This window comes from Nannobrachium achirus (genome assembly GCF_963921795.1).
Source record: "Nannobrachium achirus genome assembly, chromosome: 11".
In the NCBI taxonomy this organism is placed as follows: Eukaryota; Metazoa; Chordata; class Actinopteri; order Myctophiformes; family Myctophidae; genus Nannobrachium; species Nannobrachium achirus.
Genome location: NC_137820.1, coordinates 25,648,714 through 25,720,802, shown reverse-complemented (window position 1 = coordinate 25,720,802; position 72,089 = coordinate 25,648,714). Strand labels below are relative to the sequence as shown.

General features: G+C 42.2%; 2 protein-coding genes across 2 annotated transcripts in view; one reads left to right on the top strand and one right to left on the bottom strand.

The window, feature by feature from the left end:
- LOC308293922 (uncharacterized protein) overlaps positions 1-19,202 on the top strand; it is a 25,952-nt gene extending 6,750 nt beyond the window's left edge. Inside the window, exons 2-8 of the mRNA XM_080736583.1 lie at positions 6,572-6,746; positions 9,593-9,729; positions 10,408-10,467; positions 12,147-12,659; positions 15,035-15,103; positions 15,770-15,848; positions 17,499-19,202. Of these exons, the coding sequence (XP_080592709.1) occupies positions 6,572-6,746; positions 9,593-9,729; positions 10,408-10,467; positions 12,147-12,659; positions 15,035-15,103; positions 15,770-15,848; positions 17,499-17,712 (1,247 nt within the window). The 3' untranslated portion in view covers positions 17,713-19,202. The remainder of the gene's footprint in view (positions 1-6,571; positions 6,747-9,592; positions 9,730-10,407; positions 10,468-12,146; positions 12,660-15,034; positions 15,104-15,769; positions 15,849-17,498) is intronic.
- Positions 19,203-26,922: 7,720 nt separating this feature from the next.
- On the bottom strand, positions 26,923-44,021 carry LOC308293920 (excitatory amino acid transporter 2-like; the record flags this gene model as incomplete). The annotated part of the gene is given in 12 exon segments (XM_080736581.1): positions 26,923-26,997; positions 30,202-30,475; positions 30,582-30,716; positions 31,474-31,668; positions 32,631-32,864; positions 33,269-33,395; positions 33,741-33,894; positions 34,721-34,971; positions 36,545-36,697; positions 39,514-39,653; positions 43,982-44,004; positions 44,007-44,021. Coding segments are annotated over 12 exon segments (1,776 nt in total).
- Positions 44,022-72,089: the final 28,068 nt, after the last annotated feature.

The window sequence follows — 72,089 nt, the reverse complement described above, 5'->3', positions numbered from 1 at the left end:
GTTAGTTATTGCTTTCTGTGTTGCCTGGTGATAGCTGTGAAAGTTGACACATCAAAAGAAGTGCACAAGCCTCCCTACAAATGTGCCTCCTCCATTCACCCCCAGACAACTAACCAAGCAAATGGACATGGAAGAATAATGACGCCGTTGTCAAGAACCGTGCCAGTTACACAACGTATTGTCTGGAAAATGGTGTCTTTTCAGAGCAATTCATCCAGTGATGTGTGAGAGCAAAAATGTATCGATCTTTGCACTCTGGATTTTACTGCATAAACTTGATGCTCGATATTCCTGACCTGTCTCTGAGTGAGATCTTAATTTTGGAACCGAGCTCTCTGGTAAATAGGGGCATTTCTGAGTGAGATTCTTTATCTTAATTTTGGTTCCAAGTTCTCTGGTAAATAGGGGCATTTCTGAGTGAGATTCTTTATCTTAATTTTGGTTCCAAGTTTTCTGGTAAATAGGGGCATTTCTGAGTGAGATTATTTTTGTTGTGCAGCTACAAATGTGCAAATGTAGCTCTGTGTAGGCATTTGTATTTCTTAAAACTTTTCTCTTTTTTTAAGATATATTTTGGATTTTTCTGCCTTTATTGATAGTGAACAGTTCTGTAGTCTGACAAGAAATGAGGAGAGAGAGAGATGAGGAGTGACATGCAGTCAGGATCGGGAGTCGAACATAGCCGAACCGAGCCTAGGTGCCTGTGATAGAGTGAGACTCTATCTTAATTTTGGTTCTCTGGTAAATTGGGGCATTTGCCCCCCCAAATAATATACGGCATGTATTTCAATATAATTTTATATATAGTGGAAGTACATTTTCACAAAACAAAAAAAAGTGTGTTTATGAATGGAGAATATGGACAGAATCTTGCCACATCTTTGTGGTGTTACGAACTTTCCACTCCTTAGAGAGACACACTTTAGCTAGGAATATTTCACAACAACACATGCATTATCACCATGGTAGCTGTAGAATCAAGCGACAACAGATCAACAAATGCATAGTGTGACATTTGGAGGAAGTGGGCACATCACGAGGGGAGGCAATGTGCTGGAACATGAATAAATGAATAGTTGTCTGATGGGATCTATGGTTAACACCAGGGGGTGTCACAAGGGGGGGGGGGGGGGGAAGTGTGACTGAGTTACTAGGGCCAAGGTGGAGGGGCCTTCATTATTTTATACTTTAGCTATTGAAAAAATAGCAGATATACAAGCTCACAACGCAGCACCGAGTGCCGCACCGCGAGCTTGTACTGTAGATCTGCTATTTTTGAAAAGTCGTGAAAATGTGTGCAAATCTTTGAATATATGTATTTTTTAAGCAAACATTTGTATCTCAAAAAAGGATTGAGCACCACAGACATAGAAACATAGGTTTTTCAAAAAACCTTAGAAGGATTTGAAATATTCAAAGACTTTTCACGATTTTTCAAAAATAGCAGATCTACAAGCTCGCAGCGCGGCACTCGTGGCGCACTGTGAGCTTGTATATCTGCTATTGTTCAATAGTTAAAGCAAAAATAATGCGTAGTAATGCGGTTCTAAATGGGTTAAACCCCCTCCCCCTATGAAGAACATCATGGGGGGCCCGCAGTGAATCCTTGTACCAAGGGCCCAGAATTTGGTGCAACACCCCTGTTTGGTTAATATTCCCCCCAGCGTTCGAAAACCTCATCAAGCTGCTGATTGTTGTTATGAAATCTAGATCTAGCATTCTCACATTGCTGTTTGCTGTACTGTATGTATTCAGGGGAAACCAAGGCGATATCTCTATGGAGACGGAGTCAGCGTGTCACATGCTCCGTCTCAAGGGTTTTTTATACTTTGGTGCGTGCCGGCGCACCAAGACTGCTTGCTCACCAACGTGTCACAGCACATTGAATGATTGATTGAGATGTTTATTGGCAATGTACACTACATAAAATGTATACATTTATACGCCACCATCAAAAGAATAAACACAATTATTGTGAGCTTGTAGATGAACCCTTCAGAGGACTGATCTGTCCCTAGCAGGGACACTGGCAGGTGGTGTGTCCCTGTTTCCTTTAGTGTAGGCAAATACTTCTAATTTCGTTAAGAAACCCCCCTAGTTTCCAAATCCTTAAGAGAAACACTAACCCTAACCCTTAACCTAACGCCTAAACACCTTGTGGGGACATATTCATTTGTCCCACAAGGTTTTTTCCTCCGATTGTACTATCTTTGTGGGGACATGAGGTCCCCACAAAGATAGTATTGCAAGCGCCCCCCCCCCCCCCCCCCCCCCCCCCCCCCCACACACACACACACACACACACACACACACACACAGTGGGATGGTGTCTGTGCCATTGTGCATGTGTGTGTCAGTGTATGTGCGTGTGTCAAAATGTGCAAATGTAGCTCTGTGGGCATTTGTATTTCTTCCTTTTTTCCCCCTTTTTTAAGGTATATTTTTGTATTTTTCTGCTTTTATTGATAGTGAACAGTAGTCTGACAAGAAATTGGGAGAGAGAGAGATAGATGGGGAGTGACACGCAGCAAAGGTCGTCAGGATCGGGAGTCAAACCTAGCCGAACCGAGCCTAGGTGCCTGTGTAGCAGAGTGACTCACTGCCTCAGCCTGATGGCCTCAAAAGTCCCTTTGGTCTAGTGGTTAAGATTTTGGACGTTGACGTAGGGGTGGGCGATATGGTGAGAATTATCGTTGAGACGATACAATGTCTCTGCGATATGCCTTTTTAGAGGTATCGTACACTCATTGTAACTTCAAACTCCATTTTAACCATGATAGATTCATTCAAAACACCCATTATTTCTTCTGGTGACTCATACTACCCTCTTAATACGTGAGCAGGCCGTGTTTTTTCCATAACGTTTTTCATGAATTTTTTATAATTCTTTGGAAAATGGAAAAAATGTTATACTATAAAAAATTATAGAAAATACATGAAAAACGTTATGGAAAAAACACGGCCTGCTCACGTATCAGGAGGGTAGTATGAGTCACCAGAAAAAATAAAGGGTGTTTTTAATGAATCTATCATGGTTAAAATGGAGTTTGAAGTTACAATGAGTGTGTGTGGGGAGAGACCCTGAGCCTGGAGGGCCTGGTAACATTTACATCAAATATCTAAATACTGAATGAAGAAAATTAAAAACTGTTCAGGGTGTTCATACAAGCCTGATTAGACCATACAATGACAAAAAGTTTTATTGAAAGTGGAATATCCCTTTAACTCTGAAGGGACCATTTTTGGTTTCATTTGTATACTGTCAGAGTTACATACTTGTAAAGTAACTTGAAAAATAACCATAAAAACCAACGTGAAAAAGAATCGTGATAAAATTGTATATTGTGATACAGCTTGGGAAAATATCAATATCACCCCTACTTTGACTTGAGAGACTCGAGTTCGAATCCTGGGCGTTATACCTGGTCTGCTACACTAGCCACCTAGGCCTTGTTTTTCATTTCTGCATGTGTTCTGTTTGTCTGCATGTCCCAGGTGAAACAAGGCAATCTAAAATAAGACCTGGACAAACCATTGAGGCCAGGGTGCAATGGTGGATGCAACTGATGGTGCTACACCACCTACCTGTGCTGCTCTCCCACTCTGATCACTCTACACCAGTGGTTCCCAAACCTTTTTAGCTCAAGACCCAAAAGAGAAAGAGATGTTTGCCCAGGACCCAAACTAGTGAAAATAGCAGATATTACAAGCTCACAATGCGTGGCTTCGGGACACGTTTTGAGGTTGTAGATCTGCTATTCTCACTACTTCTTAAACATAAAAATGTGTCCACGACCCAAACATGGGTCCCGACTCCCGACTCACTGTTTAGGAACCACTGCTCTACATCACAACAATCTAACTGTACCAATGGCTCTCTTCAGAATGCATCCGCAACCACTTAGACCTATTTACTTCCTTGTACGAGAAAATAGCCAGCCTATAAGCCCACAGCGTAACGCATTGTGAGAAAAACCTTTGAACATTTTCTCTTATAATGACATCCCTAAAATAGGGCCGCTAGGTTGAAAGTGGTCAATGCCTCATTCATACTCTGTATAGTACGACGATTGCCAAAAAGAACAGATCTAAGCTGGTAGCAAGTATAACAACACGTCACAGTGACATCTGTTCTATTTTGGGAAGTGCCACTCTTGAGCGATGGAGTAGGCTATAAATGAAGCTTAATGATTGTGTAGCACAGGGCCTTGTTCATTGTTGCGCTCTGTCTTGTTTAACTATTCATGAGCATCCCCCTGCAGAAGGGGAATTTGGGGCCGACTTTCATGCCATTCGATTATTTCGACCTGGGAGCTCATTTTCCTCCCACAGGAAAAGAAGAAGCCCTTCCCCCAAAATAGCTCCCAGTCCACATGAAATCTGCCACAAAATGTTTTAAGATCCTTATTGGGTTCAAATCTATAAGACAAGTGGACGTGTGCATGCATGCGGGTGCTATGAGGCTCTGTATTGTTGAAGGAGTGGATGAGACAAAACTTCCTACAACTCAACAGCCCCTAAACACAAGCCCTTGTAGTTGGCACCCTACACCAGGTTCAAACATCCCCCATAACCAGCATCACCCTCTCTGGCCAGGACTTTCCCCATTTCATCTGTCGTCACCAATCTGGGTGTAAGAATGGACCCTCACCCACACCAGCAGAGCATGGAAGTAGGGTGATGATAGCTGTCTGTGGGTATGTATTAAGTGGGTACCTCGGTGACGTCACCAACAAACAAGTGGCGTGACGTCGCAGAGAACGCTACTCCTTCATTGGCTAAAGGCAGAGCCAACAAGATATGGCCACATACAGACCCACAAACATACATACAGACAGCTACTGTATCATCACTGACTTGCGCACTCTGCTGGCGCAAGTAATAACCAAAAGAAATCAATAATCTTTACATTGAAACTATACACACTATCAATAGGATTCCAGGTGATCGATGACCTGGCATCAGACAACATAATATTCTAACCATAATTAAATGTTAGTCTTTGCATACGCCTGCAAGGTTGTTGAGGCTAGGACAAGAGGCCTAGGCCAGGGTGGAGTGTGAAGACTTGAGTCTTCAGATTACGGCGGAAGATTGGGAGTGAGTCTGCACATCTAATGGCAATGGGGAGTCCAAAAAACGTTACCAGAGCATCAAATCGCACACCACTCGTTTCAGTAATAGTTGTTTTTGCCCAGGCAGTCAGGTTGCTCAACGAAGGGATGAAAGTGAAACATAGGTAAACATGGGCATTGTACGCATTTTTAAACTGTACACTGTTACACTGTATGGCAGGGGTCTTCAACAGGGGGTCCGGGACCCCTAGGGGGTCCTCAGAGACACTACAGGGGGTCCTCCAAATCTTTGTGTGATAGAAACCTTTTTTTCTTTATATTAACCACTTAAACCCTAGCGACCATATTCTGAGAACTTTAGCCAAAAATAGCAGATCTATAAGCTCACAAGAGGGGAAAAGGGCAGACTATGTAGGCTACAGAGTGAAAGGTCAAGTTCATTAAATATTGACGGTTCAGTGGGTTAAATATCTGAAAACATAAATTTACATGAATCCAAAATACACTGATGATTGTGCTGTCAAACGATGAAACTATATGGAATCTCTGAAAAGCGTGTAGGGGTCCCTGCTTCATCTCTCTCTCGACTAAGGGGTCCTTGGCCTGAAAACGTTGAAGACCCCTGCTGTATGGTATTGGCATTGTTGGGACTTGTCTTGTGTGGCCTGCATGGTATGTGGGTCCACACTCTTGTCGGTCACTGTGACCATGTCTTTGTGTAATAAGGCTGAGAGTGCTCCTGGCACAAGCATTTCATTGTATCTGTACTTGTATGGATATGTGTGACAATAAACCTGAACCTGAACCTGAACCTTCCACAGTTTGGGAGCCAGAAGGGAGAAGAGTCTGGGACGTGTTGTGTGGAGCATTATTTGTCCTGGATGTTTTTGCGAAGCGGTTCTGCCAGCTTCCCTTTGTAGCTGATCTGAGTGAGCAAGAGGGGTTGTAGGGTTGGATCAGGCTTTGAAGATATGGGGGTGCCATATCTTTCTTTGGTTGCTTTGTAGGCCAACATCAGTGCTGCTCAGCCAGTGGCGTCAGTTCAGCAAAAGCTAAGGTATGGCAACATGACTGGTGTCTTGCACGCGTGCACTGCCCTCATGCGTGTGCAAGACACCAGTCATGTTGCCATACCTTAGCAGCAGGAACGATGAAAAGTAAATTGCATTATTTCCCCCTTTAGCCAAGGTATGGCAGCTGCCATAGCTTGCCATACCCAATTGACACCTCTATGCTCAGCTACCCCTCGACTGTTGCCCTCCCTGACCACCTGAAAGCTCCACAGTCTGCTGATGCTTTTAAGAGAAGGCTACATTTTTTTAACAAAGCATTTGTTTGGCTACAGTATACTGGCTTTACCTCCTATCTAGGTCTTATCTGCCCCATGTGATTTTAAAATGTTCTTCTTAGAAGTGTTAATTTTATACAGATTTTTTTACTCTTTGAGATTTGTTTCAAAACTATTATTACTTAATCTGTTTTATTTATCGTTTCAGATCTAACTGCAAGGTCCCGGAGTTGCAGCTTTGATGGAGTATTTCTGATTGAGGGGGCTGCCCGCTACAAATTGACCTTTGACAAGGCCAAGGGACTCTGTGAGCATCTGGGAGCCACTCTGGCGAGCCCAGAACAGGTTCAGGTGGCCTATGATCAAAAAATGGAGACTTGCAGGTCAGACTTTGAGCTTTATCTAATCTAATTCACCCTGTGTTGTTGTGATACCACTGTTAATGTGGTTATATGTGAACATGAGATCTATGCAAGTTTATCGGAGTGCTCTTTAAAACTCACTTAGCGCCGAGCAAGCCAGATTTCAATATGAATCTGCGCTTATAACGCCAGGAAATAGCTATATTGAATCCCCAAAATCACATTACATAACCAGGTACACGTGCCTGCGAATGCCACAAGATGACCACTAGAGTGAGCCATAGCCCATAGACTTTCCATGGTCCCATGTTAAGTCAGAATAAAAAACGAGGTTCAGGAGATAACAGGATGGTACAATGACATGCTCTCCATTGACATTCAATGGACAGGCCGCGGGCCGCCATTTGAGCTCAATACTGCTCAATTCGTGCTTGATCGTCTCAAACCACCATTGGTATGGGCATCGGAACGTATATAGATGCCACACAGAAAGTTTCCGAATCAAAATCCGACCTAGTGAAGCTACGTGAGGGTCGGATGGTTTGCATTGAGCCTAGCGGCTAACAGAGGCCTACGTAAACAGGAAGCTATGGCTTAAAGGTGACGTCATAATCGTATCCTTTTTTTTCACGGTTTTCATCTGTATGCTAGTCGAAGGTAAGCTAACCGTTCCGCTCCGTCTATCAACCCAAATTAAAAGCTTAAACAATGCTTTTATATAAAAGTCGCTCCGAGTCGCTCGGCACTAAACGCCATCATTAGTTAGTCGCCCCGAAAGTCGCTCGGCGCTAAGTGAGTTAAAAGTAGTCATTATAATCAATATAATCTCTATGTCGTCTGAGGAGGATTGTGCACACACAGAAACTGCAGGCTTTCTCATCCTGGAAAGTCAGCATGCTTTAATAGAAGCCATTGTTCTTGCATTAATTTAAGAAAATAAATCATTCAGTCGTGTACTAAACCTTGCCTACTTTCTCAACTGTCCACAACCCTCCTATGAGACACATGCAGAGTAGACAAAAATGGTACCATATTATAATGTACTTTAAGGACCAATTATAGTGTATGAAGATACAAGTTGAAAATGGGTGAAATGGACTTTCAGTTATTTGTATTTTTGTATTATCCTGCTATGATACCTGAATTACACTCTGTTATAAATCTGATCTTATCGTATTGCACTTGAAGGTTGTATTAATTCTCAATCAGATGTGGGATCATGGTTTGGTGAGCAAATCATTATTATTTATTGCGACAGTGGGTCGCAGTTAACGTCACATCTTGTCAGTAACATCAGTAATTGTGACATCACATTCCGTCCTTGTCCCTTGTATGCCCATATATGGAAATCCCTGATGTCATCAATATTAACACTTTGCAAGCCGGCCGTACTTGCCCGTACTTGTCCGGTCGGCTCAATTAGCCGCTCGTCTTTTTCCGTACTAGGTCATTAAAAATGAAATTAATGATAATTTTTTTTTTAAACGGTCGCGGGTCGTTCTCTGTCTCTCTAAGGCTCCGTGTGAAGGGTTAATGTTTAAGTGATCATGTGACGTCATCTGCAACTGGACCCAGCAGAAATGCACAGGCGCCATTACGTGGCTCTGTATACTGGCTGGAGCCGTTAGCCCAGCGTTTCTCCGAGTCTTTTTCGATCAGACGAAAGACGAAATCAAGGCTTCACAATGAGTGGATTACATGTGTTTAGATCGCTGTGCGTGGATCAAGGACGTAATGTACTTTTGGGCGCTGTTTTTTATCGCTGTTTCCCCCGTCAGCGTTCAATTTAACTTATTTGGGTCACCAACATGGATTAAATCAAAACATGATAACGATTAGCTGGGTGTCCAGTTTAGGGATGGGACGATATGAACATTTCATATCACGATTATTGTGACAGAAGAAATCGCGATTTACGATATTATCGCAATAATCAAAATCCATTATCCTGTTGTGGAATATTTGCTAAAAAATAGCAGAACTACAAGCTCACAACGCGTCGCGTTGAGACGCGTTGTGAGCTTGTAGATCAGCTATTTTTTAGCAAAGACATTTGACAGAGAGTGAAAAAAAGACTGTATGTGTATGTACGTTTTACCAATTATAGAGGGTTAAGTGGTACTGGATACAGTAGGGGCGAGATCATTTAGCGACCTACAACTGGGTTGCAACCTGGTCGGTAGTTTTCACCGACTGGGTCGCTAAATCTACCGACTGGGTCGCTAAATCTACCGACTGGGTCGCTAATCTACCGACTGGGTCGCTAAATCTACCGACTGGGTTGCTAAATCTACCGACTGGGTCGCTAATCTACCGACTGGGTTGCTAAATCTACAGACTGGGTCGCGAATCTACTGACTGGGTCGCTAAATCTACCGACTGGGTTGCTAAATCTACCGACTGGGTTGCTAAATCTACCGACTGGTCGCTAAATTATCTCGTCCTCTCTCACTGGATATGCAGCTCGGCAAATAAAAGGTGAATTGAACAGACCATGACGGAGGACGATATCACGATAAATTAAACTCTACGATAGGATTATCGTGAATGTTTTTTATCACGATAAACGATAATATCGCGTATCGTCCCACACCTAGTCCAGTTTCATACCAAGGTTTAATACTACAGAACACAGTTTTGCAATAATGGTGAGAGTTTCATAAACTCAATATTTAACACAGGAACCAGAACCAACCATCTGCTTTTCTTCTGTGATGGCCTCTTTTCTCCTGTCTACTGTGGGAATAGACTGATGCTTGCTCGGTTGTTAATCTTGTTGTCTTTCTTTTCACTGCAGTGTAACTCACTTGTCTGGTGTATTGCCATTTGCCAATGTTAGGTTTCATGACGTTGTGGTGTCTGTGTAGGTTTGGCTGGATCGACAACAAGAACGTGGTGATCCTCAGACACACGCACCATGAAAACTGTGCAAAGAACGAGACAGGACTGGTCAAGAAGGAGCCTGCTGATGAAATGTTCGATGCCTACTGCTTCGATAAGCAAGGTGATTTCCTCTAACTTCTTCTTCTGTTGTATCTTAATTTTATTATTACTTGTATTATTTCATATTAACTCTAGAACATTTCGCTTTAAAAGGCTGTGAGAGAAAGGATTGAGGTTAACCATTTACTGTAACAGCTGTTTTCTTATGAATTCACAAATACCTCTGCTCTCTAGGGCTGTCACGATTATGACTTTTTACATGACGATTAATTTTCTCTCAAATAATTGCGATTAACTATTTAATTGTGTTTTTGTCGTTGAGAATTACATTTCTGTTTGGCTTTTAGGCTTTGAAGTTGCACATGGTAGATACGACACATAACCTAAATATACAAAGAAATTACTGACATATTTGACAACTTTATACTTAAAAAAGAACATTGATAGTGGAAATAGCCGATCTACAAGCTCACAACGTGTCGCGATGCGACGCGTTGTGAGCTTGTAAATCTGCTATTTACACTATTTTAGACTTTTTTTTCCTATTTTTTAACATGGAAACGATTATGACGATTATGAAAGATAAACGCGATTATGTAAAATAATCGCGATTAGACGATTATGTAATAATTGTGACAGCCCTATGTGAGAGAAAGGATTGAGGTTAACCATTTACTGTAACAGCTGTTTTCTTATGAATTCACAAATACCTCTGCTCTCCCATACTCTCAACCACCAGCTGGCCCTGGGATGGCCTGTGCAGCCGAGGTGAAAGCAGCATTCAACGCTGATGCACCAGGTAATTCATGCTTTCTTCGTAGGCTACGTCATTTACCTTCAGTTTCACTTTAAGAGTTCATGAAATAATAATAACAATAATAATGATCAAATATTTGTATAGCACTTAAATCCTATATAATTTGTTGTATGACAAATAGCTGAAATAGCTGACCTACCAGCTGTAATCAGGTAGTAAAAGCAACTTATTGAAAGAAAAAGAATGGTAAATGGACCAGAGACGCCTGTTATTGTTGTCTTGACAGAACGACTTCCCTCTTGGTTTAATGGTTCATTACAGTCACTATCCAAAGTTCTATTAAAGTTACAAAATCTAGCTTTGAAGAAAATTCTGTACAGTATACTGTATGAAATGGGGAAATAACTGGACAGTAGATAACTCAAAGTCCCATTCAAGCACACAGTCAAATCGTTAGTGTTCATTTAATTCAGAAAGTGTGTCGACGTGTTTACACTTGCTGAGTTGAGTGAGGATTTTAACGTGTACGAGAAAAGGGAATTGACAACTGTAGCGTATCAGAATTCAAGCTCCTATTGGCAGCATGTTATCCTCTGAGGGGCTGAGAAAGCACCAAGCAATATCAAATAGAGAGAGAGATGGAGACAAGTGTGAGAAAACTCCTTTGTATTGCTCACCTGGTCCTGACATGGTGATCTCATCACCAGTCCATGAACCACACCCAAAGCCCTGCTTCTAGCTACGGTGCACTGTACAATGCTGAGTGTTCATTCAACTGAACATTTTGTACACTCTTCATGACAGTGTATAAACATAACCAAATACACCCTGCCTTACGGGCTGGCAGGGGAGGGTGGTTCTGGTCGCTGCACTAGCGACTTCTACAGGTTGGTCAGAGTGTCTGTTCACCCAGTGGCGTCAGTTCAGAAAAAGCTAAGGTATGGCAACATGACTGGTGTCTTGCACGCATGCAAGACACCAGTCATGTTGCCATACCTTAGCAACAGGCATGATACATTTATTTTAAGAAGTACATTTTATTTTTTACCCCCGTTTCTATGGTTTATTGGGCTGGATATGGCAGCCTGGAACGGTTGTTCAAGTGCAGCTAAACTTGGCTTGGTAACACTAGGGCATTCACCAAATATTCGATATTTGAATATTCGAATATCAAAGTCACTATTCGACGTTGTTCACCGAAGTCGAATATTCGCTTATTATTATTTTTTTTATTGTTTTCTCTTTAAAACATCTATAGTTTATAAAGCTTGGCTAGATAGGAAGTCATACGAATGGGTTACCCCTGGTGGATGAATGTGTTAATGCTCTATACCAGGGGTTCTCAAACCTTTTTAGGCCATGACCCCCAAAATAATCATATTTGAACTGGGGACCCCCACCCTGACAAGCACTTGGAATTGTAGGTATTACATTTAATGTGACTCGGTTCCGCAGATAAATATTGTGAAAATAGCTGATCTACATATGTAGATCGGCTATTTTCACAATGTTCGCCTCTTGCTTACTTAATATTTGAAAGTTTGGCCAGTCCTGTCGAATATTCGACTATTCGAATACTTTGAGGTCGAATAATTCGAATACTAAAAATCACTATTCGTGAATGCCCTAGGTAACACAAACTAAATTTCCCCACTCGTTTTTCTCCACTGCTACCTAACTGCAACCTACTATAACCCTGATCTGGTCTCTATCCTGAACAGCTGAACCTTCTTCTGACCATGACACAGTGGAGGACACACCAGACCCCACAGCAGATGACAAGCAAGCAGAACCGGCGACCACAGCCTCCGCACCTGAAGCCTCCACATCTGAAGCGGAGGACGCCACGGACGCTCCGGAGGTCCTTACTCTGGCCCCCGGCGACCATGAAGCGGAGACCACGGCGGCCGAGGCTCACGGAGAGGTGGAGGAAATACACCCGACCGACGCCGGTCTAGCCGAGGACCACACACTGGCCAAGGACCACACACTGGCAGAGGACCACGCGCTGGCTGAAGGGAACGAGACAAATGCCATGGGATCCACCAACAACACTGTACCGGCGATAGAGACAGAAGAGACCACTGGGTCCGGGATGGTTCCGAACCTCACCGAGGACGAGGGATCGCCCAAAGCCACCACCGCTGCACAGCCAACGGTGGCGCCACAGCCTGCAACAGAGGCCAAGCCAGCGGAGGATGCGGCACAACCTGGCGTTGCCGATGGCACAACAGGTAACTGCACCCCCTCCCCCCCTCCCCCCCAAAAAACATGATGATGATCAGGTATTATGATTATACTAGGAAGAAGATTTTTTCCCAAAAATTGTACAGAAAGTGTTAAAATTATGTTTTTATGTGGCCACACCCACCACAGTTCATTAAGTATGCCTGGCTGTCAGGTGGGTGATGACCCAGCTGAAGTTAGCCACATCCACAGTGTTGGGTGTAAATGGTAAAAGAGGAGGGGATAGTTTTATGATGTCATTAACTCGATCGGGCCTTTTGTCTTAGAGGCTTTCAGCTTTCAGGAAGAAACCAAAAATACACAGGGAATACATGTTTGCATATTATAACCACACCTGGGGGTAATGTTAACTCCATAGACACATACTAAACAGAAAAATTACAAAAACTATGGCACCACCTCTTTAAATATTAGGAGAAGATAATGCATGGTTCTAGACATTGAAAAGAAAATGTCCTGCAAATGCATTTTTTCCACAGGTTTCTTTCCCTTTATTGCCTTTGAAATTTTTATAGAAAATTGCTGATCTACAAGCTCAGTTCTGTCAATGGCAGGACTCGTGAAGGTTTGAAATGGCACATCGGTACGTGCATACAGCGGGCAGAAAGAAACAGCCATATCTATAGATTTGCTTGGAGAGCATAATGCTATAATATGCACTACTAGTAAGGACCACTCCTAGTTTAAAAATATCAGCTGAGGTTGGCTGCAGGTTTTCAAAAGGCCAGGAGGAGAGTTGCTGTGGACCACTGTGCTCTTTACGCAGGTCAAGCTGGGGCACAGCACATGGGTGCAATTATGAGCTTTCCTTTCTATAGTCTGACTGTTGATATTGATATAGTGTGTTGTGCGTGCGTGTTCGCGTGTGCCGGTGTGCCTTAAATCTCCTGCCCGTCTCTTTGTTTAGACGGCAATCATTCCCTCTAAGCAACCATAATGATTAGAAAAATTTTCCTGTGATCAAAGGGGATCAATAATGTGGATGTAGGGAAAAATAAGTGATTATTTTTCTTGTATGTACCAAGTATCAGTTGAAGTGGATAAGGGACTTGAGAACGACCTTCTTTATCAATATGATTGTTCTAGATTTGAATAAAGGAATGAATGTACACTATTCAGGTGTGCACAACATTTACAATAATTATTATCCTTAACTTGTCTAGACATACAGTGCTATATTGTCCTCTCATAACATGTCTGTCCAAAAGTAGCTCTGCGTTCATGCCAGAGAGCTATAATAGAACATAAAGGTTCGTAGTATGAAACTTGATGTCATCCATTTTTCACAATACAGGGAAGGATTCTGAGAAACAGCAGCACACCCTTCCAGTCACATGCAACAAGTTTCAGAAGAAACTTTCAGAGCTCAGCACGCCCCCTAGTGTTAGATAGACAGGATCGGTTAAGCATGGTAACAGCTCAGCTCATGGTAGTAAAATGGTTCCAACTGTTGCCTGGGTGACCAGGGCCTATAGTGGTATTAATCGTCCTCTTTTTTTCCCCCCTCTCTCTCCCTCTTTGCTGTAATATCATGCAGGCTGACTGGTCATTTACAGAGCATCCCTGCATCAGGCTCTTGGTAGTCGTATGTAGGCTACTGTAGATGATTAGAAAGTAGAATTATTTAGGCTATGTGAATGTACAGCACAGTAAATATGAGTACAACCCAGGCCAGAAACTGACAGACAATCCATTAGAGCAAGAAAGAATTCATAATTCTAAATGACACTTTTATTCTAATTAACTTTTTCTCATCATTGAAATATAAGCTTGAAGATTTGCCCACGTTCTTTAGGTGATGGAGAAAGACAAGAGACTAATATACTGCACCTTTTACAGAGATTCTGCCTCATAGCAGATATACAAGCTCGCAGCTCGGCCCTCGGTGCCGTGCTGTGAGCTTGTGTAGATCTGCTATTTTTGAAAAATGTGTGCAAGTCTTTGAATATTTCAAAGCCTTCTAAGGTTTTTTGAAAAACCTATGTTTCTATGTCAGTGGTGCTCAAACTTTTTTCATGTGAAGGACCCCCAAAATGATATGTATTTGGCCACGGACCCCCATCTAAAAATATTTAGTTCCAGCAGGGACCCCCCAGAAGCAAAATTTGAGTTACAAATGTTCGCTTAAAAAATACATATATTCAAAGATTTGCACACATTTTCACATTTTCAAAAATAGCAGATCTACAAGCTCGCAACGCACTGTGAGCTTGTATATCGTGCTATTTCTCAATAGCTAAAGTATAAAATAATTTCCACCTTGCCCCTCCACCTTGGGCCCTTGTAACTCAGTCCCACTAACCCCCCCTTGTGATGTCCCTGATTGATTGATAATTCTTTCTTATGTCTTCCTCCCCCACAGCCCCAGAGAAGCCTAATGGCAAGGGGAGGATGAGTCCTGAAGAACGGGAGGGCGACCAGCCTTCATCAAGTCAGTGAACCCATTATGCACTCTGTTTCTAACACCCTTAATTCTATAAATACAGTATGTAGAGCTGTCACGATTACGATTACAAATTTTAATCAATGATTAATTGTCACCCAAATAATTGCAATCAACGATTGAATTGTGTTTTTTTGGCATTGAAGAATGGAACATATGAATTCAAACTTAATTTCTGTTTGCCATTTAGGCTTCATAATCACAGACTGCACAGAGCAGTTACTGACATGACATATTCCACAATTCTAAACATTATATATATATACAGTATCATATAGGTATATGTTTATATATTTTGAAAATGGAAATAGATTTGCTTGTAGATATGCTATTTCTGCTATTTTTCAACATGGAAACGATTATGACAATTATGCAAAATAATTGTGATTATCTCACATAATTGCCATTAGAAGAGTATGTAATAAAATGTGACAGGCCTACATGTATGTATGTATTACAGTGGGGGGGGGAAGGAAGGTAGTAGATGCACTGGTTACCAGTGAAAAAATGTATTACACCCACATTCACTGTTTTTCTTTGCTACTGTAGAGTAATTGCTGGCTGTTCCTTATTAGTTCCAACCTCTAGATAGATGTTAATGGGTGCGTTACTTTAATAGAAATTAGTAATTGCTTGCTATGTAATTGCTTCCAGATTGGTTGCTGATCGTTGGTGTGATAGTGGCCGTGGGTGCCGTTCTACTCGTGTGCGCAGTCGTCGCCAAGCGAAGAAGGTAATCTGTCACTGTAATCAGCTGCATTTTGCTTTGGACAGCATCCATTCAACAGCAGGACCTGACACCTGTCTTTCCATATGGCATTTGAGCATTTGTTAGCATGTTTGTTACTGAAAAATCGAATGATGTGGATCTCTCGGGATCCACAAGGGAATTGCGTTATGGCTCCAATGTGGATCTCAGTCTTCTTGTGACCAGCCTGTGACATTAGTCACTATATATGACTCTATATGTCAGGGGTCTTCAACGTTTTCAGGCCAAGGACCCCTTAGTTGAGAGAGAGATGAAGCACCACAACCTGTTCATAGATTCCATATAGTTCAGTCGTTTGACAGCACGATCATCAGTGGATTTTGGATTCATGTCAATTTGTGTTTTCAGATATTTAACCACCGTCAGAGCTTAGTAAACTTGACCTTTCACTCTGTACTTAGTCTGCTCTTTTCCCCCTCTACAGCAAATCTTCGCAGAAAATAGCTGATCTACAAGCTCACAACGCCTCGCGCTGCGAAGCGTTGTGAGCTTGTAGATCAGCTATTTTTGGCTAAAATTCTCAGAATATGGACGCTAGGGTTCAGGGGGTTAATATAAAAAAGGAGAAAGAAAAGTTTCTGTAACACAAAGATTTGGAGGACCCCCTGTAGTAACGCTGAGGACCCCCTAGGGGTCCCGGACCCCCTGTTGAAGACCCTTGCTCTATGTTGTATGACACCAAATGTAGGCATAGTTATAAACCCAATCAAAGCTCTGTTGACTTCCATTACATTATCTATCGATCTATCTATCAATCATAACAAAATGTCTGACAAAATGACTTCAAACTTTGCATGTGTCCCAAATGATCCGGGGGTGTGCACTGCAGTAAGCAATCCGATTGGATCAACTGTTTCCGAGAACTTGAATCTGTATGTCTGCGAGACGCACCGAAACTCGGTATGTTTGGGGTGGGGTGAGCACTGGCTTCCCCGATTCGCCAACCTGACCCGTCAGCTTCACTGGTTGGCTATGCTTTTTGCATCATGTTAGTGCCGCTTAGCCAATGTAAGTGGCAGCGTGTTCAATGTAACAAACAATAACTATTACTACTACTACTAATAGAACCAGAAAACCATAGATATCTGTATCTGTCTGTCTGCAGGTCTGACCAAATCTAATAGAATACAATATAAGGGGTTACACAATTCAAGTTAAATAATAAAAAAATAAAAAAATCGAAAACAAAATCTGAAAGAAAATTGTGGAGGTACATCTGGGGCCTTACTGTATGTTCAGGGACACAGAGCTACAGTATGCATTCTAAAATCACGAGTGGTCATGTAATTCTGAGTTAATTTCACAGTATGTGGTAATGGGATGGTACACTATTAAACCACTACCAACATGGGGTCCGGGGAGCACCAGGGGTCCAAATGGACCCTTACATGTCTAACTCTGAGCGAATCTGTGGTCTAATGCATGGGTTTTCAACACTTTTAATAAGGTCCATTTTATTTATTCCACCATTTGACGATATTTAACCGTAGAATATGTTGTCGCTGGATACGATTTTGTCCACAATTCCATGGTATATTGACGTGGTACCATAGGAGAGATAACTTAACTTTAAAAGAGGCTGAGAAACACTGAACTGAACACACTCTCCTGCAGCTGGTGCGGCAAGCAGCAGACCCTGATGATCACGTCCAAGGACGGCAGCGAGGGCAACGGGGCGGCGTCCTCCGTGGCCAGCTCCCGCGCCCAGGAGAGGGAGCAGGAGATGGTGACCCTGATGAACAAGGAGAAGCTCCAGGAGAACGGAAACACAGAGGAGTTCACCGTCATCACGCTAGAGGAGTCACCGGACAAAGAACAGCTGGCGTGAACGTCTGCGTAAAAAGGCTGGTGTATCTATTCTGCATCTAGGATGAGGCAAGACCCAAATTCAGAGTGCACATTTTTAACTAAAATCTTTGCTTCTGGGGTTCCCTGTAACAAAATATTTTGAGATGGGGGTATATAAATTTACATACACAGTTTGAGAACCACTGTATAACAACAAAAGTTTTTCGGTTAAGTGCTCGTATAGGGTAGTGGGGTCCCCAGTTAAAATATGATTATTTTGGGGGTCGCAGCCTGAAAAGGTTGCGACCCAGATGATTCTTGCCTGCAGTGCCTGCCTGGCAAACAGCAGTAGCCACAAATCAAAACCCCCCCAGCCCCCCCAAAGTCTCACTCCTAACTTTTTCTGAAACTTGGCAGCCCTGTGTAATATATGTATTTGGCCGCAGACCCCCATCTCAAATATTTTGTTCCGGGACCCCCAGAAGCAAAGATTTCAGTAAAAGAAATTCACTCTGAAATTGGGTTTTTGCCTCATGCTAGATGCAGAATAGATACATGCGGAAAAAACAAGGCTGGGACAGCAGGACTTGGTGGGAAACGGTGTGTGCGTGTGTGTGTGTGTGTGTGTGTGTGTGTGTGTGTGTGTGTGTGTGTGCGTGTGCGTGTGCGTGTGCGTGTGCGCGTGACTGTGTGTGTGGTGGGGGTGGGACCAAAATGTAACAAAGCTAACACGGTTGATATGAACACTTTGGTTTGCCAGCAGCAGATGAACATTGAAAACACATTAAAGTATGGGTGGGTGTTGTGTGTAGGATTGGGTGGCCTTGTAAACCATTATGTTTAGGATTCTGTTGTGTATATATTCTCTAGTGCCCCGGTGGCGGCCATTTTGCTCCGATTTTATGACGTAAGAGCAAAATGGCCACCTTGTGTGAATATGGTCGATGCTCCCGTGAACCATGAACCCTAGCGTCCCTACGCTGTCGAACTCTATTCAAAAATAATATTACGGACAAAACAGGAGGACGTTGGGCGAAAATAGTAAATCTACAAGCTCACAGCACCTCACGCTGCGTCACGTTGGCTGCTTGGTAGATCGCCTATTTTCAGCAGTGAGATTTGGTGTAAAGGAAGACCCCTGGGGACCCTGGTCAAGGAAGTATATCGTCGCTGTCGGGTGGAAACCTCGTATCTCCAAGTTTCAAATTTGTGCGTTCTTTCGCAAAGTAAAGCCCTGCTTCATCGTACAAGGCTGTCACACAAAAGTAGTGAAAACAGCCAACAGCACACAAGCACACAGCACAACAACGCCTCGCGGTGCGAGGCGTTGTGTGCTTGTAGATCGTCTGTTTTCACTAGTCTAAATCATTTTCAAAATGATAAATACAAAACGAACGGTATTTGGACATACAAGGTTTTCACCCTTTCACAGCGACGATATAGGGTTTCAGTGACTGAGAGTGTGATGCATGGACATGTGTCAGGGTGTGCGTGGATGTCTTGTGATATTCCTTTTGTGTGTTTTATATGTTTCGGGGATAAAGTGACTGGGTAAAGGGAGAGCGTTTTTGAGGTTGGGGAAACAATGGTGGTCTCTAATGCTGCATTCACACTGAGAGAAGCCAAGCTAATGGTTTGCTTGGTAATTCAATGTATTCTCTATGCAAACCAGCTTTAAAACTTTCCAAGCTTTTTTTCCAGCCTGGAAATTTTAAAAGCTGGTTTGCATAGAGAATACATTGAATTACCAAGCAAACCATTAGCTTGGCTTCTCTCAGTGTGAATGCAGCATAAAGGGGGTCTGTGTTCTGACCGACAGATTTATTTGAGAATAAAATATGAGGTGGCATGATTTTCATTCATATGAGTGATTGAAGATTGGCAGCAGACGCTCACAAATAAGTGGATTGAATGGACCAAGACTTTGGAATATTCATTGATTATCTCATTTCAAATACAGCAGGTGGAGTTTAATAGTGTGAGTAACTGGTGTCTCCATCTTTCCCCCCGTGCTTTCATCTTCTGTATCGTAACCTTGTGTATATTTCAGACTTCATTGCCTGTGGACCGGGGGTTTGTTTTCCATTTTTCCATAAAATGCTCCCAAGTTTTCACGCTTTTAATTTATGCAATTTGGATTTCCATTACTTATTGGTTTCTGTATATATGGTATGTGTTTTGAAAATGCCTTAGAAGTAGCTGTCAATGTTTTTGTTCTTTTGGGGGGTGAGAGGGTGGGAATTTGTATCCCCTTTTCATCAAAAGGGCCGTGTCATATTTGGGAATTATTTAATCCAATGCAATACTTATGATTACCAATTATGAAAGGGTTTTGCAATAGTCAAAAGTCGCTAATGTGTGAATCAACTTGATGTATAGCAAAGGGGACTGTACATTCTGAGCACCATTATATGATGTAATTTAACATGGTGTACAAATATAGTTCTATTGCGTAGGGAACATGAATAATGATGACATGATTTGTCAAAACATTTGAATGTGGGAAGCACAGAATCATAATGATTATCCTGAGGATACGTAGAATGATTGTGGCAGGGTATACACTATTTACACAGTATACACTGATTAAGGAAAAATTATATGATGGGAAATATTGGGGAGTAAAAACAATCAGTAACAATAAAAATGACGTCTTTACAGGGTGCTCAAGTGAGAGCAACTGCTAATTTAATCGGGCACATGTTGCGGTGGGTATCCTTGTACATTAAACCGAGAAAACAGGTCTGTTTTTAAGAGCTGCGGCTGTCTTCTCTTTGTGCTTGCTACACAGGGGGAAGTGACACATTTGACAAGTCTGCAGTTTCCTTACCCAGACCTCAAGCGCCATTGGCCATATTCACACAGCACACATTTTTGCTCTGACATCATGCGTATAACGTAGGAGCAAAATGTCAGCCGTGTGAATATGGTTTATTTATCCTTTGTTTTCTCATTTACAGTTTGCTATAAAATGAATTCTACTGATTCTCACCGGTGGCATAAATCATAAACGTCAGTTTGTTTCATTTAAGCTGAGTTAGTTTTCAGTACAACGCAAAACTGAATACAATCATTGCCCACTGAAATTTGTTCCCTTGCTTTCGCTTTCATATGATTCATTTTGAAGAAAAATAGCAAATGTACTAGAGTAGGTGAGTGTAATGATGAATTAACAATACATTGTTAATGAAAATTATTTGTAAAGTCATGGATAAAATAAATGTATAGAAGAGGTGTTGATAGAATGTGGTGTCGATTCAATGAATATACACAGAGAAAGAGGGAGGAAAATGGAGTGAATGTGATGAAAAGGGAGGTGAGTGAATGAGTGAGAGGCTGGATTGCTTGTCGAGCCAGAGGAAGTATGGTTACCATGGTATCAAGACTGTGATGCAAGACCATTTTAACACAAGCAACCCAGAGTGAGACAGACAGGCATTTTGAAAAGAAGTATCAAGTAAAATTGGAAAACAATGTATATTCTTTTAAATTTGAATGATATTATTGTTACTATGAGTGGTGCATCCTAACAATCATGGATTTGGAGGTATTGTTTTCATTTCTTTTTTCTTTGTGTCCGTTCTGCATTATGTGGGTGCAGATGGGATTCTGAATGCAAAGAACATGAGTCTCAGATTGAGGATAATGATCATCGATCTGACAAATATTAAAGAAATTGGGTTTGAAGGAAAGCAGAGACACTATTTTCTGAGGCAATACAGCATACATGCTTACATGTAAAATGTTTGCGATGACTAATATCACTATATGCATGAGCTGCTTGTCTGTCTGAACTAGCATAATACTCTAGCTTATTCATTTTTAGAGAGCTTTGGCAGTAATTGAAATCATGATCAAGAAAAAAGTAGAAGCTTTAGTCATTTTCACTCAAATTGCATACCGGTATTTTCATAAAAAAAGAATGAACAATGAACATTTAGTTAAGAATCAACATTTATTAGTTATCATATTTGTATATGTACACCAAAGGTATAACACTTATTGATATGTATGAACATACTCTTATGTATAATATAGACTGGGGATAGAGAAGTTTTTTTTTGTTTTTTTTTTCATGGTTTTCAATTATCTCCCCCACACATACTCTTCTCCCTTTACATTAAAATGACAGCAATAGCTTTACAAAGAGAGAAGTTCTAGAAAAGTAGACAAAGGGTGAAAGCTACAGGGCAGGAATAAGATGGTCTACTTTAGGAGTTTCTTCAAAAAGACAGACACTTCTGTAAAAAACAAAACAAAAAATCAAAATAAACAGGCTTGAACCGGCTCACCTCAGAAATATGCCAATCAATTTCTTTTTCATCAACGCTGTTCGCTCAGTATGTCTAATGTGTTTGCGTGTACATAATATTTTGCAAGGGAAAGACATTTTAAGTGGAGCAAAAAGGTGGTTTTACCAGCTGGTATTTGAATCTGCCTCCTGACATTATACATTGATTTATGATAGAGGAGGGAATCAACAGAACCTCTTATAAATTCAAATTTTGGGGAGATGTGGCATGTGTTGTCTGGTGAAGACGTTTAAGAAAGAATCTATTAGTGCATGTCGATGTTCGGTCTGGTGGTTTTCCATGTCTGCAAATGAGTATGCAGTATGCACCACGTTGAAATAATGCCTGAAACTAGTCAGCGGTTCTCGTGGGGGATCCCCAACTAAATTAGGAACAGTTAACCACGTTAACCCTATTTTATACTTTACTTATCTTTTATTACATTTTATTCTAAAAAATATACCCATATAGGGGTTTGACTAGAGTTCATGCTGACTTTGGTTATTCTGATCTCTGGAAAAGAGCATCTGCTAAATGCCTAAACTTTAAATTGGGGTCCCTGACAGCCAAATACATAAAATAAATGTGAAATGAGAACCACTGCTAGGCTAATAGGCGAATGTTTTCCTGTGAAAACAGGAAGTGCATTACCCGAGGCGAGGGATGTTTACATCTACTCAAGGCCTAAACATCCCTGTTAAACAGGCATTGGCTAGTCCAGGCATTTGATTATGTTTGATAACACTTGTTATTTCAATTATTGTCACCTAGAGGCTGTGCTTCATTCATCTTTCTATTGTACTTATGGGGCAAATATCTCCATTTCCTTTATATCTCTCTCTCTCTCTCCTCTGCAAACTTCTTGGGAAATTCCAGATAATTAAAAAAAAAAGCTATTTTTTGTATATGTGCTCCCCATTATCGGTGCAGAGACTTCCCCTGGCTCTTACTCTGTCTGTCTGTCTGTCTGTCTGTCTGTCTGTCTGTCTGTCTATCTGTCTCTCTCTTTCTCCCTCTCTCGTTCTCTCTTCTTCTCTCTCTTTCTCTCTCTCTCTTATTGCAAACAAAGGTTTGCCTCATGACCACTGTAGTTTCTGGAACATTCTGCATTGCCATTGAACAGAACAAGTATATATTTATTTATGTACAATGAAAATGAATGCACACGGCTTATATCTTGGAACAATCATTCAAAAACGCTTACATTAGATACAAAAAAAAGAGATATTTATATATTTATGTGACAGGTATAAGTGAAGACAACTAGTTAACAGCTATTAGAAAATAATAAACAAGCAATTTATTACACGTTCTTCTCTATACATTTTGTCTAATCTAATTTTATTCGGAACATAGAGGATATTTCTCTAGAGGATTACATTAAAAAATGTCACAAAAAAAGGAATCTATTTTCCTACATATCATTTCAATGCCCCCAGTAGAAAGCAATCAAACAGAGAGAGAGGGGAAAAAAGAAGAAAACAAAATCTGTTACCTACAATATATACACAAAGTGCAAGGAGGCACTTCAAATATCATGCTTTTTAATATAGTTTTCCCAAAAAAAACTAACAAACAACCAAAAAAAAAAAAGAAACTCCAAAGAATCGTTGTTTTAACGTCATGCTTATAACACTGTGAATTTGAACATAATAGTGGTCCAACACTCAGTCCCCATTGGTGACGCTAAGGCCTGCATCGTCTCAGCGCACAGTTTTTACTATTTATGAATATTGCGGCCTTTTGGGGTTATTTGCACCGGGGTGTGGGTGTACCGTATGTGTGCGTTTATGTGTTTTTAAGGGGGAAAATTAGTGTAGGTGTACGTGCATGAGTGCATGCTTGTTTCATGTGTATGTGCAGGTATGTGTAGCATCTGTCCATACAGCGTGCACTATGGTCTATAGTGTATTGATACTACCGAGGCACACTTTGTTAGATAAGCTCAAAAACCAATATGGAAAAATTAAAAATAATTTTGTGACTGTGAATGTGTTTCAAAAACTCAAGGACAGAGTGCTGCACTATGTGTTTGTTATGTCTTCTATTGTTACTTTAATTGGCATTTGTCGAAACTTTCAGACTGACTGCACAGTTTGAAATGAACGTCTTCAAGGCAAGGCCGTTGTTTAGCACAATGAATGAAACAAGACGGAAGAAGACAATAGTTGATAAAGAAATCAAATCCACAACTCCAACACAGAATTCTCATTAACACACACGCACACGCGCACACACACACACACACACACACACACACACACACACACACACACACACACACACACACACACACACACACACACAAACATACGGTACGTACACAAACACACACACACTTCAAAAATGTTAGCAGCCAGTGGTCTAGTATTCTGTATATGTTTTACGACTCTTTTTAAACCATTTGGTTCAAAGAGGAATGGGTCATTCTTACCTGATCCCATGTTGTGGCATGTTACTAGGTGTCCACTGTTCTGTGCTGTGTAATCTAAAAACCTTTTATGACCGGTATGGACACACACTGTGCTGCAGCATCTCTAGGGACTATGGAAACAGTCTTGAGTTCTGGGGGTACCGGAGGAGGATATGGTTGTTGTCGGGCGGAAACCTTCTATGTCCAAAACTGTTCGTTTTGCATTTACCATTTTAAAAATGATTTAAACTAGTGAAAATGGCTGATCTAAAAGTACACAACGCCTCGCATCGTGAGGCATTGCGTGCTTGTAGATCTGCTATTTTCACGAGTTTTGTGTGACAGTCTTGTATGATGCAGCAGGGCTTTACTTTACGTAAAAGCGTACACATTTGAAACTTGGAGATACAAGGTTTCCCCCCGACAGTAACGATATGGTTATTTAGGGCTGGCTAAATATAGAGCTGGGAATCCTTCCCACCTCTATAGCTTCATTTACTGGTAAAACAGTCTAACTGTGCTCACTGTGCTCTTTTTCACATTATGATTATTATATTTTTCTGGTGGTTAAATCGGTTCGATTATTCTTTTGTTTCTGTCTTTATTTGTGCTTTTAGATAGTATAGAAGTGTAGGTATGATCATTGAACATTTGGAATGTGAAGTAAAACGTGTGTGCTTAGTACAACCAACCCTAAATAAAATATTTGATAAATGTCTTGGGAAAACATCCCATAATATTGGCACGTTATAAAATAGTCTTTCCAAAATACTTTTGTCGTAAACAGTCACTGTGTTCAACATCAAAGCTTTCAAAAGTTGTGCGGTACAGAAACAACTGTTGAGAAAAATGATTTGCTCATAAAAGCAAGTAAACATTTTGGGGTATAGGCTAAATGTAAATTTCCCTGCAAATAAGTTAAGACAGCAGCCTGAGTTGTTGTTTTTCCCTTATATCAAATACATTTTCATGTGGAAAGAGATCAGTGTCAACAGGGAATGAAATAATGTATCTTTTTCTGTTTCTTTGTAAAAATTATATTCTTTAAGATATTCTATGCCACCAACTTAAGGACCTCTCATGTTTATTTGTGCTATTGTTTACCCTTATCTGTGCTATGTTTTCCAGCTTATGAAAACCCTGTCAAATTTGTAGCGATCATTACCATGACATTAATTTTCATTTGATTTCATTGGCATCACAAAGTAACATTTGTGTAGGAAGGAAATGACTGCATTTATCCAGGTACATATGATGATGCATTTGTTGATATATTATTCATGTCTAGGGCAGTGATTCTCTTAGCTTTGGATGTTGAGGCCTCACGTTAACTGAATAATAATACCTACCAACATCTCAGATGTAAATGGACATAGCGTGGAAAACCAACAAGACGCTGTCAATGACATCACGGAGGCAGTTCAAAGGCCTCTGTGGATTGATTGATTTTCTGCCTGTTTGGTCCGTATAAGTAACTTGGTCATGTTCTTATCCCCAGCTCTCACATTCGTAAAGATACAGACACAGACACACTCAGACACACACACACACACACACACACACACACACCCACATACATACACACAAACTCACAGACACAGACACACACATTCGGTATATTCATAGTACAGCATCTTACACGACAGGCAAAAAGAGGAAAAAAAGTCCCTTTACCTCATAGTAAATGAAAAAGGGAGGGGAGAAAGAGAGAGAGAAGGGAAGGGGGGGTGATTATAGAATGACTTGTGCTTTTAGAATTCCATAGTACATGTGCTTATGTGAGCTATCAGGCCCAGGGTGGTGATCCTGTGCGTCTCTCTGCCTCCTACCCTTTCACCAGTTTGGGAGAGAAATGATAACGCGGGGCAGTTAAGACAGCCCCGATGAACTTCAAAGGCTCCGCCAGTGAAGAATCAAAGGTTATCTTTGTGAGATCAAAGACGGGAGTGAAAAAGAAAACACGGCGGCCCTCACATGCTCATCGTGATGGGGGCGACGGGCGTGCAATGCTTGGAAGTTGAGCACAAACCCCTCTGTCAGTTCTATCATGGCTAGCGCACAAACTCCCACTCACCATCTGCCGCCAGACTGATGGATTGCCTCTAATAAACTCCCATTTTGGACTCAGCCGGCAAATTAATCTTCTCTCGTCTTCTAAATACAGGATCCTGCATATATCACTATAGGGATGTTTTATTAAGTACCTTTTTTTCCCTTTTTCTTTTTCTTCCCTCCCAAAGCCTTGAAGTATGCTGTGCAAGCGTTTGCTACATAGCACGTAAGTCGCGCTCTAACAAGTAAATTATACCTCTGTTATAGATTTCACGGTTAAGTGAATTAGTATTAGTTATCAGTCAGGTAGACGGTTAGAAAGAACTATAAAGGGACTATTAAAAATAAAAAAAAACTAACCTACATAAAAAAAAAACAATTAGTAGTTCTGTTCGAGTGACTTTATCTCGTTGACTCTTTTTTTCTCTTTTTTTTTTGTTCACCAGATAGGAAAGCTTGTGGAGCTCAGGAGCAGGGGATCTCTGGGCTGGCTTTATTCACGTTTCCAGGGTTCTTCCTCAACAAGTGTGCACTCCGCCGCTGCAGAGCCGTTAGTGGCTGAGGTTACCTGCAAGCAGTTAGCATCCACATCTAAGCACAGCATCAGAGGCACACATACAGTAGTATACACTATAGGGCATTAACGAAAAAGTCGACAAGTCGACTCAGTCGTCTTCATTACACAAGTCGACTCCCACCAGCGAAAGTCGAAGTTGAAAAAAATAATAATAATACTTTCTATTGTGAAAATAGATGCAAGGCGTTGTGAGCATGTAGATATGCTATTTTCACAATTTCTGCCTCTATATATTTCACAATTTGGACAATGTTTAATTTGCCATTTTAGAGGTATTAAGAAGTCCTTACATTGGCACTTTAGAAATGTGAAGATACCCTCTATACATTTAAACTTTATGTTGGTGTGTTTACAGTTGAATGAGAAAACAATGTTTCACATTGGGGACCCCCCAAAATGATTGGGGGGTCGTGTGTGATGTGATGACGTCATCAAACGATAAAGTCGACTTCAACTCAACCTTTTACTGAGTCGAGTCGACTTGCAAAAATCACAAGTCGTTAATGCCCTAATACACAAGTAGCCTGTCGTCATTGCTGGCAGAAACCTTGTACGTCCAAAAACCATAGTGGTGGAAGAAGTCTCAATACTGAATCACCCGGCCTGTACCTAACCTAAGTGTATAAGCTATTGGTATCAAAAGTACTACCAAAGTATTGGTATAATTTACTTAAAAGTACCAAAAGTAAAAGTACTCATTATGCACAGTGTCCCATTTCAAATGTTCAAATGTATAAAAATCTTTAGAAAATCGTGAGGCATTATGAGCTTGTAGATCGTCTATTTTTAAATCGCTGAAAGATTTTTACATGCAACCTGATGGTCGCTTATCTCCCGATTTAGGGAGTCTTACTGGTAACACGTAGCACAAGCTTGTAGATGGGCAGTTTTGTTGCTGCTTTTGCACAACATTGTCATAAAACAATGCATAAAATAGGGAATTCATTAATGTAAAAATTTAATATGGAAATACAAAGTTTCTGCCCGATGGCGACGCCAACGTTCACGATCTTAGATAAACAATTTGTTGCAAAGAAACAGTCCAGACATGGTATAAAATGGTCTGATGTTTCAATGCATCCGTCTCTAGAACATAAACATGCATAGAGTGGGATTCTAAAACTCATGGGCAAGCACTGGTGGCTAGGGATGAGTATCGTTCACCTTTGAATCGATACGATACCTTTTTCGATACCTGGGAATCGATACGATACCCTTTTCGATACCATTTTTGATACTTTTTTATTTAAGTTTAACTGCAGTTAAACTTAACTGCGTGGCGGTGGCGGAGCAGAGAGTATAGACATTGGATAATCATCATAATAATAAACATTATAGGCTATTGTCGGCTATTTTCCACAGTAACGAGTGTAGCCTACTAAAGCAGTCATTAAACTCTCAGTAGCCCAACTGTTACAGATGCGACCGGCCAGGGGTGCGTTCCAGAGTATCGAAACGAGGTATCGTTCGTTTTTACGTGAACCGATACCCGATAGTATCGCCGTCATGCAATCGATACGATACCATTAAAAGTAACGCAGACGATACCCATCCCTACTGGTGGCCATGCATCTGATAATCCTAAGAGTGTTAGCAGACTTTCTTTTACTGACCTGAGAACAAAGTACATATTTACAATAACCACAAAATGAACATGCAACAAAATGTACAAACATGCAAGGCATATGTACAGTGTATACACAGAGAATATAGATTAAATACAAAAAAAATACAAAACACTACACTACTTTTAGTATGTACAAAAAGGTTAATAAGCAAGGCGTTCTATAGCGTTTTGAATCTTTAAGAACAGCAATGCTAGTCCATGTTATTTACAGCCAACAACTAACAGAAACGGGAAGGTGGAAATTGCAAGCTTTTGTGCCCATGTTTCATTTTAAATCGACCATCGACAGACAGCATTCCAGCATGTGGGGATAGCTTCTTCTCTGTTGCTAGGCAACACCTTCCATCCTTTAATAAATGAACAGGCTCATTAGCAGACCTTTGCAGTCAGGGTGTGTCTGAAGGAACTAGCACTGTGAGCGCCCATAATATTACCTCCTAATCCTGGAGTTCATTCAAAGTGGGGATTCGTTTTTATATTGTGCGAAGTTGCTTTGCCGGTTTCATTTTAACAACAAACAACAACTTCTCACAATGGGCAGAAATAGCTGGTGTTGAATGGAGAGCCATGTGACTGGCGCTGACTCAGGCGCCGTATGGAGACTGTGAAGAGTGAATATATGCACTGCTAATTGGATGCGGTATAGCACATTTCTGCCATAACCCCCACAGCAATGTCTTCCTTCTTTAAACAAATCTTGTGATAAAAAATGTATATTCATTAATACGGAGCAAATTAAAATAATTAACATCAATGGCCTTCTCTCAGACACACACACATAGCAAGGGGTCATTTAATGACGCCATAAATAAACCCTCAAAATCAGGGGGGGTAATAGAGGTAAGAGAGCAGAAAGCAGAACAACTCTGGATCTCTGCCTCTCCAATTGATATATGCGGATTTGGGAGCAGGTATTAGTTAGTGACCCTGAATAGATGGTTAGTTTAGCTCATAATTCCTCAGGGAGCGTAGCAGTACCACAATTACATAGCACTCCCTTTCTGTTAAACCCCCTATTTTGCATTGCGTTGAGCATGGATCAGTTTCCATCCAAATTGCGAGGATTTGCTGTACAGCCACTTCGGAAAGTCTTTCTCACTTGTGCAATATGTCGGCACCTCCTTTGCAAAGCGCCTTTCTAAAGCTCCCCCTAAGACCTATCCATGCTTGCCACTGTGGAGGATTATCCACCGCAAGATGACCAGTAGTAGTTACGCTAATCTCGCTTTGGACTGGCCGTGGTCTGTTGAGGCGCATGTGAAAGGGCAGAGCTGGATTGTATAATAATTTATTCCCCTTGATTATCCACATAACGCACCTTGGGCTTTAAAGAACACAAAAGCTGCTTTTCCAGGGGAATAAACAGAGAAATAAATAAGCATGCATTTTATTTGGGTTAAATTTAAAATTATTTAAAAAATGTATTTATTCACATTGAGCTGTACAAAGATGCAAGAAAAAAGAAGAAAGAAAGAAAGAAAAGAAGAACACAGCACAGACGCAGAATGAGCATGCAACACGCAACAGGGTTAAATACAAGTCTCTATGTCCGGAAGCATTAGTGGTACCTTGCACTCATCTACTACGACTGTATTGTTAGCTGTGGCGGTGGTGGTAGCGCTAGCACTAGCGGTAGCCGTTAAGACGCACTGGTTGGAGTTGTTTTCGTGGTGGTTCTTCATGTCGTCATAGTAAGACGGGGTCTTGGTGGTCATCATCTCGATGTCGTCCGACTTGGCCGCTTGCGCGTCAAGCTCGTCCAGCTCCGCCTTGGACATGTGGTATACGATGCCTGCACCGTAGGAGTCGCCCACCACGTTCACGGAGGTCCTGAATCGGTCCCTGTTCAGAAGATTGGGTTGGAGGAGAGATTTTAGTCAGATCAAATGTCTTCTATTTTAGATGTATTTATTTATTTTTAGAATACAGGTCTCAAAGTGGAACTCACAGTAGCCAGTCCACTGCGACCAGCAAACTGATGTCTTGGGTCGGCAGGCCTACAGCAGTAAGGATCAGCAACATGGTGACCAGGCCGGCACTGGGAATACTAGCGGCACCAATGCTGGCCAAGGTAGCCGTCATACTGGACAGAATCACATGACAGAAGAGAAGTCAGTGTAAAATCTATCAATTATTATACTTTCTGCTATGTGGGCCTATTGTTTCTTTTAAAAATATATAGTGCTGTCAACCTGGTTGCTGGTCAGTATCAATATCATGGTCAGTATCATGTCAGTATCGTGTCAGTGTCATGGTCAGTATCATGTCAGTGTCATGGTCAGTATTATGGTCAGTATCATGTCAGTATCATGGTCAGTATCATGGTCAGTATCATGTCAGTTTCGTGTCAGTGTCATGGTCAGTATCGTGTCAGTATCACGTCAGTGTCATGGTCAGTATCATGTCAGTATTATGGTCAGTATCATGGTCAGTATCATGGTCAGTATCATGGTCAGTATCATGGTCAGTATCACGTCAGTGTCATGGTCAGTATCATGGTCAGTATTATGGTCAGTATCATGTCAGTATCATGGGTAGTACCATGGTCAGTATCATTTCAGTGTCATGGTCAGTATCATGTCAGTATCATGTCAGTATCACCAACCTGAATGTTATTATTCTACACACTTACTAATTGGCTGTACAAATGACTACACTAAAATCTAAAATCAATGTTATTTAACACCATTTGGTTACATTTGTAAACTTCACCTTAACAGTAAGCTCACTAGTATTCATGGACCATACGAACCAATGTGAATTAAATCTAAGAATTACACATAATCTAGATGTCGGGAGATGAATTGCAATCATATACCACATATTTATGGTTATATTACCTGACAGTGATGATCTGACCAGGGTCTAGGTCGATACCATTCATTTGGGCAATGAAGATGGCAGCCACAGCCTCATAGAGAGCGGTTCCATCCATGTTGATTGTGGCACCGACTGGCAGCACGAAGCGAGTGACTCTCTTGTCAATGCCCAAGTTCTCCTCCAGGCAACGGAAGGTGACAGGCAGTGTGCCAGCACTTCAGAGAGACAGAGAATTGTGGGATTACAAGGGGGGAAAAGTGGCACTGAGTTACTAGGGCCCAAGGTGGAGGGGCCTTAATTATTTTATACTTAAGCTATAGAAAAATAGCAAATATACAAGCTCACAGCACGTCACCGAGTGCAGCGTTGCGAGATTGTAAATCTGCTATTTTTGAAAAGTCATGAAAATCTTTGAATATATGTATTTTTTAAGTGAACTTTTGTAACTCAAATTTTGATTCTGCGGGGTCCCTGGAACTAAATATTTTGAGATGGGGATCTGTGGCCAACTACATATCATTTTGGGAGTCCTTGACATGAAAAAGTTTGAGCGCCACTAACATAGAAACATAGGTTTTTCAAAAAAAGGATTCGAAATATTCAAAGACTTCAAAAATAGCAGATCTTCAAGCTTGCAGCACGGGACTCGGTGCCGCGCTGTATCTGCTATTTTTCAATAGTTAAAGCACAAAATAATGCGTAATAATGCGTTCCCAGTCTAAATGGGTTAAACCCCCTCCCCCTATGAAGAACATTCATGAGGGAACCGCAGTGAATACTTGTAGCCAGGGCCCAGAATTTGGTGTGACACCCCTGTGTCTACTAAATGTATCTGTACCTCAATCTGTAAGGCCTTTATACACTTTAAGAGCACTCTGGATAAGAGTGTCAGCCTAAAGTGTAACTTTTCATTCAGAACAAGGTTGATTTTTTTTAACTGCAAATAAAGGCATCAAAATGTTTGAATGAGATTGTATCAATAGTTTTTGTATCAATTGATACTTTTCAAATCAATTGTTTATCACATCCTCGGTAAAATCATATTTCTAGAAGTGGTGGAGCGTCACTCCAATGGGCTCCCCTTCACTACACCTCTGCGTATACTGTAGATCCTTTACACTGAGTTAAATGAACACAGATTTCATTGTATATGCACTCCTCAATACACACTACTGACCTGGAAGCTGTCCCCAGGGCAGTGACCCAGGCCTGGAATATGCCAAGGAAGAAGGTGAAGGGGTTTTTCCTGACGATGACAAAGTATATGCTGGGCAGGAAGATGACACCGTGGATGATCAGGCCAACAATCACTGTCACCATGTACATGCCCAGCTGTCTGGCGACCACCTCCAGGTCTTTGATGGAGATGATCTTACCACAGATCAGGCAAGCAATACCAAAGGGAGAGTACCTGATGAAGAGACAGAGCTGTCGTTAGTTTTAAATATAATCGATCAACCAACAGGAGGAACATTATTCACTTTTATGTTTATGTTATTATGTTAGCATATTCGACTGTTGGTGGTGACTCCCTTGTTTACTTTATTTCTCTTAATCATCTACAGGTTCAGTATGTTAAAGTCACTTTAATGATACAGTGATGTTAGCTAAATCAATGAAGCATTCATGTTTCAATGATATAAACCTTTATCACTTTCAACCCTATTTTGGGGTGAAACTTCAACTGGTCAACTACTCTTTTTGCTATTCATTGTATGACTAAGTAGGTACAGTATATAGGGCTTAAAGGGAACATAATTTCTGGTATATCTAATCATTTTCCAGTCCACAGAGATCCCCCGCAGTGTTACTGACCACATGATCAAGAGGACAAGTTTCATTACAATCTCGTTGAGGATGTTGAAGAACTCGATCATGAGTCTGGCTCTCTCTCCCATCTTGCCCATGCAGATGCCAAAGGCAATAAAGAAACCAATCAAGCCTGCAGAAAAACATTAACAGACTGAATCAAAGCTGTGAATGTAAATGTGGACAGTTTAGAAGACAGAAGATAATCAAGTTAATGAGACAAAAAACAACCAAGGAGATAAACTGGTCCACAGTTGAGCTTTAGCATTTGAAGGTCAATTCACAACAAGCACTTTAACTATATTGATCACCATTGGTTATAGTTGAGGTGTGGACTCTGTGGTGCGGACAATATCTTTATAGTTATAGTTATGGTGCTTGGTGTGGACACACTAGACAGCCATCTAGAGTATTATTAAATTGTTCGGTAAATCTATATCTTGTCACTGCATCTAGAATGTGAAGGAAAGTGATATACCAAGGACGTTCATGCCATTCTTCATCTGAAGTGTTTTTTTGACGATAAACTGTGGCTCTTTGGTCAAGTTTGCGACCAAACTCTCCACGGCAGTGGTGGCGGTGGCATTTAATTCCTCTTCTATAACCTCCACCTTCTTTGTGACCGTTTGTATCTGTGGTGAGAGAGGAAACATTATTGGAGGTTGAATTGTAGCATTAATTGGGCCAACTGTACCAAGTAAAGTGAATTACAATACACCTAACCCACAACCCTAACCCATTTTTTCACATAACTTGAGGGTCCGTTCCCAGTTCGATCCCAGGCTCCCCCAGAGTTGCTGTCGAAGTGTCCTTGACCTTGAGCAAGACAACGAACACCTAATTGCTCCCGATGAGCAGGTTGGTGCCTTGCATGATTTCCTTCGCCATTGGTGTATGAATGTGTGTGTGAATGGGTGAATGTAATGCACAATCATTGTAAAGCGCCTTGGATATAGATGCTATACAAATGCACCATTTACTATTTTATCCTGCTGTTCTTATTTCAATATTATTACAGGAATCAACCCACAGAGCTAGTCCTTCCACGTGCCAGATTGGTTTACCTCCCAGTCCCGGCAGTAGTTCCAGAGCGGCGGAGTGAGTGTCCCTGTCTTTCCCTAATAGGACTGATCGTGGGTAGCTACTGGGATGTAAGTCGGGTCACCTGGACGAGGGGTATGATGTTGCGAGACCCGAAACGCTGATAGATTTTACTCTATTACACTGCCTTCTGTAATCTTGGCATCTTTGAAAATTAGGGCTCTGCTTTCCAAGAAAATAAATAAAGGTTGAATGAATGAAGTGATTGCATAACATAAACCATCAAATCTTTGCGCTAAATATTGAATATTGTGCAGACCATAAATTAGTCTTTGATTACATACCACTCATTCATAAAACTGCCAGTGAATTTGTGTGTGTTGCCTTTTTTCCCCGTTTACGCATCGGCCCAATTACCTGCTGGAAGCAAGCCTGCACCAGGTTCTCCGGGAACAGGTTCCTGATCAGATCGAAGAAGGCGTCCAAGCTGGAGACGTCATCGTTCTTCTCTCCCTCGCCCAGACCCTCCTTCAGCTTGGGGTTGCCGGGGTGGATGATGAGCACCAGGATGACTCCCAGGACAGCAGCGATGATAGTGGTGGACATGTAGTATACCATAGCCCTGGTGCCCAGGCGACCGCTGGATTTGGCGTCCAGGCCAGCCAGACCTGCAGCCACAACGAGCAGGATTTGTGTTTTAGGAGTGCAAGTTTTTTCTGAAAAAACTATGTTTCTATTTCAGTGGTGCTCAAACCTTTTCATGTGAAGGACCGCCAAAATGATATGTATTTGGCCACGGACCCCCATCTCAATATATTTAGGTCCAAGGACCCCCCCCCCCCAGAAAGCAAAATTTGAGTTACAAATGTTCGCTTAAAAAATACATATATTCAAAGATTTGCACACATTTTCACAACTATCTACAAGATTGTTAGATCTACAGGTTTGCGGCACGGTACTCAGTGCCGTGCTGTGAGCTTGTATCTGCTATTTTTCAATAGCTAAAGTATAAAATAATTAAGGCCCCCTCCACCTTGGGCCCTAGTAACTCAGTCCCACTCAGTAACTCAGTTCCACTCACCCTTATCTCCTCACAGGAGATAAGGCTGAAGTCCAAATATGGACCAAACACTACTATCAGAACATAGACCCATTTTGTTGAATTAAATGAAATCACTTACCTACCTTTAACTGAACGAATCGATTTAAACGAAGTATAAACAAATAACATTTTCAAAGCAGATACAAGCTCACAATACAAGGTTCTCCTATTGATGCTATTTTTGCACGACAACATTGTGCAAGGAAGTATGACATATAGGGCTTGTATGTGTGTATTGTGCCTGGTAATGATTCTGCGTGGGAGTGTTGACTCAATATTCCAGAGCATGACAGGCAGAATGCAAACACCCAATTAAGTTCTAAATAATGATTTTTAAATCATTGATTGATAGTATTCATTGAATAGTTGAATGAAACTTCTTGAACGTAAAAGTCTTGTATTTCTATGTTCATCTTCTAGTTTTAGTGGTTCAATGTTCATGTCTTCCCCAGCTTATCTCATGTGTAATCAGCCCTCATGTGTTTATATTAGTTTTCTTCCCCAGTCAGGGGAAGAAACCTGAATTAAAACAACCAACCATGGGTTTTGAAAACTGCCTGTGCTTCAAAGGATCCAAAGCCATTGTTATTTAGTCTTTTGTTGATACTTTTCAAACACAAGCAGAGTTAAGGGCCCTCCAGATGAGCAGCGGTTGCCGCAGGGGCTCCCGCTAGGATCAGCGGCGGCCGCGCCGCGGTGATACACAAACGCGGTATTTCACAAAGATGAACACAATCCATCTCTCGGCGCCCGCGTGTGCATGCATGAACGGGCACGCTCGCAGGGATTTCAAGGGACTGCGCCCGCTCGCCGCGCCCCCTCTAAACTTCTCCGCGTGGCCGAAATAGCCGTCCGCCTCCCATTGAAAATGAATTACTGGGAGGCGGTGACCGCGTACCGTCTGGAACCCCCTTAAAGCACATTCAACCTGACGTCTCTAATGGCCTGTCATTCATAATAGGTGAAATTCTTCCATAAATATTCACAATTTTCAAAAAATATAAATAAAATGTATAATAAAACAAAAAGTTATTAAAACTAGGAATCCAAAACAATATCCAAAATCCCAGACGATATCTAGTCTTATATCACAATATCGATATAATATCGATATATTGCATATCCCTACCAGGTTGTACCTGTGATCAAACTGGAGATGATGAGTGGCAGGATTAACATCTTCAGCATCCTCATCAGGATGTCTCCAGGGAAGGCTATCACCATGACGATGTCTGGGTGAATGGGGGAGGCCATACGAAGCATACATCCGAATACAGCTCCCAAAATCACACCTGAAATGAGAGCGAGAGAGGGACAAGACGTAGACATTTTGCCCAGATTAAGGAATGCAGTCAACTCAAGTCACCTATAATTACATAGCACATTTAAAAACAACAAAAGTTGACCCAAAGTGATTTCCAATCAAGGCCAATAACATGGTAACCAAAATTGTTCATAATCCCTACAAACAAGACAACTAGAGTGTAAAACATATGAAACACAATACACATGTAAAATCAAGAGCAAGTCGTATTGATGATTTATTGTATCATGTGTATGTCTTTATATGTACTGTATGTTGTATGTCTTGACAAATTGAATACATAGGACCACTATGGAAACAAACCTTCAGTGCTTTTTGTGTTATTGCGACCAAAGGTTGCAGTTTACTATGAGGAACGGCACATCATGTCCGTGTCCGTGTACGCTTTTTTTACAGTCTATGGGTTTTGAGCATGAGCACTGAGCTCATGCTTGCTTCAATGCATGAGGAGTGAGAAAGCCGCTTCTTATCACCTGACAGGGGGAAGTTTCTCCGGTAGGACGTAGCACGTGGAAGCAACACGTTATTCCAACCAGTTCCTTTCCCTTCCTTTTGTGTTATTATTTTAGCATTGTTGTAACTGTACCTCTGTATTTTTTGCAAACTGTTAATAAAGTATTCAATCAATCAATCAATCTTTATTAAAAGCTAGAGAAAACTTTAAATTGTGTCTCTTAAAATTTGAGGGATGGGTGAAATCCCATATCCAATCCACGCAAGTAATTGGATATACAGTGTATTTGCAACCCTATTGTGGGCACTTCATAGAAGATCTACGAGAGCGTGAATAAATGACAACACTGCTTTCTCTCCTTAAGAGCTGATCCGTGCTCCTTATCGATTCGGTTGTGTGGAGCAGTGCGGGATGCTAGTGGGTGGGGGAGATAAAAAACTGAAAATCTACTGCGGTGTGAGAGAGAGGCTCAAAGCAGATTAAGATCAGATGTCTGTGAAGCGTTGGGGAGTAAGCAGCACATCAGTAGTTCTCACACTGTCTGGCGGAGCATCTGTACTCCCTCCAGCGCCAACAGGTTTTCAAGGAAAGCTTCACGTTGGCAAGGAGTTTCTTTCTCATTTGAAGTACAATCTGTGTTCTTCAGGGGAAGAGTGAAGGGTTCTTAGCTCATCTCCTATTTGTCCTCTAAGTCAGTGGTTCTAAACGTGGATTCCAGGGACTGTGGGTTCCTTTAGGGGGGGTCTATCTTGACCCATACAAATCTGTAACTCTGACAGTGAACGGGTCCATTTGGTTCCATTTTGTACACTGTCAGAGTTAAGGGGAGACCTTGAAATTTGAAAGTTTGAGAAACACTGCTCTTAGTCTAAGGGATGTATTTTAACAACCTATTTTGAAATATAATTTCAAAACCTCTCAGAAAAATCTAGACAATAGCTGAATCTACAAGCTGTAGATTTTTAAAATAGGGCTTAAGTGGATAATAGAGAGACCAAAGCTTTCCTCCCAAGCCCCTGTTTAGCCCTCTGGTCTCTCTTTTCACAATTCTTTTTTTCTTTATACCACCAGTGCTTCTTCTGACCTCTGTGTGCTCTGACTCCCTGCAGTCCTGTCTGTACTCGGGCCCTGTGGTTGGGTCACTCTGTCTTGTCCCTCTCACAGACAAAGCATGGCCTGAACCCAAAACCTTGGCGCCCCCCAGGGGTTGCACTTCCTCTGCCACCGCTCTGCTGCCAAAGACTGGGAGGCCGTTTATTAGCACACACTATAATCACATCCAATCCAGCTTCCTTAAATTTGGAAGCGGTCCTCTGTGCCTCGATTTATGCCGTACAGTCTAGCGGTGCCCTGTGGATTCTGCTGACCCATTGGACTTGGATGGCACTGAATTTCCTGTTCAATAGAGTGTGCCTTCTCTTGAGCCCTACTGCAAACCCACTCCAAGTCAGGGCCCGATCTGCCAAGTGACAGATGATCAATGATTGTATTGGCTTTAACATTTCAGGGGTGTACTGCCAAGTGTGATGTACTGTGTGATGTACTGCACACACACACACACACACACACACACACACACACACACACACACACACACACACACACACACACACACACACACACACACACACACACACACGAAACACACGAAACACATGAAAGCTGTACGCACACTCGCACAGTCCACACATACTAACACAGCCATGTGTAATTAATGACATTGTGCACTGGTAATTCCTTAAGCCCAACTGAATTAAAACAAATTCGCTATGACTTCATATTGAAATTTGTGCCCTTTGATCATTTAATTAAAACACCTCCCCCAGCATAGTGAATAACTCTCATAACTGCAATTCTTATGCACCACAAGGGACCATTTGTGTGCTCAGTGACATGCTCTGTGTGCAGTAGGTGGCACTGGGCTGGAGAAGGTCACAACCACTGCTGCTACTCTGGGAATCTCTACATATTAAAAGGGATAGTTCACCCCTAAATTACTTTTTTCCTATCGATTACTCACACCCATGGAGACTTGAATTCGTGGATATTTCTTAGTATTTGTCGCATTCCTAAGCCAATAATTTTAGGAGACTCTTTGTGTCTCCATAGGGAACCACTGCTGGCCATCAAATTATTGGTTTAAGAATGCGACAAAAACTAAAAAATATCCATGAATTCAAGCCTCCATGGGTTGAGTAATCGATAGAAAAAATGGATTTCATTGGGTGAACACCTGTTTACAGCCTGATCTAAAGTGGTGAGTGTTTGAGTGGTGAGAAAGAAAAAAGAAAGCAAGAAAGCAAGAAAGAAAGAAAGAAAGGCCTACTAACCGAGAATAGTGAGTGTGAGCAGCAGGTTCTTGCACAACTTGGAGCAGATTTTGGCACATTTGTTCTGAGGTCTGGCCTCGATGGGCTCCAGATGACTCTCGTGCATCCTCACCTCCACTTGCTTAGGCATGTTGTTGGCACTGGGAGAGAAGGGAGGGAAAGGAAACATTACTGTGATGCACTGTACATTGCAGACAGAATACAATTGCATATTCACCACCTCAGCACGGTTCCTGGTTAAAAACAACATTGAACATTCAATCAGAACAACATCAAGATTCAAGAGCTTCAAGAAGTTTATTGTCACAAGGATGTACTGGATGTAATCTTTATAACATGCACTGTGAAAAACCTAGGTTGGGGTGCTCCATAATATATAGAATAGAAACAGTACTTCTGTTCTGTTCTGATCAAATACATACCGTCGTTGTCAGGTGGAAGGAAATCTTGTATGTCCAAAACCTTCCCTTTTTTTATTATTTTAAAAACGATTTAAAATAGTGAACATAGCTGATCTGCTTGTAGATCTGCTATTTTCAATACCTTTGTGAGACAATTTTGTATGATGAAGTAGGGCTTTAATTTACGAGGTTTCTTCCCGACAGTGACGGTATCAAAGTTTGGTCGGTCACCTGTTAGCTTAGCTATAATGTCTGGTAGTTACGGAACAACATAACTAGTATAGTAGTAACATCATTTTAACACACAAGGAGCTGGAAACTGTCATCCATGCTTTTTATCACCTCTCGGTTGGACTATTGTAATTCACTTTATCATGGGCAGACTCAGTCCACTCTATCCCATCTACAAATGGCCGAGAACTCAGATGGCAGACTCTTGACTGGAACTAGGAAGAAAGAGCACATTCCCCCGGTTCTGTTCCAACTGAACTGGCTACCAGTGAATCATCGCATTGATTTAAAATTTTTACTTTCTTTTTAAAGCCTCAAACAGCCCTGCGCCACAGCACATCTCCGATCTGGTTTCTGCACCTCCTGCCACCAGGGTACTTAGGTCATCCTCCCAAATGCTCCTTGCTGTTACCCCAACAGTCTTATTGCTAAAGGTGACCGGGCCTTTTCAGTTAATGGCCCCACACTCTGGAACAATCTTCCACTGCACATGAAGTCCACTGCACTTTGGGTCAACTTCTGTGACTTGAGTAATGCTATATAAGGTATGTAGTGTCCAAGGGTTTTGACCTGTCTCCTAGCAACATGAGAGCATTCAGATGAAACACTCATCTTCCACATAGCAGATGGAAGATGATTGCTTGGAGCGTAGGAACTCAAACAGCCCTGACATATCCCTTCACGCAGTACAGTATGTGGCACATTTCAAGGCTTTGTGGCTTTACTTCTATATAAGAAATGTGTACATATGTTTTATGCATTATGTAGTAATCTCAAATGAAGCTTTAGCTGTCCTTCACCAAAAAAAGTAAAAAAAAAAAGGATTACATATTGGATCATGAAACAGCAATTTGTGGAAAGATTATCACTGTCTGTATCAAATTCTATGAAGAATTATGATTTACAATCTAAAATACTGCATGGATTTAAGATCTTGGGTGTAATCTTTATGACCACAAATAATCTCTACGAACACGCACAGTAAAATCCATTGTTAATTTATCAATTTGTTACTGTACAAATGGACTCTTACAGGCCCATTTGGTAACATTCGTACACTGTCAGAGATAGTCAAAAAGGCCACCGGAGAGTGTTTGTGGCCTTTTGAAACACAGTTGGGAATGAGAACCAGAGAGTGAAGTACAGACACTGGAGTGTGGAAATCACTTGTTACTTGAGAATGAGTAAATTGCTGACTGTTTGGATTAATGCATCCTCATAATATCTCTCTCTCCCTCCCTCCCTCTCTCTGTCTCTCTCTCCCTCTCTCTGAAGTAACTGCCTTGTCTTCCTCACTCTCGCTCTCTCTTTCTCTATTACATACAGCAGGTGTCAACCCTTTTTGACAAGAGTTCGACATGACAGAATGATGAAAAAACGAATGGAATATTGTGGTGACAAAAGGATTTGTCAAGCTACCCATTTAAATGAATAGAATGTGATTGCTCAATACAGGCAGCACAAAGCTAGTTTCCTCTTGGTCCGCAGAGGTTGGGAATGAGTTTGTTAGAGAGACAGAAGCCAGCTGTGTCTATCATCACACAGCGGTTAGGCAGCTGTAAGAATCACTTTGGACAGAGAGAGAGAAAGAGGGTGGCTAAACAGATTGACGATTGTTCATATTCCACACCCCCTTTATTGCAGAGACAATCCATTACATATTTTAGCATTTTAGACATTTTCCTTTGTATTGATAATATAGTGAGGTGCCAATGTCTCTATTTGGCCTATTCAGGAGGGCCGCATTGATGAGGGACAAAGGGATGTCAAAGATGAAACACTGCGTGACTGAGTTTAACCCTTCACCTCACCCCTGGGGTTAGCCATAACAAAGTCAACAAATGGCCGTCTCAATAGCTTCTATATAACATTGTTTTGTCCCCTCACCCTTCAACCCGTGGTCCTTCAGAGAGAGACTGCGGATGCTTTGTAGATATTAATCATTTTTAACTTGACAAGCATTTTCAAAAACAGAAAGCAGATCAGAGTGGGGGGACAGGGTGTGAGAATCGCAGCATATTTGGAAAAGCTTCCGGCCCACACAGGGCTCCTTTATTTGGCCGTTGTTCCCGTGAAAGTAGTCATTAGCGATTATCCACAGATTCCACACGTACGTAGGCACATGCACACGTGTGCAAACTCGCACGCACACGCGCACGCACGCACACACACACACACACACACACACACACACACACACACACACACACACACACACACACACACACACACACACACACACACACACACACACACACACACACACACACACACACACACACACACAGTAGATTGGCTATAGGAAGCCCACCTGGCCAGCTTCCAGGCACACAGATGGACCAGCCCCACTCTCTCTTATTCATTTCATATCAGTGTGTGAAAATGAAAGGCAGTACATGCAAGCACCAAGACCATGCAAGCATTTTGCCGTCATCACACTCGACTCAGGCATGTGTCCACAGTTCAGGAGAAGCTGTTTTAATTAGAAGAGAAATGAGGAGGGGGAAGGCGGGGCGCAAAAACGAACATTTACCACGTAATCCCATTCCATGAGACTGATGAAAGTTGTTAATTGAATTCTCCCCTTCCTTTTCCTCTGCCTTTCATTATTTTTAGCACACGGGGAGCGGAAATAGGCAGAAAATCGTTCTGTCACGGCATTCACATTTGTTCCGCTCTCCAACAGTCTCTCCACTATAATGTAGTGGATATTATGGATAGACGAACCCTCACCTTTGCAAATGACGAACGTTTCCATACTGGCTTAAATGTTCTCCTTATTGAACGTTGCATTGCATTAATGCTTGCATGCTCACACACATGTATGCAAACACACGCACGAAAGTAATTACCCCTCCTCTCCCCATCGCTCTAATGGGATCATTTTATAAACCGATTAATCTTAGCTCAGAGCTTAGTCAGATTAATTGAATTACAGGACTGCCGAGACACGAGGCACTGATGAAGGTGTCACTAAAACAAGACGTGCTACATGTATTACCTCAGGAGTCAGGACACATAGCATCCTGACAGATACATACATCAATCATCTCCTGAAAGAATTCACTTTTTTCTCGAATTACTATCACACAATGTATTCAGCATGAAATCATTACTTAAAACCCATTTAGGCCTAGATTTATTGAATGCTTTAACCAGTGAAAAATAGCAGATATACAAGCTCACAGCGAGCTTGTAGATCTGCTATTTTTGAAAAAGTCGTGAAAATTTGTGCAAATCTTTGAATATATGTATTTTCAAAGCAAACGTTTGTAACTCAAATTTTGCTTCTGGGTGGTCCCTGGAACTAAATATTTTTAGATGGGGGTCCTTCAAATGAAAAGGTTTGAGAACCACTGACATGGTAGTCTCTCAAGAACAGACTAACTGAGCTCCAGTTAAGTGAAAAAGACCTTTTCTTTGACGATGGCCGGCCAGATTGCTGACATAGAAACATAGGTTTTTCAAAAAATCTTAGAAGGATTCAAAAGACACTCATAGAATCGGGTCAAAAATAGCAGATCTACAAGCTGCAGCCGCTGTGAGCTTGTATATCTGCTATTTTTCAATAGTTAAAGCATAAAATAATAAATTATACACTATAATGTGTACCCGTTATAAATGGGTTAAAATGCTCCAAGTCTGGTTGCTTATTCTTTCCCAGCAATTATTTAAATGACAAAGTGCAATCCCAAACTCCAGAGAGCAGTGAAGCCATGCACGACGACAGCAGGTGTCATCGGCTCCAACTTGCAAACCAACGAAGCCACTCTTTAGAAAAAACTATCAAAGCAGTGTCATCCGTGGAACCGTGAAATGAGATGTACCGTACTTACTTCATTTCTGGCGGAGTTGAGGTATAAGTGCTATGTACATTCACCAGGGAGCAGCGTTCCAGTCTTTGGTATTTAAGAATGAGCCACAAAAAAAAAAAGGAAAAAATAAATAACACTATTAGGATCAGAGCTGCTCCATCAAAAACGTGCTGTCAGGGATGTCGACACGCAGACGAGGCTCCCCTGTGTAGGCTAGGCTGGTGGAGGCAACCGAGCTCTGCTGACAGCTAGAGGCTCACAGTTGGCAGACGGCTACTCCTGAGCATCAAGGGAGGAGCGGGTCCACCACACACACACACACACACACACACACACACACACACAGAACAGAACCAGACCACAGATCAAAGTCACAGCCTACAGCGACCCGTCCCGAGGTGCCCCGTTCCTGATGGGTCTGTCCCAGAGATGTGGGCCAGACCGCCCGGAACCCCCACCACCATCACCACCACCCCCGCAAACACACCCACCACCAACACCCTCCCCCAGAGGTATACACACGTATACCAGACATCCCCGCCCCCCACCCTTACACACATACAAAGCATAATATACGCACATGTACAGTAGCTCAGGAGATGAAAATCCCTGGAAATGGTAATCCCCCTAGAGAGCCTGCCGTGCGCCCAGACTCATCGTGCAACTGACAGACAGGCAGCTTGCTCCAGATGATCGCGGCGAGGCGCTTGCTAATGGCACAATATGGGCAACAACGTTGTTTTAAGAAGCCTCTCGTCTGACGGCGACCAACTAAAGGCTTAACATCGATAATGCCCTTGACTCTGGAGTCATGGTCGGGCAAAGTATTATGTCACACAACAACCCAGATGGCTCACATGCTTCATGGAACTAAAAGCATGTGAGCTACGCGTGTATGTTATCGCTTCTGCTCCGATCGCCGCAAATGGTGAGGTCAGAAGAGGTCAACACATGTGGGATAAAACCTAGGAAAAAGAGATTCAACTTGGGCCAAGGACAATCACTGCCAGGCCCAATGTACAGAACAGTACGACAGAAAAACCTTGCATTGGTATCAAACACGACACACGTGCACATCTCCTTGTATGGGCCAATTTGTCCGTGACGTCAGTAATCTCCATACATGGAGTTCTGAGCTCATACGGACACTCATACGGACATAGGGACTTACACACAAATCCAGACGTACAAAAAGATTATAACCAATATATGATGAAAGAGACGTAAAATGGCTGAACGTTTCCCAGGAGAATAAATGCTTAATTTCTACAACCGCGTAAAAAAATCAACCAAGCCTTTAGGGATGGGACGATAAGAAAATTTCATATCACGATTATTATGACAAATCGTGATTTACGATATTATCGCGATAATCAAAATCCATTATCCAGGAGCAGAACATTTGCCAAAAAATAGCTGATCGGATTTTTTGGCAAAGATAGAGATTGATAGAGAGTGAACAAAAGACTGTATCAAGTACGTAACTACGTATATATCTTTTACCAGTTATGGAGAGTTTAAATGGAGTTTAAATGGTACCGGATATGCAGCTTGGCAAATAAAAGGTGAATTGATCCCAGTGCATGATGGAGGACGATATCACGATACATTTATCGTGAGTGTTTTTTTATCACGATAAACGATAATATCGCGTATCGTCCCATCCTTACAAGCCTTGCTAAGCCTTGTTCGCGGATGCTTCAACGTATAGATTAACCCCCCCTGTTCAATGCAAAGGGGAAACTCCGGCAGCTCAAAGGGGCCAACGTGAACCAAGCTGGGGGATGGACGGCGTCACGCTGCTTTTACTCCTGCCTCCCAGCAGCATGGGATTCCTAACGTATTGAGCACTATCACATTATTCTAATTAGGGAAATGTGTCGGAAAGCCCCCCCACCACCACCCTCCCCCTCCTCCATTCAAACAAAATGACCAACCAGTGTGACAAAAGCAGAGGAAGGAATGCCATTCCCTATATCACCGGAGGTTGTGTCATGAGAAATCGCTCATCCTAAATCCCTTTGACGTGTCATAACGTCGTTGTCGGGTGTAAACCTTGTATCTCCAAGTTTCTAATTTGCACGTTCTTTCGCAAAGTAAAGCCCTGCTTCATCGTACAAGGGCGTCGCACAAAAGTAGTGAAAACAGCAGATCTACAAGCACACAACGCCTTCCATTTTTAAAATGGAAAATGCAAAACGAACGGTTTTGGACATACAAGGTTTTCACCCGACAACGACGATATGCTCACTCAAAAAAAGGGGGTTTCTCTCCGGGTAAAAGGCACCATTTTGAGGATGAGAGAGACTGGCAGAAAGTTGAGGGAAGGGAAGGGGAGGGGTGACGAGGGAGGGAGAGAGAAAAAGAGAGAGAGAGAGAGGGGGGGGGGGGGGGGGGGGATGGATACTATGCAATGGGTTGGGGGACCAGGGGGGCAACACTACCACCAACCCCCAAGCCAAGAGAGAGAGAGGCCTGGGTGGGGAGGGCAGCCATCATCGCCGCTCTTGGCCGGGACCATGTGAAGCTCTCTCGCTTCCTCTCTCTTCCCCTCTGAGGGGCTTTGTTTCGCACGCAAAAACAGCGGCGGTGGCCCCAACTCGCCCCGCCAAGCGCCGTGTCCAAACTGGCAGGGGCGAGAAAAGGAGGGGGTGAGGGGGGGGGTGGGGGAGGGTATGGCGGGGGCGGGGGGTGAAGCGGGCATGTCCAGAATGCCAGCCCATTCAGGGCCCATGCACTGATGTCATGCCTTGCCCTGTGCCCACCGTGGGAGAGCGAGCGGCGGAGGGGCAGAAGCGCCCACCACCCCCACCCCCTTCCAACCCCACGACACCCCCCACCCCCCCCTCTCTCCCCCCCGTCCCCCTCGCAGTCTCTTTTTTTTCCGGGGGATGAATGAATCTTTCAGAAACGGTGATCCATTGTGTCCCATAATCGACAGCGATTATCCCGATTTTATGCTGCCTTCCCGGAGTGAGGAGGTTCCCTGAGTGCTGGGCTTTGAGAGAGCACCACGATGCAAGCCACCATCAACAGAGGTTGTCCTGGCAACACTCACAGCTTAGAGGGAAGGGGAAGAAATGGGGGGGGGATCACGGCCTCACAAGCTTGAGCACGCCTTGCGCGCGCACACACACACACACACACACACTGTGCAAAAATAGACTGCTGTTTTTACTGGATGCGTGCACAAACACACACACACACACACACACACACACACACAAACACACACACACACACACACACACACACACACACACACACACACACACACACATGCACTTACACTCAAGCACTTATAGGTGGCGTACAGCTTGACAGATTAATAGATTTTGAACAGGAAAGTGACTGGTGCGAAATCAGCAGGGCGGTTAGAAGGGATGATGACAGCCCATGAAGATGGGAGTGAAACATGGACGTTAAGTGTTCAATGCAACAACCAAAGAATTTACTATACAAGGGCTCCGCGTCACAAAATAAAACTCAACTTAACATTCAACCGCGTTCAGCAGCTTAGCGAAAAAACATCCACCGACATGGTTACCGTTGCATGACTGCCGGTATAATTGCTTCCGCCGCCGGCATGCCCAGCACATAATGGCGTGTCTGTACTGTGTGAGCTTACATAATAATTAACAAGTTTCCGTTTTGGACCGTTTGTCTAGCTAATAGCTATACATGTCCAAGCGTCGGTTGTTGGGATACATGCGATGGCACACAGGGGGATGTAAAGGGGGTGTGAAGTTTCCCATTGGTCTCCCGAGGGGCCCGAATGTCCGTTCTCATGCCTGCAGCATCACAATGCACTTGTGAGGTAAAGACAACTGGAGCCGGGCCAGGCTCCGGATATCTCTGGCCCCTCTGGGCCCCACAGCCACTTGCCATGCAGTGGGAAGAGATGGGGCTAACACACACACTGGCTGCCTAGGAGCTGTGAAAAGCTCTCTTAAAGGAAACTCTCCGCAAACACTTGCAGGTTGTGCCGCGCATGGAAAGTGGGAGATAAATCCCGGCATGCGAAGAAAAAGGAAACTTTTGTCGCTCTACAGCTCCCCAATTATGTATTCCATGATGGTTGTCTGGGTGAATGCATTCAGTGGTAGATAGGTGTGTGTGGTCTGTCATGCTTATCTGGATTATCCTGCCAGTACTGTAGCCTACTGTTCTTCAGTTGCTCAATTACAGGGGGAAATGTTTTTTTTTTTCTTCTTCTTTTTTACGAGAACAGTTTTTTGAGCTCATCATAATTTGTAAAAAAAAAAACTCTGTTTTGATCACAGCAATGCCTACAGAATTATAGTGAAAATACATTTTCTGACAAATATAGTTCTTATAGGTTTTCCCCTAACACCCAAAACAAATTAAATGTGTCAGTATTACTGAGTTCAATAATGGTTAAAGAAATGTTTTCTCACTGCATGGTGCAAAATGACCTTGGCTTGGATAGTAATAGCATTTAGCTTTTTTTTTACTGTGCTCAATATGTTGCCTTTGCAGACAGAATTCCTTTGACTGGTTAGTTCTCATCTGTGTTAATGTAGTGGCAGAGCATTCCATTCTACTGGTTACTGTGCTGCCAACGTAAAAAATATGACAATAAGCCTTAGGACTATATGGTCACTGTTGTGTCGGGCAGAAACCTTGTATCTCCAAGTACAAGGTTGTCGCACAAAAGTCTGTCGCACAAAAGTCTGTCGCACAAAAGTAGTGAAAACAGCCGATCTACAAGCACACAACGCCGTTGTGTGCTTGTAGTAGCCAAGTTTAGTAGTAGCCAATCATTTTTTAACCCAATTTTTCTACTCAATTTAGTCGTTGTGCCAATTGATTTCTGCGTTGTCATTGCCTCCCAATGAGGAGCCCCCACCGTGAGGACGTAGAGCCTTCGTCCTACTCCTCCGCCCAACACTCCCCGCTGACAGGTGCAGACCCAGTCCGCAGCAGTACATGCATTACCTTCTCCGAACACGGACCAATTGTGTTCACATCCATGGTGATGTTTTAATGTTTCTAATGTTGCGTGTTATCTGCCATGATGACTATACACCATTGTCTGGCTCAGCCAAACCTCCCCCCCCCCCCCCACACACACACACACAAACACAAACACACACACACGCACAACTACATCATCAACGTACCGTAACTGGATGACCTGCATGCATGCCAACAATAATCTGTTTACAAAGTATTACTCATACGCCCTTTGGCAACGTGAAACACAAATCAAATCAAGGAACACTACTAAACACGTTTTTTTTTATGTTCTTACAAAATACAGTTTCACTGCTGAGATTTCTAGAAAGGAACAATAGGATTCATACTGTCATACTGAGCCATAAACAACATCTCGTCCAGCTTAAATCATTATGGATGTGGGAACCAATGCCTGCCACAGAGACCTGGGAGAGCAGGGCAGACTTTCAGTACCACGGTCAGTGACAACCTACAGCACACACACTGTTAACGTAAAGCTGAACGTGCTGATGTCCGAAGGGCTGCTGTTGCTAAAGCTTTCCCTCAGGTGACCCAATAAGGCAACTAACTGTAGGAGCTACCAGGTTCATACACAATTAGTACACACACTCATGCACGTTCCGACACGCATGTCTGCATACCAACAAACAGCTGGCCCCCGGTGGGAAGAGCTAAACACATATTGACACACTTACTTTAGCAGGCCAGCACTTTGTGACGCTGGACGTGTCACATCCACTGCCGTTTTTCTTTCTGTGCGTTTCTTCATTTCCAGCAATATTTCCCTTTCCCGTCATCTCCCAGCATCCTCCGAGGTTTCCCTTTGTTTGGTGCAACTCTTTGTGTCTATAATGAGGCAGTGATTAGAGTGCCTCTGGGAATCCCGAGGCCAGAATTTGTCTGCATAGGTCCCTCAGATGTGATCAAGTCCACTGTAATTATGTGTTAACAGCCCATTATGCTGGGGAGTGGTTGACAGGGGGCTGAGCTGAGCAATTCATCTGGATTGTATTAGTGGAGAGAGAGAGAGCCATCCGAACCAACCGCAGCCCTTGAGCCAAACTGGGAAGAAGTCCATTCTATCTGTCATCTCTAAACTTTTTATCTTTATTACTACTAGGGATGGGACGATATGAAAATGTCATATCACGATTATTGTGACAAAAGAAAATTCATTATCCTGGACCTGGGGCGGAACATTTGCCAAAAAATTGCAGATCTACGAGCTTGTAGATCTTCTATTTTTTGGCAAAGACATTTGATAGAGAGTGAAAAAAAGATAGAGTATGTATATTATAAGTTACTTTTACCAATTATAGAGGGTTTAAGTGGTAGCGGATATGCAGCTCGGCAAATAAAAGGTGGATTGATCCCAGCGCATGACGGAGGACGATATCACGATACATTAAATCTCCACGATACGATTATTGTGAGTGTTTTTTATCACGATAAACGATAATATCGCTTATCGTCCCATCCCTAATTACTACCCACAGAGACATCCATGTTTCTCGTTTTCCCTTCCTTTTCTCTATCCCACCCACATGCTTGGTTCCAAATTCTCCATAATTTCTCTCCCTCTGTACGGTATCTCTCACGCTCCTCTCTCCCCTACAGTCTGTTATGGTCGGTTTTTGACTGTCATGGTTTGTGAGGTCTTACAAAGCGATCAAATCCAACCAAAGGGGATCTGATTTCTTGTTATGCCACCCTTGTTAGGGATGAAAGGACTGCAGACAAAAAGGTCAGAACAGAAGAGAGGCTCATTGGGCACTCCTCTGCGGGTTCCTTGCCTCACCTAACATCAGCATCCTCTATCGGGAGAGGGGCAGGCAGGGCTCCTATTGCAGAAAGCCCCTCATCTCTCATCTGTCCCCTGTCCTACTCTATATTTGGTCCTGTGCTCATGCCGACTGGATGCGCGGGGAGGGGGAATCATTAGCCGCGGCGCATCTGTTTAACAAAGCCGGCGATAAAGCGGCGCGCAGCTTTTGATGGCTTCGGTCCGATCCCCACAGGAGCTCATTAAATCAGCCAGCTAGGCAGGACCACCCCACCCCCTACTACAACCGCTGCGCCGCTACACCCGCTACACTAAACAGAGGGGGGTTGAGAGGTATATGGCAGACCGAGGTGGGAGAGGGAGGAGTTAAGAAGCAAGCGTGCAATATATAGATAGATGTGCAACAACGTATGGGGGAGGGGTGAAGGGGGAGAGGGAGAAGGGAAAACACGAGGAGGGTGTGGCGGAGGAATGTAGAGAAGGAGACAAAGGAATGCCGGATGACAGGTACACAACAAGTGAGGAAGGTAGCCGGTGTGGACAATAAGATTTCTGCAATTAGCTGGAAATTAGGGGTGGGTGCAATATGGAAAAATACAATATCACGATATTTTCCCAAGCTGTATCACGATACACGATTCTTTTTTCACGTTGGTTTTTATGGTTATTTTTCAATTACTTGACAAAAACTAGACTCTCTGGTTTCCTTTTGGGAGGTCTAAATTGAACTTTACAAGCATGTAACTCTGACAGTATACAAATGAAACCAAATGGACCCATTTGTATACTGTCAGAGTTAAGTGGAGACCTTGACATTTTAAAGTTTGAGAACTACTGATTTAGACCAAAATGCAGGTTTAAATTGAATTCTGCAATGAATCTCTGTATTAAAGGAGTAGTTCACCCCCAAAATGACTTTTTTTCTATTGATTAGTCAAGCCATGGAGACTAGAGTTCAATAATATTTTTAGTTTTTTGTCACATTCCTAAGACAAAAATGTGATAACAATAAATTTACCCCCATTCGTTCCGGATGGAGACCCGTTTTGAAACGGGTCCCCATCCGGAATCAATGGGGGTAAATTTACTCAAATCAAATTTTTGTCTTATATTCTTTAACTCTAGTCTCCATGGCATGACTAATCAATAGAAAAAAAGTCATTTTGGGGGTGAACTACTACGATTAAACAGGATTTTTTACAAGGCTCCCTCAATTGTATCACGATATATACAATACCTCTGAAAAGGCATATCATGGAGACATTGTATCGTCTCAACGATAATTATCACCATATCGCCCAGCCCTACTGGAAATGTACATGGACATTATCGGTGTAAGCATAGGCAGATGTTTCCATGTGTTCATCATGTGTGTTGGGTACATGGTGGCAGAGCTGACATCTGTGTCAGCGGGCCAGTGCCCTGTGAAAGAGCATTACTACAGTACGCTTGGACAACAAATTCTGTTTCATACACTACACTAGATTCACCTGCCACCATCTGTCCCGCTACAACACATTTATCTTGTTGTCTTATGCCATCACTTTGTCTCTCTCTCTCTCAATGTCAGGGGGGGTGTCCGGTTTTAAATCCACAAATGCGAGCCCTGGTTAGTCTTGATGGAAGTAGGTTGGGGGATCTGAGGTCTAGAGCTAACAGACTGATTTAGAAGCTCAACTCTTTCCCAGTTGGTTAGTTAAGAGTTCCAAATGTAAGTTCTTTGAAAATACAGAAGGAATTAGATTAAATTAGATAGGGAAAATCGATCAATCTTAATTATTAACCAAACTAGAAAGAATCTGGCAAGGAATGCCTTAAATAGAAAAGGAATGACGAAATGATTAAGTAGGTAACGTGTCACACCTGACAGTACCCCCTCTCTCACGAACGCGTCCGCGCGTAAGATTGGTTGAAGAACGTCGAGACTGCTCAAGGTTCTTGATGAAAATAGGGGGAATTTGAGAACTGGGAATCCCAACTAGCACGCAAACATACACATGCATAGTATTGCATATAGTCACATCCATACGTGCACGCATCAAGCGTGCACACATGCACGCACGCACGCACGCACGCACGCAGCGCACGCACGCACGCACGCACGCACACAGGTTATAATATTGCAATCTTGTCTGCGGTCATAAATCTTGGCTGGTCCTGTCCCATGGTATCTGAGGCAAGGGTGAAAAGGTTCCTCTCTACTCAGGATTTGCCAATAAGAGGACTAAGGAGAATGAATGTTCCCTCACTAATTAAACACTGGAGTCTGCAGGGACTCGACTCCGCCTGCAGCCACAGCCATGCTCTCTTCTCCTCACACCACCCCATAGTGTTGGCAGGACGCTCACGAATGCACGCGTGTGCACACACACACACACACACACACACACACGCATAAATAGAAGCACTTGTAACACACACACACACACACACACACACACACACACACACACACACACACACACACACACACACACGCACTCACACTCACATGTGTAATAGAAAATTTGTCAGAAACAGAAATACTAAAGGAAAACTTCACATGCACACGAGCACAACAGAGCTGTGGTTACAGTAAAACTGTCAGGGGCAAGTCTAGTTAAAGTACATAAAGATATTTGTATTTTATTTTATCGTGGTCTGGTGCTTTGTTATTGCTAATTAGTCAATTAGTGGAAAGAAATAAGTGGAAGTTGTTGAAATAATTGGACTCTCTCGACACCAAAAAAGAACAGACAGTTCAGTTGAACACGGGCCAACCGTCCACATGGAAAAGAACCGAGGTGTCATTGTTTTCAATCATAAATTGATTATGGACAGATGAATGGATGCAAGTGAACGGTGTGTTCTCTGAACCTTGCTTGTGCTGATTCCTACCTCTGAAACGTCACAAGTTTGATGATTAAAAAAAGAGGGGGGGGGGGGGGGCTGTCCCACCAATAAGGGAACTTTGGCAAAGTGAGCTTTATTATTCCCACTCAAATGTATATTTGGGACACACACAACAGACACTAGGGACACTCTAGGGCAGGGGTTCCCCAACTTTCTCAGGGCACCCCATTAATATTCTTTTAATCCGAGGCACCCCTACATTATAATTTTCACTCCCAGCACCTTATATTTATAGCATATCGTCGTTGTCCAAAACAGTTCGTTTTGTATTTATCATCTATAAAATGTACTAAACTAGTGAAAACAGCAGATCTACAAGCACACATGTGCTTGTAGATCGGCTGTTTTCACTAGTTTTGTGCGACAGTCTTGTATGATGAAGCAGGGCTTTGCTTTACCAAAAGACAAATTTGAATCTTGGAGATACAAGGTTTCTGCCCAACAGTGACGATATTTTAGTGATTATGTTGCGAGGAAAACGTTGAGATAATAGCCATTTTGGTTAGAACTGACTGAAAATAACTTTGTACTTCAAGTTTAAAATGATACTAAATATTTTTTCAAGCATCCAAATAAATTCCAAATATTATCAAATTATCTCGCGGCACCCCTGGACTGCCGTCACGGCACCCCAGGGTGCCCCGTCACACACTTTTAAAACACCAGCTCTAGGGACAGGGCTGATGTAACATTGCTTGTCTGACAGGCCTGGAGATGTGCCATATGGTATACACCAGCTGAATGTCATGCATTTCACCAAACAGAATGCAACATTTAAATCATGCTGTGTATGGAAATGGAATTCTGGTTTCCTTCCTGTCAGTGCTGTGTAAAACAAGTTGGGGAGGGAACAGTGACGCTTGGACAGAATACCATAGGGTGCGATATCAGGGAAGCAAGAAGTGTGACTGTATTGTCAGGAAAGGAAGAAAACTGTCTCTCTCTCTCTTGCTCACTCTCTATTTCTGTCCTGTTCTCTCTCTTTCTGTCTCACCCTCTAACACCACATGCAAGCCTATTTTGAGCATACTTTGGGCAGTGAAAATAGCAGATCTACAAGCTCACAATGGGTGCATCCACAATGCGTTGTGAGCTTATAGACATGTTTTTGGCACGCAACTCATCGTGCAATGCACGCACATACAGGTACCCACAGACACCGGGTATTTGCCAAATGATGATTCATTGCCACACAGTGAGTGAATTCCAACCATAACTCAAACAGAGTGCGAAGGATGAAGCCTCATAAAAGCTACTGTATGTTTGAGGCTATTCTTCCAGAAACCAGTTAGCGTTGCCCTCTTCGGAAGCAGAAAACATTTGCAAAATGGTTCTCTACGACAGTGTTTCTCAACCTTTTTTCTGCATGAGCACACTTTTCATGTCCCAAGAATCCATGGGCACACCAACATAATACAGGGGTCTAAATATCGTCACTGTCGGGAAGAAACCTTGTATCTCCAAGTTTCAAATTTGTACGTTTCTTCGCAAAGTAAAGCCCTGCTTCATCATACAAGGCTGTCGCACAACAGTAGGGAAAACAGCAGATCTACAAGCACACAACGCCTCGCACATCGACTGTTTTCACTAGTTTAAATAATTTTTAGAAAAAACAATACTGGCTTTCAAGCAGTTTCAAGGGGCACACTTGACCCTTCTCAGGGCACACCAAAGGTCCCCAGGCACAGTGGTTGAGAAACACTGCTCTACGACTCACCAGACAGTCTGCTCTCCTTTCAGGACCAGCTGTCTGACGCTGTTCTTTCAGAACCATGTGAGCCCAGGCAGAGTGTTCTTTTTCCCGTTGTGCCGCTGAAAAGGTGTCGAGGCGACTGGCTGAATGTTGCCCGCCGCTGACTGCTGTGCCATGTGAAAAGGCCCCGAGGGGATCGCTGCTGCTGGTCGTCAGTCCCTTGTTTTTCTTTCCCCGTCATTATTCACCACATACTTTGGCAAACTATGTAAATATTTCTTCAGTCTGGAATGCCTCTGCGCCCGCAGAACGGCTGTGCTAGCGTACGCTCTGTTCCACAGCCTAATTATACAGTATGTCAGCTTTCCTATAACCAGAGTGTCACTCATCATCATACTCTGATCCAGTCAGAGGTTCTCAAACGTTTTCTGCCCGAGGCACAACAAACGGCAAGTCAAGATCTCAAGGCACACCTTTATTCATATCCCTTCAAAATAGGGGTGGGCGATATGGTGATACATATCGTTGAGACGATACAATGTCTCTCCAGACGATAAGCCTTTTCAAAGATATCGTATATATTGTGATACAATGAGGGAGCCTTATAAAAAAATCCTGTTGAATTGTTAACACAGAGATTCATTGCAGAATTCATTTAAATCTGCATTTTGGTCCAAATCAGTAGTTCTCAAACTTTACAATGTCAAGGTCTCCCCTTAACTCTGACAGTATATGGACCCTAACGGGCCCATTTGGTTTCATTTGTATCCTGTCAGAGTTACATACTTGTAAGGGTCAATTTAGACCTCCCAAAAGGATCTTTTTCTTTTAGTTTTTGTTATCTTGTAGGTGGTTGTACTTACTGTTAAGTAACTTGAAAAATAACCATAAAAACCAACATGAAAATCGTGATAAGATCGTGTATCGTGATACCACTTTGAAAAATATTGTGATGTTGTATTTTTCCATATCGCCCACCCCTACTTCAAACATCAGTGTACCTTGGCAAACCGTTTGGGAGCTACTGCTCTAATCAATGATGCTGTCTGTGCAACTGTTTGTTCACAAGTATTTCGTGTCACCCATGGACAAATCAGAGCGTGTGAGTCTAAGCCAGCTCAAAGGATGGTAAAACCTTTCAGCAGAGAATTAAGGCACAAAACAGAAATCCCCCCCAAAGAAATCCACCATTCTACAGTAATCTTCATGCTACTAGAAAAGTGCTAGATTTCTCAGTTCTATTATAACTCTAACAGACAGAAATGGCTGCCATACTTTACAGTGAAGTATGGCAGCCTTTGTTTTTCTGTTGTACTTTGCCAGTATCTACATGTCCCAAGTAAAACTACCTGAGGGCAATGTCACAGTACTTAGACAAGATTAGATCTCCTCAAAGTAATTCCAAAACTGTCCATCATTTCAGGAAAACCATAAACAGTAACCCTTATGCTGTAGATTAAGTGGGCAGAATTAAGACTGAACTCAAGCAAGCTAAATTGGATTTAATGCATTGAAACTGTACATAGTCAACAAAAAGGGGTTCATCCTACACTCGTTTCAAGATGAATATCTACAGTATGGCTGACACAGAGAAGAGAAATATATGAGAGAGAGAGAGAGAGAGAGAGAGAGAGAGAGAGAGAGAGAGAGAGAGAGAGAGAGAGAGACAAACAGACGAGATTGTTGCTGAATTTGTTAAAATCACATGCAGATCTCTACAAATAAAAGAAAGATAAAAAATAAACAGAATAGATAGATGCTATGGCTGAGCAATATATCAATATTATATAAACAGAACAGATAGATGGTAGGGCTGAGCAATATATCAATATTATAGATATTGGGATATGAGGCTAGGAGCTATTTTCGCCCGTGCCTTACCCCTTATCCCTAAACTTCTTTGCCTTTTTGCCTATTTTGAAAAACATTTTAAAACACTTCAAATAGAAATGTTGTGAGCTTGTAGATCAGCTATTTGAAATATTTAAAAATGTTTTTCAAAATAGTAGAAAATGGAAAAAGAGTTTAGGCATAAGAGGTAAGGCATGTATGAAAATATAGGCCCACATATTTCCTGGGATTTTGGATATCATAATCTTAAAATATAAGTGTTGTCTTTTCCTGGTTTTAATCAACTGTGTTTTATTTTATACTATCAGAAATGGTCAAAAATCTATAATTATAGTGAAAATAGCCGATTTGTCAAGCTCACCACTTGTTGCTCTGTGGAGATTTTTTCTTTTTTAAAGAAAATGTATATTATTGTCACATTATCAATATCAAGGTATTTGGTCAAACATAATTGTGATATAAAATGTCCCTATTGCCCTAATAGCCCTAATAGATAGATCGATAAGATTAAGAAGACAGAGAAATAGATAGCTTTAGGTCCTAATTAACTACTGAATGGTGGTGAGCCAAGAATGGCCTGAACAAAACCCTCTCTGTACTCGTGGGCCATTGAGGCGAGTCTCTCTTGGAACACGCTACCCTGCTAGAATAATGGGCCACTTTAGAGGCCTCCAAGTTAGTTCACAGGATCCAGAGCTGGGAAACCGCTAGTGCAGGGTTCATGGGAGGAGGGGCCTCTTAATTGTTTCCTCTGTTTTTGTTTTTGTATCTCTCTCCCCATCTCTCTCTCAGTCTCTCTCTCTCTCTCTCTCTCTCTCTCTCTCTCTCTCGCTCCTCTCTTTAGGGTCTGAATAGGGGGCTGACAAACAGGCAACTGAAGGGGATATTGTTGTGTGTGTTCCGCTGGACAAGTGGGTGAGGAAAACAAGACTGTATGGTCTATCAGCTGGGTCTCAGTGAGTCCAGAGATTGGCTGAGCAACGGGAAGCACAGCACAGGCAAAGTTAGGATTGGCTGGAGTCTGTACAGTGGGAGGGCTGAGGGTGGCAGGGGTTTTAGGGGAGAAACAAGGGAAAGAGTGGTAGGGAGAGAAGGGGAGAGGGGGAGAGAAGGAGAGAGGGGTTTGAGAGAGTAGAGAGAGAGAGAGAGAGAGAGAGAAGGGGGGGGAGAAGGCAGTAGGGGGTATTCCGGAAGGGGAGAAGGGACGTGGACACATGGGGTGTCGAGGTTACTCTTCAGGGTGTGGGCATTGTGTTGGGCACTGAGGTTCTCATGCATGCCCCCTCTTGGTTCCTGGAGTGCCTACAAAAGTGATGGAGCTCTCCACGATTAAGCGGACAAGTGGCAGCTCGGCCCCGCGCTCCCACAGCTCCGGCTATTTACATACCCAGGGGGAACATTAATGCTCGCCGATCCCCCCAGAGCTGAACAAAGAAGCACACAAACCTGCCTCAGAGGCCCATTACGGACCTAAATTGAGGATTTGGGGGAATAGTAAAAAGGGGAGACAGGGAGGGATGGGCAAGGAGGGCAGCGGGTAAGAAGGCCAACAGCAATGCGCTCCCTACCAGTTTAAACCACAGTTGATGAAGGCTTGGATCATAGCATCCCTCAGAACTCAATTATTCCCTTGTGTCGGCTCTTCATGCCTATTTGGATAGAGGCTAGTTGTGTTATTTAAATGTTGTTTACATGTTCACAGATGCAAAAAAGCATTGCATAGCTGCATTTGTTTCTCACAATATGAAGGGGGGAAAAAATCTCCTACAGCTAACGGTGTGTCCTCATCTCATCCTTCTGTCCATTCACCATATTCCTCTCTTTTCTGATTCCCTGATCCAGCCATTAGCCTCAATATGAAACATCCATCAAAGCTCTGCCTTATCCAAAGGGGATTAAAAAGAAAATAAGTAGTAAAGCCTTCTGATTGTGCTTTTTTATTTCTTTTCGCTTTTTTTTAACGAATTCCCTTTCAAGTGCTGATTACAATAACAACACAGCGAATATTATATAATAATATACATACAGTTATGCATACAGTGGTATGTCGTGGTATGCATACTGTCATGTCCAAAGTGCTTAAAGAGGTGGTGCAATAGTTTTGTACTTTTTCTGGTTTTCATGTGTCTAGGAGGTTGACAGTACTTCATTAGACCCCCTGATGTGGTTGTTATGAGCAATTATGTATTCCCTTTGTATTTGGGGTTTCTTCCTGGAGGCTGACACCTTGTGGGTCAAAAGTGCCGGTCGAAAAACACAGATAAAATGACATCATATAATCATCCCCTCCCCTTTTACCATTCACCCAACACTGTGGGTGTGGCTTCAGCTGGGTCACCAGCCACCATGACAACCAGGCATACTTAATGAACTGGTGGGTGTGGCCTCATAAAAACCTAATTTTAACTCTTTCTGTACACTTTTTTAGAAAAAAATCTTCCTCCTAGTGTAATCATAATAGCTAATAATATTTTTTCTTGGGGGGGGGGGGGGGGGGGATCATGGCACTGCATCTTTAAAGTCACAATCAATTATAACATTAATTATAATGTTTTTGGCTCAATTTCTTGATATATAATTCAAAATGTGCTTCGAGATTAATCAAAAAAAGTTATTGATAGAATAATTCCAAAGAAATATCGATAGTTACAGCCCTAGTGAATAATATCAAAGGGCGGTGCCACTTTTGAGACGTGAATGTCAGAAACCATCCTGATGACAGACACCAATCTATCATGTCACTTTTTGACACATAAGAGCTCTTCCAAATTGTGTTTTGTTTTTAGTTTCTTAATGATTTCTCAATACGCTTTAATTATTATTCTTTTGTCGTCCCACAATGGGGGATTGTTCTCAATAGCATGACCACTGGTGCCAAGGGTGGGAAACAAAACAAGCACACCCCCACTCATCCCCACCCTGCTTCACTCACCATTGCGAGGGCCCATTCGAGCCCCCTTAACCAGCCCCCACCCCGGTGACCTGAATTCCAACGTAGCAGGTGCCAAAGGGGGTTGTGGCTGGTTTGGTGCATGGTGGGATCTCAAACGGATGGGTGTGCTGTTGGAGGCCTCCGCAATGCCACAGTAAACACCACAGACACCCTCACCCCACTGCGACTGCATGCCATGGGCCATGTAAATGTTAATATTCAACCCATATCTAGAGGGGTGCATACTGTATGTACTGTATGTAAAGTAATACAATCGTACTGTAGGTTAACATTCATGAGTAGTTCACATTATGAACTAAGGTTCATAATGTAGGCCCTACACTTTGGAGGAGAATGCAAAAAATCTGCACCGTGCACTGTAGTTACAGAGGCAACAAAGGTAACACCTTAACCCTATAAACCCTAGCGCGAGACAGCTTAAAGGAGTAGTTCACCCCCAAAATTACGTATTTTCTATTGATTACTCACGCCATGGAGACTAGAGTTCAATAATATTTTCTTTTTATTTGTCGCATTCCTAAGACAATATTTTGATTAAAATACATTTACCCCCACTGATTCCGGATGGGGACCCAAATGCATTTGAGTCCCCATCCGGAATCAATGGGGGTAAATTTACAAAATGACATTTTTGTCTTAGGAAAGCAACAAATAGACAAAATATTTATATTCTAATATATCATTAGAAAATAAGTCATTTTGAGGGTGAACTACTCCTACTACTACTTTAACGTACAAGTAGGCCTACACCCCCTGGACATGATGGGTATGTCACAGGGCCTTACTGTACCCCCAATCCAACACCTGATGCTGAGTGCCAAGCAGGGTACCATATAGTACTGGGGGTTTCCTCCCCCACTTTTTACAGTAGCCCCGTTTTACAGTAAGATATTATGTTGTCACGTGAACCTTGACAAATCATGGAGACCTGGACATCGCCTATTTATAATGTGGTTGGCCGAAATGTCATGCGAAGCTCACCAATCCACCAATCCTCAAGCTATATCGGACATACTATGCCCGTTTATGCCTGTCTGATTGGCTCTGGCATAGACGGCCCCTGTCTGATTGACTACGGGTGTAAACACAGACTCACAAATACCGTTTCTCGAATAGATTAACAGACAGACAGACAGACAGACAGACAGACAGACAGACAGAAAGACAGATAATAATGATCAGGTTGCAGACCTATTCTACAGAATGTCAGCCACCTAGCCGCCACAGTAAGCCATTACTTTCTCCTCATTGGCTGGCCCCATAGGCGTATTTGGTACAAGATAAGGAGAATTCCTGTTACTTTCTCCTCATTGAGTGCAAGTGCAACCTGATATAATGACTTTTGTCATTTCTTGTTTAGTATGACTCAGCCGGGGATTGGACACTGACCTCTCAGTCTCAGGACGGACACTCCACAAGGCCACTGTGCTGGTTCCCAAGCTTGTAGATCTGCACATTTTCGACACTGCCAGAATAGGGGCGCTAGCGTTCATTGAGTTAACTTTGTTTCAAATGTCTTCTGTTCATTAACTTCATCTAGTTATCAGCAAACCAAATATGGAACACTTGCGATGACAACTACAGATGACAACCAGCAGTGAAGTCCTGGCAGGATCATTTAACCTCACCGAGTCCACAAATTTCTGTTCCTTTTCAGAATCACTTTAAGTCATACTTTAATTAGCTCTGTATATTTGCTGCACTTGCTGATTAGCTTCAGAGCTTGATTCGTGATTTTAGGTGAAAATCACATCAAATGTGACAGGTGGAAAGTTGCTTTGCCACCTGGGTTTGAACCCTGTTCTCCTGCGATGGGAAACCAATCATCTGCTGCTCAGCCAAAGGCAATTGGTCCTGGGCCAAGAGAGATACAGTGTCAGGCTTCTAGGCTTATGCAGGGCTACTCAGTTTAGTTACATATGCACTGAATGCACGCCTAGCAATAGACCATATTCACATGGCGGCCATTAAGTTCATGAAATGCCATCCCATTCCCATTGCCACCCCGGTTTTTCAATGAAAATTTCAAACATGGCAAGACCATGAATATGGTCTGGAGCTTTAGAGGCATCGAGAAGGTATAGACTCTATACCTTCTTGATGCCTCTAAAGCTCCAGCCCAGAGACAAGTTCATGAACAGCATTAAAAATCATATGAAAGCAACACTATTGCATGATTATACAATCTTCTCATTTCATTGCATCTGTTCCTAATCCTTCCTTACACAACTACACAAACTATCTGAACTGTGTCAAGATCTCTGACAGTAAATGAGCAGAAATTCCCTTTCCATGGCCGACGAAGATCTGTGGTGGTGCCGCCCAGCAGTGGGCTAGCTGCTGAATGCCTGAGTTTCTGTTCTGGTGCAGTCATACAGAAGTGAACGGAGTCAGGCTCTTTGTTTGGTCAAACCATGGGAAAGGGCTCACTCTGTTCAGCTATTTGAGAACTTTAATGTTGGTTCTATAGGCAGCGCTAAAAGAGCACCAATCCCTCTCATATATGCATCAGATTCACAGTGAGGAAATTGCTGCGAAGAGGGGCTGAATCAAATTTATCGACCCCACCCCCCCACCGCGCCCCAGAAAAAGACAGTAAACAAAGCTGCCAACAACAGCTTAAACCCTATACTTTGTTGCATGTCGAATACTGAAGCAAAAATAGCTAAAATAAAAGCTCAAACACGTCAAATGTTTTTATTGAAAAATTACATGCCCAAAATAGATAAGCCAAGTTGAAGGTTGTTGAGATTAAGTGAAAAGCCGATAGAAGGGGAAAAGTGTAAAAAGTATTGAAAGGGATAAATGAAGACGGAGAGATAGATGAGCGAGAGAGGGAGAAGGCTGGTACAAAGTGGAGAAAGGGGAACTGGATGGCACTTTGGCAGTATCAACGTGTTCCCAGGAGGATTACTCAAGCACTGGATGCCACCGAGTGCCAGCGAGACCACAGAAGGATCTCTGTGAATGGAGTCGCATTCGCGAGTTCGCGTGCACGCGCAATACACAAGCACCACCTCTGTGGACCTTTCCCTGCAACCCTCTCTTTCTCTTGTGTCCTCTTTCATCCTGTTGCACTGCCCCCGTCTCTCTCACCTAGGCCACCTCTCTCTCTCTCGCTCTCTCTCTCTCTGTCTCTTTATCAATGAGTGGAGGGGTTGGACGAGGCCAGCTGCTGACAGGTAACAGATGCTCTGCGTTCAGCCTCCGGGCAGCAGCATCTTAGCACCTTGCTTGCAGGCAGATCTCCCAGAAGAGAACACACAGAGAAACGCCCAGCAGGACACACAACCACCCAGCTCACCCTCTCCACCCCCTCTCCATTTATCTTGTCTCAAATGAAGAAGGGGGGAAAAAAACGACCCCTCTCCACCCACTCACCCTCTCTCTTTTCTCTCTCTCTCGCTCTCTCTCTTTCACTCATGCACATTGTCACCCTATCTCTCTCTCCCAATTTGAATATTCAATGCATGTCTGACTGGAAACTGGAAGGTTTTCCCCCTGCCTGCCTGCCAGCACTGTATTCAGGACTCAGGAGTCTTTTATTTCTTTTCCTTCTCAGGAAATAAAAATTAATTGAGGACGGAACATCATGATTCATGAGGCACCTCCCACAGCAAACATCTTTCGTGTTAAAAGGTGCACTGTACATGTAACATGTGGCCCTATTTAGTGTGGTTGCCCTGACATGCAACCACACTGACTATAGTACTTGTCCTTCCATCTTTCCAGATAAACTTTATTTTGCCGCACTACTCCTCCCACAGTTTTGGCACGTGGGCCATATGTCAAATCGACCAGTTTCATCGGTACATGTCTGGGTGCATTTTGCTAAGAGATACCTTATATAGTTTAATTTATATTAATGTATTAGTGAATTAATCTTCTAAATTAAATGAAATGCTAAAATTTAACTTTTCGCAAATATGGAGATGACTGACATCATAGATGTCCGACGTCATAGACCACATGAAACTGACAGTATGTCCATATATGGGCATTCCAAGACATGGGCTTAATAATTGATGACATCAGAGATCTCCATATAGGCATAAAAGGGACAAGGACTGACAGAGATCTCTCTATATGGCCATTAATTTATTAGGGAATTAATTTTCCCTATTGACTCGAATGGGGAAGATTCAAATGTTAAGACAGAACAGAATTCATTTGCAAGTGTGTCTCGCGTCATGGCAACCACACTTGCAATTTCCAATTGCATATTTCTAGTTTTGCCCCAATTTTCTGTTTATTATGGCAAATTGTTGTTTTTGCCATGAAATAAGTCAGATTGTGGATACCTTCCATCTCCATTACATTTTTACGCTTGCTTTGCTCCAGAATGAATTCTTTTCCATTTCATCGATTCATTTTATTTTTTTATCAATCATCAATAAAATTCAAGCTCTTCTTATCTTCTTCTTGTCTTATACACTGTTGACGCTGACTGCTTCTCATACCGAAGAGAGGCCAATATACAACTGCAGAATTGATCAGATATCCAAAATGTGTCACCCAATACCTGGCATCCAAAATAACCAACAATCAGTCATAACCTGTAAGATTGCATGTCTATTGATCATTTCGGCCAGCTATTTGATATTCTAGTCCACATTCTTAATCCCTGGCTTGGATGTCTCAACATTCTCCCTCCCCCCACTATGTGTGCACTTCCCAGTAGCAAACCCTGTGGCCAATATTAAACAGCCCCCCCCCACACACACACACACACACACAGCCAAAGAGAACAAATGCATCCAAACATACACTTGCTCAGCCCTGAGTGATGTCTACCCTAATTAAATTAACATGTCTTCACAGATGTTTAAGACAACAGATTCTGAGAAATATGTGTTTGACTCGCTCCACTTCCAACTTCAGCCCAGCTCTGCTCCAGGCTAACAAGGCCCTGAGTGTGTGTGTGTGTGTCTTGTGTGTGTGTGTGTGTGTGTGTGTGTGTGTGTGTGTGTGTGTGTGTGTGTGTGTGTGTGTGTGTGTGTGTGTGTGTGTGTGTGTGTGTGTGTGCACACACAGTGTATATATAATATCAATGTATCTTGAAATGGCCACACACCTCATCCATCTGTGAATTGTTATTTTCATTCACATTCACTGATGTATTGTTGCTAATAGTTCAGACAGAGCTTCTCAAACTATTTTGTTTCCATAAAGGCAAAGGCGTTTTTTGCCTTTAGACATAATGAAGTACAGTGTGTACGTCAATAACATTTCAGTAACAAAATAGCTATATAGATGCATCTAAACACAATACCATTGATCATACCATCAGTTGTTATGGCTGCAGTACGCTAAATGCAATCCTTCACAGTACACACACATACAATTTTGCATGTTCGCTTGCTGGAAAGTCAACCCCCACTGAGATTTGTGACAAGCACATACATTAAATTGCTCATTGTGCATTTGAGCGTACAACAAGCTTGCCTTAAATGTCTGCTGTGTAGTCATTCATGAGTCAGTGAATGCCACAGTATAGAAGTCTGGGGAGTATGCCTCCGGGCCATGGACAAAACATATTATCTGCCTGGACACTTTCCCTTTCAGAGTGTCTCACCCATAATAACACTGAGGTCCAGTGCCTTATCAGATCCTGTCCTGTCCACCAGGGACGTGCTGGGCCCCTGATTCAGCCCGGGAAAAAGAGTTGGAGAGGCCCTCATTGCGCGCTATAGAGAGAGAGATCTCTCTCTATAGCTGCTACTCAAAGATTTGCAATTTCAGATCATGACAAGTGACAAGCCAGTGGGCCAATTACATGAATTAGGCCTATATTTCGTTGTTGTTGGGTGGAAACCTTGTATGTCCAAAACCGTTTGTTTTGTATTTATCATTTAAAAAATGATTTAAACTAGTGAAAACAGCCGATCTACAAGCACACAACGCCTCGCGGTGCAAGGCGTTGTGTGCTTGTAGATCTGCTGTTTTCACTACTGTTGTGCAAACGGTTTAATTTTTACTTTTGTGCAAACAGTTTAATTTTTTCCTAATGGCCCGGCCTGGACTGGCCAAGAATGAACCGAGTTGTCCCACTTTTCCCAATGGCCAGCACGTCCCTGCTGTCCACACATACTGTACTGTGTATAAGGCACCTAAAGCCACAAATGATTATTTTTTGCCTCGCCTTTTTTCCTATCCCTGCCAACTACTGCAGTGTGACATATCAATTAAATATTCATCAGGATCTACTATTATCTCTCTCGTGAGACCAGAATAGCTGACAAGTGTCAGGTCCTCCTCTCTAGCTTTTTTGGACCATCACTCAAAATGTTTTGACCATCGCTCAAAACGTTTGTCCCCGAAAGCATCTTCACACAACACCCTCACAAGTGCACAAATCACAATTCAAGAGTAATGTTGGCGCCCAACAACAGAGCGAGAGTTTGTCTCCATGGTGACGTTAATGATGGAGGTGTGTGTGCATGCGTGCGTGTGTGCGTGTGTGGGTGCGTGTGCGGGTGCGTGTGCGTGTAAATGGAAGAGTGTAGGCTAAGCGCTTCAGTGATTGGTTCAAGAGGTGGGTGGTGATAGCAAGTTAATTGGCGTTCACTTTATATATTTTCCAACCGCGATTTGGGGCTCTCTGTGCCAAAATGAAATATCATGATAGAAACTAACTACAGAATACCACTTAATGGTTCAATTTAACCATTATTTCCTCTGAAGAATTAAGGGCTGATTGCAGGTTTTCTTTTTTCTTTTCAACACCTGTTAGTCTATTTATAAATTGGATTCCTCCCTAAACGGAAGAGATTAAAACACATGAATAATAAAATAACCATAACAAAATAAATAAAATAAAAACATAAAAATAAAATTGATAAATACAGTAGGCTATTGGTAAAGAATGCACAATTGAACCATGTAGGCCTACGGTGCCGCTTGGAAAGGGTTACTTGGGCGAAGAACCAATAGTAGCCTACAACATTTAATAGGCTATCAGATGGTTTATAAAAGAGATGGTTTAGATCGAAGGATATCCTATTGCAACCTTTTGCAGAGCAGTTGCAATATGTCAATTCTTGCAACTATAGGCTACAGCTGCAAGACGGACACTTGAATTTGATATTTGATATCAAATATGAAAATGGACCCTTTATAGGTCTTTAACTCTTGAAAATGAAAGCAAGGTCCATTTGGTTTAATGTTATGCTATCAAGAGTTCAATTATTGTTAATCACCTGCATTACTTAATTTACAAGAAGTCTACACACACAATTAGAGAAAGTAGAATAATTGTTATTTGCCTGTTATCTCTGCTATGGCACCACATCAATAATACAGCAAGGAATTTAATCCTATCCAACGACAACAACATCTAAGTTTTGGGTCTGAGAGGCTAAATGTCACCAGTTGGTGGTCCGTGACTCAAAATGCCCAATAAATAATGCACCTTGATGTGAAAAGGGTAGAAAACCACTGAAATCGAGGAATTCAAATTAACCGTTATTTCTTAGTAACAAATATTCATACTTCATACGTACGCCTTAGGGAAGATGCGTGTGCTGTGAGCACATGCACGTTTAATGTTTACGCACGGAACCCAACAGCTCAGTCTGTGATGGTGCGCTTGGTGAGCTATTACAGGTCCAGGAAAGCAGGTTCACATTTGTAGCCTATGGCTCAGTCTGGGTGCGTGAGAAATCTGAGAATAGGCCTATTTTGCAAAGTTCAGTAACTCAAAAGTTGACAGGTCTGCTATTCGCAAGATCATAAGATGTGATTCCAATTATGCTTATTATTACGACGCTGCATCCAACTAGTCTAGACAGACAGGTAAATTGACAATGAAGTCTATTTCGTGCGTAATAGGCTACAGCCTTGTATGTTGTGCTGACAATTAACTCCCAAAATGTTCACAGGGATGTTGTGTTGCTGTTGTTTTATCTCTTCGATTGCCCATGCAGGGTGAACTTTGTCATGCATTGGCAACACATAGGTCTACACATGAGATAAATAAAAACAAAGCAGCATCTTACCTTTGTGGACAACCACGTAGTTAATCGGGTGAAATCTAAGTTTTGGTTTTGCGCCCCTGCAGGGTCTTGTGGCATCCGCGTCTTAGGATGGTCAGTCCCACCTATTACCTGCACTCAACGGTCCAGAGCAGAGCAGGAGCGCACCAGAGCAGACCAAACCAGTGGATCTCTGTCACCGTATATCCGTGGAGCTCCGCGCTCAACAATCCCAGTGAATGAAGCTCTACCTCACTTCGCTCCTTCGCACTTCGCACTGACTCCCCCACCCCCACTTTCACCACGTTTCCTCCCCTTTGTCTGTTCTGCTTTGGAATTCCAATTCCCGTTGGTTGGTTGAATGAAGATAACCCAACGCCCCCCTTGACGTGGTTAATTTCTTCTTTTTTTTTCTTTTCTTTTTTTACGCACATATTGTCTTCATATAGCTTAACCCGCTGGTTCCCAAATACTGCGTCGGGACCCATTATTAATCACAATATTCTCAATAAACATTCCCAAAAAGCATTATTTCCCCCCATGAATTAAAAACAAAATTCAATGATTTTTTTTCCCAGTAGCCTAATTTCATCATGAAATCAAAGAACAATCTAAGAAATTCCATAAATTAGCTCACAAATGGTCTGGGGGGAGAAGTAGTGATACCTTTGTGAGCTTGTAGATCGGCTGTTTTCACTGGTTTGAGACCAGGGGCGAATGTAATTTCTCTTTTGGGTCACAGCATCACAGGCTAAAAAGTTTGGGAACCACTGGCTTAAACGATTTATGAGCCCTCTCACACTGGACTAGACTGTTCCCATCAGGTGGGATAGCCTTAAGATGAAACCTGCCAATCAATTAAAATAGTTTTGATGGAAGATTTGAGTCTCAAAAAATTAAGCTACCATCCAAAAATATGCCCTCTGTGGGCAAAATTGTAATTATGTTGTGCTGGTATCATATAATATTTAAAGTTACTAGTCTGCAGGTGGTCCATGGGATAATGTTTTTATGGTAATACACAAATAAAATACTTTTGTCAAATGTATTCAAATGTTTACATAATATTCCAAGTCCATCAAATGTAAGACACTTTTTGAATTAATAGGTGTGGTGTGGGAGAAAAAGCTTGAAATTAAATTATGATTGTTAAGGGCTTGATTTAATTCATTCCACGATACTATATGAAACAAACGGTTACCCGTATTCCATTCTCTAATTTTATCCAACCTAATCTCATGCTAATTGATATATTGATCTGTATCTTATGTATGAGTGATCAGGCACATATGAATATTGCCACATTTCCTAATACTGATGATGACTCAACCAGGCAATCCTTATTGAGACATCTCTATTCTGTGGAATGTCTTACCCTCCAACTTCCCAGTAACTGACCACTTGTTCCGTGTAAGAAAATAAATAAATCTTCACTTCCCTAGATTTCTAAATGCAAGGTCAGGGACCACATGCAATATCTTCACGGACACGGACCACCACGGACCACCTGTGTTAGATAACTTGAGAACAGATTTTTTGTATTTTATATACTAGCCCCTGCACTCCCTGTCATTACCAGCCCTTGCTGTTGGTGTGTGTGTGTGTGTGTGTGTGTGTGTGTGTGTGTGTGTGTGTGTGTGTGTGTGTGTGCGTGTGCGTGTGCATGTGCGTGCGTGTGTGGTACCTAAAGTTAACTTCTATCTTCAGGTGTGTATCATCACACAGTGAAGGGAGGAGGCCAGGGTGGTGCTAAATGTAATGACTTCTGTTGGGGAAACTGAAACCTGGTTAGATTAATCATAAATACAGAGGGTTTACAGTAATCCTCTGATAATGCCAGCAGAGAAGTGAAAATAAATCAGGGAAGCAGAAGTAAAAAAAGAACAAAAAATAATTATGTTTTTAGACAATTGAACAACTGCTGAACGTGGAGTTACAGATGGACACACATACAAACATACAAACACACTATTTTGTGGTGCGATTCTGATTAGGTAGTGGGATATGTTTATGAGCTTTGCACCCCACATTTAGTGATTCCAAATTGAACCAAAGTGATCTCATTCTTTTGTGCTTTTTCTCTTCTAATTCGTGCATTGAAATTACAATTTTGCCATTTAATATTTTTGATGTCATTATCCCACCACAGTCGAATCGTGGTACTTTTTCTGTGCTATTAGTTTTACTTTTTTAGGTACGTTTTTTGATGATGATGATGATGATGATGATCAGTGTGAGAGTCATCACCCTTTGTGATAACACACATTTCAGTGAGGTACATCAATAGCCTATAGGTGCTGAAAAACACAGGCTCGATGAAGATGAGTTCACATCAAAACGTCCCCGCATGTACTCTGCACCTTAATAAAAGGTGTTTAATACATCCGAATTTCTCTGTCCTGCTCCTGTGATGCACCGGACCAGCTGCCCGAGACTAGCCTGGTTGATGTGTAGCAGAGTGATTCACTGCCTCAGCCTGATGGCCTCAAATGTCTTATATTTCCCCCAGTCCATGGGGATATCCCTTTGGTCTAGTGCAGGGGTCTTCAACAGGGGGTCCGGGACCCCTAGGGGGTCCTAGGAGTTACTAGAGGGGGGGGGGGGGGGGGGGGTTGGGGGCACCAAATCCTTGTGTGATAGGATCATTATTTTAAATGCTTGAATAACTTGAACCCTCGCATCCCTATACTCTTGAGGAGAACTTTAGCCAAAAATATCAGATCTACAAGCTACTAGATCAGCTATTTTTGGCAAATAGGTTTGGAGTTAAAAAAGAGCAGACAAAGTACAGAGTGAAAGTTCAAGTTTACTATCGACAATTTAAGATTGTAAGTGGTTAAGTGTCAAACAAGTCTATGAATCTATCTATGAGAATCTCCATCACACATTTATACAATATGTAGAGGGGGTCCCTGCTTCATCTCCCTCTCTGGTAAGGGGTCCTTGTCTAAAAACGTTAATTTCTACACAATATGATATCATAAGAGTTATAAGGCAGTATTTAACATACTCTAACAAGATAAAGAAATGTATTTTAAGTTCAACTGATGTACTCCTCCCTACTGCTGGAGGGAGGAGCACACTTGGGGGGACTGGGGAGATTCTGTCTTTCCTAAAATGCATCAAAATGTTGCAGAATATAGAAGTTATACATCCCCTGAATGACCAAAAACTCTGCACAAAATTCACATATCTACACAATAAAATCTGAGAGATCTTGCCTTAGAAGAGAAATCTGATGTGCAGTGTAATATTCAGCTCTTATTTTGCCAATGCATGGCTGCCTGCCACTACTGTGTGGTCCTACTGAAGAGTGTGGGTGTCCTGCTTTTGTATTCCGTAACTATGCACTGATGACTAACTAATCAGTTATGTGACTTTGAGGATTTGTAATGACATTTTTGAGAACATCGCAGCACAGAGACGGCACAAATTACCTCCTAATGGGGCACCCGCTGGCCTACTGTACCGGTCCAGGCGCATGCCCTGACAGCGTCACTGGTTCGAGTCCCGATCCCGACTACCTTTGCTGCGTGTCACTCCCCATCTCTCTCCCCATTTCCTGTCAGTCTACTGTCCTATCAATAAAGTCATAAAATCCCCCAAAACATATCTTAAAAAACTAAAAGAAATTACCTCCTAATTACACACGCTATTGACCATCACATTTTATTACAGACATTAGAATATTTTGTAAATGGCATGAAAAGGAACTGCAGTTTGTAGCATACACGTTAATGATGAATCCTCCATGTGCGCAAACGCCAGACAGACATTTCTGTGCTTGAACCATATTCAACATATTCACCATACAGATATTATGCTTCCTTTAGGTAAGATTATTAGCAACACTCCTTACATTGTCATCGTAATACAGTACTACTCAATTATATTTATCAACGAAACTAGATTAAACCAATCAGTTAACTCACATTTAAGCATGTTGTAAGGATATATGCACGTGGATTACCTGCTATTACAATTTACAATTATAACTTAAGCAT